Source organism: Pinus tabuliformis, chromosome 1_1 (assembly GCF_031772625.1).
Source record: "Pinus tabuliformis cultivar Carrire ecotype Pingquan chromosome 1_1, CPIR1, whole genome shotgun sequence".
Classification (NCBI taxonomy): Eukaryota; Viridiplantae; Streptophyta; class Pinopsida; order Pinales; family Pinaceae; genus Pinus; species Pinus tabuliformis.
This window is the reverse complement of record NC_142297.1, coordinates 443,785,395-443,857,483: the sequence shown is the minus strand read 5'-3', so window position 1 is coordinate 443,857,483 and position 72,089 is coordinate 443,785,395. Positions and strand designations below refer to the sequence as shown.

General features: G+C 38.0%; 1 non-coding gene across 1 annotated transcript; it reads right to left on the bottom strand.

The window, feature by feature from the left end:
- Window positions 1–48,999: 48,999 nt before the first annotated feature.
- On the bottom strand, window positions 49,000–49,072 carry TRNAT-UGU (transfer RNA threonine (anticodon UGU)). Its single transcript has one exon. It is a non-coding gene; the product is annotated as a tRNA-Thr (tRNA).
- Between the last annotated feature and the right edge of the window lie 23,017 nt (window positions 49,073–72,089).

The following is a 72,089-nucleotide window of genomic DNA, read 5'->3' as shown; positions in this document are numbered from 1 at the left end:
AAGTTTCCCTCACTGCTTCTTCCCCATCTAAGTTGATTTGTGAACGTAGAGGCCAAAATTTTCCTCTTTTCCAGGATTGTGGCAAGAGCTTTTGCCTAGGTCTTCAAAGGAGACTCTTCACTATAAACTGGTACTTTCTATGTTCTCCATTTGTCACTGTTCCTTGTCTTATCCCAAAAGTCACTGACTTTTTTAGTCCTTTGTTGACAGTCTCCTGTTTGAGAACTTCTAGTCCTTTTCTACTTAATTTGGGTTCCTGTTGCCAGTTATCCTCCCAAAACCAGGCAAGGTTCCCATTTGCAATCTCCCAGAAACTATGTTTCTGAACTAAAGCTCTGTTCTCCCAAGCATTGTTCCAAATATGGGAGCCCCAAATATGTCCTATCATTCTGATCAAGTCCCATTCATGCCATTCCTTTGCATATTTCTATTTCCATAGCTTGGTCGATGGGTTGCTTGATTCCTTCAGCCATCTCCACCAAAGCTTGGCCCCAAAAACTTTTTTGAGAGTTTACAAGTCATAGAGGCCAAGGCCCCCATGAGGTTTGGGCTTACAAAGTTTGTCCCAGGATACCAGTGCCCATTTCTTTTTTTCCTCCCCTTTCCCCAAAGAAAATTTCTTTGCATGTTCCTAATTTGTTGGGCTACTCCTCTAGGGACAGGAAGAGCCAAAAACATATATATTGGAATAGATTGTAGGACCGCCTTAGTGAGAACAAGCCTGCCAGCTAGATTTAAATATCTACTTGTCCATTTGCTGATTTTGTCCTTCAGTTTATTAGTCAAAGGCTCCCAAACTTCCTTGCTCTGAGGTTTGTTAGTGAGAGGGATTCCCAAATATTTGGAGGGGAGATGGTCTCTCTGAATTCCGATGATTCTGAAGAGGTTTCTCTGAATGGAAATATTTGTATTGAAAAAAAATACTTTAGATTTTGAGAGACCAATCTCTATACCAACTACCAAAGAAAAATCTTATAGAATTTGTTTGAAAGCTTTGGCTTCTTTGACCGTTGGTATGCCCTGTAACATGGTGTCATCTACAAATTGTTGATGAGTTAGCGAGTCTCCTTCCTAGGTGAGCTTGAGACCCTGGATTGTACCATCCCTTTTGGCAGAAGTGATCACTTTGCCTAATCCTTCCATCATAAGAATAAAGAGAAAGGGAGAAAGCAGATCTCCTTGCCTAAGACCACTCGAGGGCTGAAAGGATTTGGATGGAGAGCCATTGAGAAGAATGGAAAAGCTAGTAGATGTTACCAAAGCCATAACCCATCTTATCCAATTCTGGTCAAAGCCATAAGCTATTAGAACTTCTTTGATGTATAACCAGCTAAGTTTGTCATAAGCTTTCGCTAGGTCCAGTTGAATGATCATCCTTGCTTGCTTATTATTCTTGAGAGAGTGCACTATTTCATGAGCTTGAATGATGTTATTGAGTATTTTCCTTCCTTCCACATATCCAGTTTTCTCCTCCGAGACGAGAGTTGGTAGAAGGGGCTTGAGTCTTTTTGCAATAACTTTGGAGATAATTTTGTATATTACATTACAAAGGGCTATGGGTCTGAATCGATCTGGTGTCATAGCTTTATCCTGTTTAGGAATTATGGCTATGAAGGAGGTATTTAGCACTTCAAGGATTGTTTTTGAAATTCTTGAGTCCTCCACCACGTCTAGAATGTCTTGTTTGACTATTTCCCAACATGCCTTGAATAAGTCAACGTTGAAACCATCCGGTCCAAGAGATTTCCCATTGTGCATCTCATCTATTACTTCTTTTACCTCTTCTTATGTCACCGGTCTGTTGAGATTATGATTATCTTCCCTGGTCACCAGTTTTGGAATATGTTGTGTAAATATTTTAATAGCTAGTGATCTATTTAAGATATGCTCCTCTGCTATATTTTGAAAATGTTGTACCAGACTGGATTCCATATCTTTGTGTGTGCTCAACTCTTTCCCTTGAGGATCAATGAGCTTTGTGATCCAATTATGAGCCTAATGTTCCATGGTTGATTTGTGAAAAAACCTTTTATTTCTATCTCCTTCTTTAAGCCATTGCACTCTTGATTTCTGCTTCCAGAAGATTTCTTCCTGCTGACATCTAGTGTCCCATTCCTGTTGAAGAGAGTCAGCTTGAAATTTTCTATCCTTAGTTAAGCCTTCCTTGATAAGAATTTGGTTGATTTTTTGTAGCTTTTCTTCCACTTCTCTTTTGGCTTTAAAAATATTTCCAAACTCACTTTTGTTCCAATCTTTGAGTTTGACCTTAATGTACTTGAGTCTCTATTGTAGAATGAACATTTTCGTGCCTTGAACAGGTAAATCTTCCTTCCACCACTTATCAATGTTGGAGATAAAGTTAGAGTGAGTGAGCCAAACGTATTCGAACCTGAAAGGTTTGTTCCTAGGATTATCAATAAAAGAAGCTTCTAACTGAATTGGCTAGTGGTCTGACCCTCCAAAAGGAAGGATAAAAGCATTCAAGTTAGGCCCAGAGAGGAAGAGGTTCTCCGAGATGAGGAATCTATCTAGTTTTGAGGCGACCTAGGAAGCTCCTCCCCTCTTATTTTTCCATGTGAAGGTTCCATTTTCTGTTTCTACGTCCACTAGCCTCAAGTTGTTGAGGAAGTTCTGGAAGGAAATAGAGTCTTTTCCCATTACTCTAATTCCTCCTTTTTTCTCCATAAGAGATTTGATCATGTTGAAATCTCCACCCAGAATCTAGGGCATTACTGGGTGTCTCTCCCTTAGCTCCTCAAGTGATGTGAGAAGCTTGAGTTTGTCTTCAGAATTTTGAGGACCATAGACATTTGTGACCATATAGATTTCCTTGTCACCCAAAGGTTGGATAACCATTGAAAGGTAGTTCCTGGATGCTTCTGCATCCAAAATGCCAAATTTCTGAGGATTCCAAAGAGTAAGAATCCCTCCCACTGTGTTATTGGCTTTGACTTCTAGGTACTCATATTTACTGAGCCATTTGTTGTGTAACTCCCGGACTTTATCGATTGAACATTTTGTTTCCTGTATGAACACCATATCTGGGTTTTCTTCTTTTAATCTGTTGCTGAGATTCCTTTGTTTCCTTTTACTTCCTAGACCTCTGATATTCTAGGTTGTGAGCTTCATAATGATGGGTTTTTGAATGAGTAACTGGTGAGATCTTTCATCTTATCTGAGTTGATCATGAGCTTTCCACACTCTATTAGTAGCTCATTTTGTCTCTTTCTTCCTCTTTTTCTGCATGGGTTTTTGGTCAAGTGTCCTGATGTTTCCTCCATTGATTTGACCCCTCCATGGTCCTGGCTTTCATGGCTTCTTTTGATTCCTGAGGCTTTTGTCTGAGATCTCCAGAGGAAGATTTGTTGTACTCTGTCAAACTCCTCTTGTGGTAGGGAATCTATCCCTTTGTTGGTTCCCTGGTTTAAGAATTTCTCTAGATCAAGATTCTCCCTCTCAAGAATCTCATGTAGTTCTTGGTCCTCTATCCCAACTTCACTAGGGGTCATCTCTTGGTCCCTGCTTAGTTCCATGCTGTTTGGTATGGTTTCCTGTTGTTCGTTGTTTTCTTGTATTATTTCCATGTTGTCCTCCTTTTCCTTCTCTATGGGATGGTTGTCCAGAGTAACGACCTTTTCAATGTTCCCCCCTTCTTCTTCTAAAATTTCAAAACTGTTGCGACTTGCTAGTTTGTTTTCACTCTATTTTTTCTGGTACTTTCTTCCTCCTCCTTTCCCTTTGCCTCCCATCTTGGTGAATCCTTCAGGATCTTTGCCTGTGTTGGTCCTCGGATTATCCTCCCTCTTGTTTTGTGGGCAGTCTCTAAAAAGGTGTCCATGTTCATGACATTTCCGACATCTAAAAGGGACATGTTCATAGTCCACCGCCTGTACCCATTCCTCATCATAAAATTCTATGACAACTTCATCCAGGAGTGCTCCCGATAGATCCATTTCCACACATATTCATGCAAAAGAAGTATATTTTCCTCACAGAGTTGCCTCTGAAACTTTTAGAAAATGTCCTAATTTATTTCCTATAGCTTTCAAGGATTCAGGCAGCCAATAATCTAAAGGTAGGGATTAAATTCTTATCCATACCAGGATTGATGTGAAAATTTCTCACTCCGGGACAAAGTTCATAACCCAAGGTCGCATATATAGGCCTGCAGCAGCATAGAAATAGGGTCCTCCTTCGAACACTATGTCTTTGTCCTCTAGGCTATTGAAGACCACTGTGAAGAAACCCTTGGACCCTAGATGCAGAGTTATATCTCCCTTTGGTTTCCAGTTGTTCCTTATCCATATGTATAGATTCTTCTCTATGGGCCATATACCCATAAACTTGCATATAATAGCATAAGTCACCATGTGATCTCTGTGTGCCTACAATGCAGGATCATTCAGTACCACCCGAGGTTTGATGGTAGACTTCGGCTTACAGGGTCCTGCTGTAGATTTGTACCCATTTTTCTGACTATTGTCCTCTGGTCTCTCCTCTTTTCCGACCGCCCCATGAGTTTCTTCCTGTTCATCAACTTTGCTGCTTTTCAATTCTTTTGAGTCTGTTTTCTTCCCCCGGGCCTCTAAGGGTTTCCTGAATCTGTTCAAACCTATTTCCCTGCTTCTATTCGATATGACGTTGTTGTAGGAGGGAGTGGAACTCCCTCCTCCTGGCCCCTCCATTATTATCAGCTCACTCCTCATGTTGCTCTCTACTCTAAACCCTAGCTCTTCTCCCCCCTTCCATGAGAAAACATGGGAGCTGTGTTCCCGACCTTGGATATCCACAATTACCCTTGAAGTAATATTCATAATCATATAGTTTTATCTTATATGCAGTCGAAGATTTGAGTGAATAAGTTGTTCCACTTTATTGTTGTATTGCTCCACTGCATATCTACATTATAGTGCTAATTGAGTATCCTTAGCATGATATACCTTTCTTTTCTACCAGTGATTGTCCATAGCCTTGAAAGAGATATCTTCATTCCCCCACAAGTGACTGAATTTCCATTCCCATAATATGTTGTTATATAAATGGTGGATAAGGGAAAAAACTAGTCTTTTTAACCAAGGGGGATGATACCTATTTTTTAGGAAATGGTTATTCATGCCTAATAGATAAAGTTATGGTCGATATTTTTTTTTATCTTTAATATTCATTTATCCTGGAGGCCTAACTTCGAAATTTTCACAATGATGTGCTCATTAATGTGAATGGATTATTGAATTACCACTTGAATGTTTAGGATTTAGTTAGGAAGGAAAGTTCTATTCCACTACATTTTAGTTATTCAGGTAGCATGGAATTATTTGTTCACAATGTTTGGGTCATCATAGATGGATAAAACATGAGATTACCTCGAGATTAGGAAAAAGCATGCTCTGAATAAAAGCCTACACTTAAGCCTCTAAGGATACTACAAATCGATTTGTAGGTGCACAAGCCATGTAGAGAGAATCATCAACAAAAAGGAAGAAATGGAAACTCAAAATTTAAAAGAAAAGTAAAATTAAAATTAAGAATAAAGCCAAATTAAAGTCAATAAAGCACCATAAAGAAAGACTAAAGAAGCAAAAACTACTATGTACATGTTAAAACCCTAAGCCAATTAACAAAACTACATTTTTAGAATTTGATCATTGATAGGGATCAATTCCACCTCCCCCTCCATGTTTTGTAGTTTGTAAGTGCCAATGCCAAGTTTTTTAGACACATGGAGTGGACAATGCCACAAGTTTTGACAATTCACATGCTTTATTTTAGGCTTGTTCAGTTTATCCCATTTCAAACAAGGTCTCACGCCTCAAATAATTTACATTTTTTTGAATTTTTATCAAACCTTATTTTAACCATTTTTTAATGAATAAAAATCTTTTTCTTGGCTTCCTCCCTCTTCTATTCTAGGTTCATCAAGAGATTAATTCATTATTGTATAGTTGGTAATTATTCCGTGGAGCCACTTAGGTAAGTCAAAGGCGAGGTAAAATAGAATTAGGAGGTAATATGACCTCTTTTCCATATACCAAGAAATAGGAAGAGACACCTAGATAAAATTTTGGTGTAACCCTATCAACCTAGAGTGCATTTTCTAGTGCATTATGCCAATTCTACTAATGATCAACTAAAATTTTCTTTATAGTCTTGATTAGGAATTTTTTATTAGACTCAACTACACCATTACCCTAAGGGTAGTAATTAGTGGAATACATCAATATGTTTTTCATAAGAAATCTTAGTCAAATTCAAAGAGGAAAAATATGTAGTATCATAAAAAATTAGATCAAAAGAACCCTAAACCTGGTAATCAATTATTATTAAAGGAAATTGATGACATTTGCTTCACTTACGTTGATCAACTGGAGCGCTTTTGTCCATCTTATGAAATAGTTGTAGCTATTAAAAGGAACATATGTTGTTTTGAAGAATTTTGTTCTAAATCACCCCCTGCTCCCGCCCAATATTGAGACGCCATTGTTGGAATTGTTCATTAGTTATCATAGGCTACAATGTGATAACATGATTCTTTTCTTGTCCTACACCAGTTTGGCACACCTTGAACCTACATGAGCATGAACAAGCATCTTTGAATAATGTTGGTGAATAGAAGTATTGTATGGAGATCTTATGAGTTGTTGTTTATCAACAAAATGTCCTCCAAATGGTCCATCATGTAATTCTTTGAGGACATGATCAACATATTGTTTTTCTAGGCACCTTAATAATATCTCATTGTAATTGTTTCAACACAATATACCATTTACATTCTAGTATTGAGTAGATTTGAGTCTTAGTGCTATCTTTTGATTCTTATTAAGGTTTAATGGAGTCTCACAAGTTTGTAATAAGTGCTTTAATTTAGTGTACTAAGAATCTATTATAGTTGGGATATTAACACCTTTTGAGTACAAAGTTACATTCCATTTTCCAAAAGTTTCTTAAACAATATAATTAGGTCTAGCTATATAGTGTTTGTACATTAGGTGCCTAATCATAGCTATACTCCCAATGGGTGGAAAACTAACTTTGAAAAGGATTATTAGATAAGGTGCATTGCTTTTAAATTTTTGATAATAAATTATCAAATGTTTATGGATTTGCTTTATTTTTCCTCCAATATTCTCTAAATATGTTGTAGACCTAAACTTCACATCCATATAAGATAATTGGAGTAACAAGTGTCTCAAAGAGGAATTCCTTTTCTCCAAAAACCAAGAATCTATTGATTTGTATTCATTCTCAAGCCCAAAATAGGATTTCCATCCTCTAGTAATAATTTTCTCGATGCTATAGTTCCAATTATGCAATGAAGGTTAACTCCAAGGCATTTGCATGCATTAACTTCCTCTAACTTACTATTCTATACACAAAATTAGCATAATTTATCTTATTGGTTTTGATTATCATAACCTTTATCTTATTAATATTTATTGACATACTAGTGCTAAGACATAAATCTTTGAGAATTCTTAGTTTCTTTTCTAATATTTGTTTCCTAAATATTAAAAAAAAGTCATTTGACCAAAAGAACTTTAGTTTGTTATTAGGGTAGATCATTTTCCAAAAGAACAATATATTCAGTGTAAAGAAGACTGCTAATGGCTATTCTAACTAAAATAATGTTATCACAATATGTTTTCTTCAAACGTAGTTTTCAATTTATTAATATAAATTCCAAAAAGAGTGAAGGACAAGGGACAACCTTGCTTAACCCATATATTATCACTAACTTAAATAAAAAATTCATTATTGTTTAACTTGATAATAAATTTCTCATAGAGAGTATTTTTTCAAATAATCTTCTATTTCAAATCATGATTGTTCGTATAGGCATGGGTTGGAGGGATGGTGGAACTAGGATTTCATGTTGTCTCACATGATTTTCATGGTGGTCAGTTTACATAGATTAACGTTTTCCATAGCATTCTTCTCATAACCTTCAATGTCTATGTATTTATTTTAAAGTATTTGTCAATTATCACACTATTCCCATTGTTTCTGCTATTTTTTTGGGGTTTTTTAATTGTTTACCATTATAAGGAGAAAGGTTATACAGGTTCCTTTCTCTAGGTCTTGGTGCCTATGACCTAGCAGTGACGTGTCCCTCAACCATGGGCGACGAGGAAAGCTTGTACTACAACCTAGATATGTCGAAATATCATGAAATTTGGGCCCAATCGCCTCGATTAGATCATGCGACCCTTGGTGGTTTTTCCTACACTTAAGTGGGGGTGTCTAGTTTCACTCTGTTTTACTTCAAAACTCCTCAAAATTTAGAGTTTATTACTTTTGGTGATGAGGCTTATGACCCAAAGGTTGTTCTCCCTATGGGTGGTAAATCAAGTGTGGTACATCCTTTTGGGGGTTTTGGGAGTATACATGGGCTCCATTCACCCTCTTGGTGTACAATTTTGTCTTCCCAGGTTGCATCGCTCCAACAAACACTTGAATACCTAGAGTTAGGGTTTGGGTCTCCCTTCACTTCATTTTTTTATAACATTCTAGGTTACTTTGGTTAAATAAAGGGGATTTTATTTTTGGTGTTTACCTCATCTTTCACCGTCCCACTCCTCCCCACTGATTCGATCTTGACAAATAATTTACTAAGGGATTTGGTGTCCACTTTGGGGGATGGGAAGCATCTCTATTTCAGGCTAGTAGAACTGTCGGCTGGTAGTGTTGAAAAATTCAAGCAAGGTGCTAATAAATCCAACAAAGGTAAAGGCTCCTTTAAAGGTTAGAGAAAGAAATATCATTGCATAAAGTTGGTTGAGGAAGTGACTATGGCTCTTGCCTTTGGAAGAGGATTTATGCACAAGTCATTGGTAGGTAGAGTCTGTGGACATAATTTTGGCTTACAACTACTCTCTAAATGGCCTAAGATTGAGGTCTGTCCACTGATTAAAAACCCCATGTCAATTGGGGTTCTCGCTAGGGGTTGGATTCACTTTATTTTTCATGATGTTGTGGACTCAAAGTGTGTTGTTGGTCATGTTTTGAAAATTGATAACACACTAATTTTTTTCAAGCCCTGATATCCGAAATTTGACACCATATGTGAATGAAATGACATCGTCCCTCTCTAGGTAATAATTTCAAGAATTCCTACTCACTACTGGTATGAGTTAATTTTTAATGATATTGGTAATCTCTTGGGAGTTTATTTAGAGCATTAATCCTCCTACCTCATTATGGGAGACATGTCCATGGCAAGGATTCTCATAGTGTGGACTTAAGGGGCAGTGTTCTTGGTTCGATAAACATGAGTTCAAAGATGGCACCTCTGGGATTGGACTATGAAAGAGCACCCCGATGTAAGGTGTGACACAAAAATATGAATATCATTGAATAATGTGTGCTTCATTTGCATAAGAAGGATAACAAAGATAAAGTTCTAGCAACTGTCAAAGTTGTATTGGGGGGGAAATCACATGAGTTTTCGGTATGTTCTAAAATTTCACACTCTCAAGGCTTTGTGGAAGATGAAAAATATACACACTAGAAGCCATAAGACTCCCATGTAGTGGATCAACCTTTAGTTCAATCTCCTCTAGTACACACAGGTACCATGTCATCCAAACCCCTGCCTACCTCTATGTCTAATTTAAATGATACTATTTTTCTTGTGTACAATCCATGTTTATTTCTCTCATGACATATATGGACCCATGCTTTGTTATCCCATGCAATCCTTCCTAGTCATACTCTTATTTACGTGTTCCAGATTTGTTTCCTTGACCAAATGCACCAGGTGAATTCTCCTCCCTTTCTTCCTCCTCGATTTTCTCTACCCTTGAGCACCATTTCTTTGACACTATTCTTTACAATATTCATTCCCACATGGTTTTTCCCAGGCACGGGGGTATATTTCAAGGCCTTGGTTAGCTTTCCCTGTCCCCCATGGAAAGACATTGTCACCAAAGGAAATCCTTCCTATCCAAAGCTAATGAAAAATCCCTTCAATATCTTACCACGAGTAAGCAACTGTCTATTAAAGGGGCCCTTAGAGCTACACCAACCCTTGTGAGGCTTCCTCAATGAAATTAATGTCATTCAACTGTAGGGGTATTGTTTGTCCCTCCAAAAAACAAGCTCTAAAGAAATTGATCAATGCCAGTGACCCATATGTCATTTTCCTTCAGGAAACCCTAGGATCTTGTAGTCGAATTTCTCAATGCCTACATTCTCTCCTGGAAGGATGGATTTTCACAGTTGTAGATGCCTTTTACCGATCAGGGAGTCTTGTAGTGGGATGGAAACCTTGTCAAATTTTGGTATTGAATATATGGAGTATGGAATCAATAATGGGGATTAAGGTATCTCCCTTGTTTATAGGTCAATCCTTATCACTAATCAATATTTATGGTCCTTCCAAAATTGTATTGATTTCTAGGATACCCTCCTCAATAGATCTATCATTTGACCATAGAACATTATCATTGATGATGACCTAAATATATCCCTGGGATCTTCAAAATTTTGGGGCCCTTGGACCATATTATACCTTTTAACATATTTTTTGTGGTAGCTTTTCCCATAGTAGGCTTGTGGATGTGTAGCGAGTCAAAATTCCCCCCACCTAACAGAATCATTGTTTTGGTGAGGAATAGGTGGCTAAATGTTTAAATATATTTATCATCATTGAATTGATTCTGGATTCACTTCCCCTAATAAAACAATGGACTGGTGAGGGAGCCATGCAAGATCACTCCCCTATTTTCTTAGAAATAAGGGGAACCCAGAAGAAACCTACAAGCTCCTTTAAGATGATTTTTACATTTCTAAAGGATGAAAAGTTCCTTTCCTATTTAAATATACTTCGAATTTGTTCTCCCATCACTCATATTTTTCAACAACATCCCAATTTGCAGAAAATTTAAAATGAATTAAAAAAAATGATTAGGGCTGGGGAAAAAGGAAGAAAAAGATGGAACTACAAGAATTGAAAGAGATTGAAAGGTAGATCACAAACATTTCATCTCCAGAGGGGGAATGATTCTCATATATGGAATCCAGTAACACCCACATAATCCTTGAAAAAGGAAGATAGACCTTATAGAAACTATATAGGAGGAATGATACCTTAAAAGCAGAGGCATTTAGTTAAAGAGCAATGATGAAAACACATTTTTTTTCAAGTCTTTTCCAAAGGCCGTAAAATTATGAACACCATATGAATATTATAGGATGAAAATGGTGTTGATTTATTTTCCTTTGATGGGTTGGCTAGGTTGGGAAAAATACACTTTGAAAACCATTTTAGAGCCCCTTTGGAAACATCAATCGTTGAATTTATACAAATTTCTCAATTCTTTCTGATAATTTTAGATGAAGAGGAAATTATGGATTTAATGGCGGAACTATAGGTTTTGTGCTCCACAATTTTCAAAGAGACAAAAGCCCTAGATTGGAAGGCTGGGGTGTTGAATTTTTCATGGAACTCTTTGAATTTTCAGGAACTCATATATTATGGGTTATTGAAGAATCAAGGAAGGAGGTAAGGATGTATCCGACCTTCAATTCAACTTTCATTTCCATTATTCCTATATTTAACCATCCCCTCAATTTTTCAAAGTTCATACCCATATCTCTTTGTAATACCATTTACAAGATCATAACCAGGATTAATACTTCCAAGCTTAAACCCATCCTCTCCAAATACATCTCCCTTAAGAAATTTTCTTTTTTGAAAGGGAGAGAAATTCAAGAAGTTATTCGGGTGGCTCAAGGAGTTATTCAAATTATTAAAATGCAAAATCAAAAAGGGGTTGTTATCGAAATTGATTAATTTAAAGTAAATGATAGAGTAAACTGGATTTTTATCAGACTTCTTTTTACACATATAGAATTAAATATGGACTCCATTAACTGAATCATGAGTTTTATTCTATTGATCTCTTTTGTAGTACTCATAAATTGTTCAACATCCCCTTTTTTCCATGCACAAAGAGGATTGCATTAGGGATTCTCCTTCTTTCTTATTATTTATCTTCTAGTTGCAGAGTTTTTGAGTCTCCTTCTATCTAATGCTAAGAGAAAGGGAGTTTTCCATGGTTCACTCATTACTAGAATTATGAAAATATCCCACCTTATTTTCATTAATGATATTGTTATATTTTGCATCGGTGATGTCAAAGAGAGTATAGTGTTGGTGGAGATCTTATCTCTTTTTGGACGCACCACAAGTATGTCAATAAATTCCCAGAGATCATCCTTATCTCATCACAATCTCTCTGAAGTTGGGTTCCTTCAAATTTCCTAGCTTCTCCCCTATGACTCAAATCCATTGGAGCTTGGTTTAAAATATTTTGGCTTCCAACTAAAACAAATCTGTTACAAAAAAATGAACTAGACATGAATTGTAGCGAAGGTGGAAAAGAACCTAAAATGTTGGTACAACAGGTGGTTGTACATATTTACCTAGTCCTCATAAAATCAATGTTATAAGTTACTTTGGTATGTTGGGATTCATTAACCTAGATCCCTAAGAGTGTCTTGGAGAAAATCAGGCAATTTTGTTTATGTTTTTTATGGGCAGGTAACAAAGAGTCGGGGTGATGCCTTGGGTAAAATGGGACTCCATTGCTAAAATAAAATCTTTTGGGGGGATGGGGTTTAAAAATATTATTTCATTTCTCAAAATCTTTAGATGAAAAATTTGGATGGTGCATTATCCTTACTCATAGTATGTGGATATATGTAGTTTGTCAAAATTATATTTCTCCTAGTTCCTTAGAATCATGATTAAGAAAACTGGATAAGCCAATAACTAATAGATCAATTGTTTGGAGGGTTGGTATAAAAACTTTGTAGGTTTTAACCCAGTACATAAATTACCTACAAATGAATTCTTAAAAAGGAAAAATATACACTGGTAAGAACATAAACATATATACACAAAGATTTTTCCCTGGATCCCAAAACCGAGACTACCAGATTGATTTATTATTATTATTATGTTCCTTTTCAATGTTACAATACATGCCAAAGCATTATAAAACCCAATCCATTAACCCTAGATCATAACGTAACCATAGTTCCCTTGACCAGATCTACAAAATACCATGGGTAGAAAACCATCATGCACAAAACCCATACACAAAAACATGGGTAGATATGCCCCAGATCCTTGGGTTCGCCTAGCTATTATTTGGTCCACCCCCTATCCGTTGGTTTTCCCAACGATTATTGTGTCTGCCAAATTTTTCTCGGGGTGCTGCCCTAGACCCCGAGCAGGGGGGCTACCATTTCCTCCCCCCCATGACCCCCCTATTGTGCCTGACGAAACATATAATGGTAGCTACAACCCCCTATGCGTGGGACTAGTCTTGGAAAGAATATAACACACACCAAACACTCCCACTTTTTTTTCTTTCACACATGGGGTCACAAGAGAGCTTACTCATTAGTCCAACCCTACAATTCCCATTGTTTCTCTACACCAAGAAAACTTCTCAGTGCTCACAGACTTCGTCAATGCATTTACAACATTCTTCAAAGTGTCCACCTTTACCAAAAACACCTTTTTTTCCTCAACCATATCCCTCACAAAGTGATATTGAACATCAATGTTCTTTAAATTTGAATGATAAGAAAGGTTCTTTGCCAAGAAAATTGCACTTTGGTTGTCACAGTCTATCCTTATAGCTCGTTGTACGAACCCCATACTTGAACACAATCTCTACAACCAAACAAATTCCTTTCTTCCATGAGTGGTTGCCATGTATTAAGCATTTGTAGTTGAAAGAGCCACTGCATACTATCTTTTGCTCATCAAACTTATTGCTCCTCCAAATAGATTAAACACATACCAACTTGTGGATATTCTTCGATTGAGATCTCCAACCCAGTCTGCATCAACAAAGCCACGAATGTCCAAAACTCTGTCCAATCCTAGTCTTTCTTGGTAGCACAAACCATAATCACTAGTGCCACACAAATACTTGAAATCTTGCTTCACTATTGTCCAATGGTCCTTCCTGGGTTTTGACATAAACATGCTCAATACTCCCATTGCATGTGCAATGAATGGTCTAGTACAAACCATTTCATACAGCAGGCTATTGACTACACTTGCATATGGAAGATGGGACATGTACGCTTCCTCTTCTTGTGTCTTGAGACACTATTCAACAGATAACTTTACACCTACAACAATAGGAGCCTTCACTAGTTTAATATCCTGCATATTAAACCAATGAAATATTATCTATACATACTTCCTCTAGTTTAACTAGATATTCCTCTTTGCCCTATCTTGTTTAATTTCCATGCCCAAAATATAGTTTGGAGCACCAAGGTCCTTCATGTCAAATTTGGAGGAAAATTGGGTCTTCAACTCTTAGATAATTTCTTTGCCATTTTCGATCAACAACATATCATCCACATACAAGACCAAATAAATAACACAATAACCAATTAATTTAAAATACACACGGTGATCTTCGTTGCTTCTAGTGAAACCAAGTCCCCATATATATGTATCAATTTTTTGATACCACATCCTGCATACCAGTTCTTTCTTACCCTTCATCGCAAAGCCTTCAGGTTTCTTCATGTATATATTTACTTCCAGATCCACATGAAGAAATGTTGTCTTCATCGATATGTTCTACCTAAAAATAAAAATCAACAACAATAGATAAAAGTAATCTAATAGAAGCTAACTTGGCATCATGAAAAAAAATATCACCAAAATCAATTCCCAACACTTAGGAATAACCTTTTGCTACCAACTGAACTTTGTATTTCTCCACCTTGCCTCTGCATTCATCTTCTTCTTAAACACCCATTTTTTGCCAATGGGTTTCCTTCCAACCGAATGATGAGCACCAGTATTGCAAGGGTGTTGCAACTCCTGGGCTACCAACTTTACTTATCAACCCGAGGTTCGTACAAACTTGGAGGTGACAATTCTATATACACAAGTAAAAGTGAAGGTCCTGCCTATTGTCACTGTTCATCTGGCGAGAGACCCTAGGGGTTCCAAGACAGAATTCTATAGATTCAGAAGAAGCTTGATTCTTTGATGGAAGAAGATAAATCTATTCTAAGAGAGCTACTCTACTGCAATAATGAAGAAAACAACATGTAATGCTAACTCACACCATAACCTGATTAACCAATTAAACAACTATGCTAAGATGAATTGTTAAATAAACACTAATGTAATGCTGCTATCTAAGTTATAGAAGTAAAGAGCATCAAACCATACTAAGGTGTAAGCAAGGAAACTAAACTAAATCTATTTTCAAGCGGAAGAGAAATCAGAGGATGAAATGAGTGAAAGGAGGACGTAATGAAGCAGTAGTGCATAAGAACCATTGGATCAGTCGGGTCAATGAATAGGATTAACGAAAGATGAGACAGAAAATGAGCAACGAAGATCTTATCGCATGCGATTACGTTACTAGATGGATGGATCGATCAATGAATAGGATTAATAGAAGATGAGCGACAAAGGTCTTATCGCGGGAGCTTAAGTGAATACATGGATGGATCAATCAATGAATAATATTAATGGAAGATGAGCGACGGAGATCTTATCACAGGAGCTTAAGTGAATAGATGGATGAATAAGATTAACTAAAGATTAGTAGTAGAGATCTTATCATGGAGATTGAGTGAATAGATGGATGAATAGGATCATCGGAAGATGAGTGGAAGAGATCTTATTACAGGAGCTTAAGTCAATAGATGGATGGACATGATTAATGGAAGATGAGCGGCAAAGATATTATCATGGGGAATTAAGTTAATAGTTGGATGGATAGGATTAACAAAAGATGAGTAGCGGAGATCTTATCGTGGGAAAATCGTGCAGAAGGATGGAGCGGTCTTCATAGGTGGTAGGAAGTTTCTCGCGTGCCTTCAAAGTTGTAAGCGGAATTCCTAAATTTTACGTGATTAGCCTAACTAAGTGACACGTAGCACAGGAAAACCACTTTTCTCGTGTGCTCTTGATTGGATATCAGTCGTGCAAGAATCCGCGTGAGATTGTGCGATAGCCGTTGGATCAAGTGAGACGGATCGATGATGGAGATTTGGAGCGCATAAAGTATTGAGATGACGCGATAGCCATTGGATCAAGAGACAAATCGATAGTGGAGATTTGGAGTGCATAAACCATTGAGATGATGCGATAGCCATTGGATCAAGCTAGACAGATCGACGACGGAGATTTGAAGCACATAAAGTATTGATATGACGTGATAGCTATTGGATCAAGAGAGATAGATTGACAGTGGAGATTTTGAGCTCGTAAAGTCAAGCGTTGAAATGAATTGGATGGTGATTGGTCAAGTTTGCTTTGGATTGGATGGTATGGAAATCTATGGGTATAATCTGATCAAGACGTGTTTTATTAGCTTCCTCTTCAGCATTTCGTGCTGAAGGAAATGAGAATATGAGCAAAAAGTGATGGAAAAAGATGACAATGGAATGAACCACGTACTGAATCAAGACAACAAACTTCATGCAAGAACTAGAAATCTTTGTTTTTGGGGTTGCCAAAGGGTCTCTTCCTCAAGTCATGGTCCCAGAGGGAGGAGGTGAAGTCGAGACACCTGCTGAAAACCTTATGGTGATCTATTCTCTTGGCTAACCTACTAATTGAAGGAAGGCACAAATGGAAGCAAACTAAAACACAACCAATCTACTTTACACTATTGTAATGGAAATGCGGCTACTTAAGGAAATGAACAATTAAACCATGAATCTATGCTAGCATACATGTACAATAAAGAGGAGCCTTGGCTACCAGGGTTGGGCCCTAACCGAAGAGCTTCAACCCTCTGAGTTAACTCAATGCTAGCTCAAAACAAAATGCATTCTTATTATCAAACCATGGATTACATCAAAAACTGTCACAAGTCTTGCACCTCGAAAATAAAGTAGTTTTTTACAATAAAAAATCTGAATCCTACTAAGGTCTTAGGCCTCTCTACTTATGCATTTGAAGTCTCCAACAACTTCTTAAAATTAGGGAGGCTTAGCTCCCAAACTCGAGATAAACTAGTGCTTTGACTTTCACTTGCTTGACTGCCTTCTAGTCCTCTTGATTTGGTTGTTTGCACTCCGAGCTAATAGAGGAATATTTGAATGGAGGGGTAGTAAATGAGGAGAATTTACCTCCTATAATTCCTCTCCCTTGTCCCATTTGAGTTTTGACCAAGGTCTTTGCCAAAATTCCCTGCTTTTATCCTTTAACCCTGCATTAAATGCACATTAGACCACAAAGAAAAATATCCAACTCTAACTCATCACATAAACAAAATATAATCAAAAGTATGCAATAAGTTGTGAGAATAGTTGATTTGACTAAGCTAGGAAGTGAATTAAGGCCCATATAATTACCCAATGATGAGGCTCATCATCACCCCCTATTGAAAGTGTTGCTCATCCTTTGAGCAACTTAGCCAATGTCCATGTCCTTCTTGGCTCTGGCAACCTCTCTGACATCCCATGCCTCTACTGTGGTCTCTTCTTCTTGTTCATGGAAGCCTGCTTTCCTTTCTACTTCTTCCCACTGCCTCTTTTCCTCTTCTTCTTTTCTCCCTTCTAGCATCCCTAGGAGTAGTGCTGGACTGAATTTTAGGCCTATCCAATTGACCTTCAACCTTTGCATTGATTGCTTATACATAGGTGTCCTGTTGAGTGCCTCTCTCAACCTTTGAGGGGAGTGATATTCTCTGATCTTCAAGCTGTGTAGCAGTGTGTTCCATCTCCTTAAGCAGGCATGCATACTATCATCTCCTAGCAGCCTAAACATATCCTCAAAATGTGAAATTGCTTTCTCTTGGGAAGCAAGATATCTAGGTGCCAGTTGAGGATCATTTTCAATTAGATTATGGGTGCTGATTAGGGCCATGGGATTTGATTGTTTAGCTCTGATGAAAAGAGGTTCATTTTTCTCTCTTGCCAATATTATTTTCATCTCTGCAGCCCTTGACTCTTCATGGTTCATCCATGATGCCAAATCCATTAATTGTAGATCCCCTAGCTCGGCATTAGGATCCCAAACATTCATGTCTGTGAGGGTCATGTTGTGCAAGTAAAACTCAACCATTTTGGCCCTATCCTCTAGTGTACTTTAATCACAAAGATCAATGAACTGCCTATAGTCCTAAAATGGCATTGGTGCCCCTTTGTGCTAGTGTTTTAATATGAAATTGCAGCCATTGTTCTCTGAGGTAAAGAGCATAGGATTTAGATGACATCCTACACTGGATGGCCTCCAAGGAGAGGTTCGCCATGCATGCTAGTTGGCTTTCCCTTTCCTACAACGGTCCTCTCAGCCATGCATTTTCCCTCTCAAGTTGATCTCTCATGATTTCTTCTTTGTCCCTTAAGCCACTTAGCTCTTTGCCCATTTCCTTGAGCTTCTCTTCCATGTGCACAATGTCTTCCACCCCTTTTGACTTGGAAATTTGCATCCATTTGTGGGTTCTATCCCTCTCATTCTCAAGTTCGAAAAACAATGGGATGGCAGATTTTTGAGGTATCACCCTTCCTCCTTCAATAAACTGGTATTAGGAGTCTAGGTTAGGTTGGGGACTTGGTTCCTTTGTTTCAGGGTCTTCCTCTTTTGTTTCTTGCCACTACCCTACCTTGCTTTCCAATTTCTGTGCTTCCTGTATTTTTTGCTATGGATCCTGTAGGATGACCTTACCCTTTAAGGAAGTTGATTTGGTACTGGGTCTCCTTACATAGGTGATTGGTGACTTAGGGGAAGGCATTTTGTCTCTTGGTGTAGGGGAATCTTCAATCTCAATAGGGATTTTTGTTGATATTTTTGGCTTCCCTTGCTTGATTCTTGTGCTCTTTCTTGTTCTGAAATATAGAGGGGTTTTCCTCCTTATTTTCCCTTTTTTCTTGACTAGGGTGTTGAGAGCAGTGAGGGAAGCTACTGCCTCCCTCTTAGGGGCCTTTGGAGACAACCTAGGTGACTCCTCCTTGTGTTCTTCCCCTTCTATTTCAATGCCTTCTTCCTCTCTATTTTTCTTATCGTCTTCCTCTTGCTTTTCTTTCTCATCTCCATCAATTTCTTCCTTTGTTTCCCCCTCTGTTTCAGAATAATCCTCCTTCTCTTCTAATTCATCATGTTCCTTTGTATTAGTTTCTTCTTCATCCATCTCATCCCCATCTAGCTCTGTATCTTCTTCTTCTTTTTTTGCCTCCTTCTTACTGATAGAAGGACTAACATCATAGGTGAGGGTTTTGATGTCATCCTCTATTGGTAAGTCTCTAAAGACTAACCATGTTATAGGGATCCAGAGGTTATCAAGGGAATCCTCAATGAGGATCCTAATCAACCCATAGCGAGCCAATTGTTGGGAGTTCCCTTCCTTTACTTTGTTGTTGGAGTCTATGAGTGATTGCATCAAGAAATAGGGTATGATGAGTCTTTGGTGAACTGGTGTTTCTACCCCAAATCTTAATTCTTCAAGAATTCTAAAATGGTAGCCATAAACAACACTATATCTACCCTCACATGAGATATATTTGATGAGTTGGTATCCTACCTCACTCCATGGGTATGGCAGATTGTCCCTCCTTACTCCATTTTTTTCCTCTGTGGGTTCTTCACCTTCTAAAAAGAATTTCCTTTTTGCCACCTAACTGTCTACTTTGTCTTCTTTTCTCCATGGAATTCCTAGGGGAAGTGTGGTGACCCTACTGATGAGCTCTAGAGTGAGATCTATAGTGAGCCCTCTAACTATAATAGTGGCATGGATTATGCAGTATGGAGTGAGGGAATGAGCAAATTCTTGAGCCACCTCATCATCATACACTGTGAATTTTTTGAAAAACCCCATCCATTGGTGTCTTATAAAGATTTCAAGCACTTGGGGATGTTGTTGTATCCCCATAATGTTTGTGGGTTCTCTCTTATTGAACCCTCCTGTCATCTTGCTTGTGAGGCTTGAGGAGGAAATGAGAGATTTGACACAAGAATTTTAAATTCAAGAGAAAACAGAGTTTCCTGTGTATGTAATTCACCTCCCTCAGTTGTTAAATCCACTAGCTTTTAGAGCATTTCAAATGCATTTTCTTGTAAATGGGGATGAATTTTTAGATCCTACCTCTTTGGAATGGTGGCAGTGGATAATTCTCATGATATTCCCTCTTGAACCCTTCTCTGCCTATCTTGTAGACTGCCTCTGTGTATCCTATTGACTGCTCCTATAGAATTTTCTTGTAGCTTGTTCCTGTAGACTATTCCTATAGGAATTCCTTTGCATGATCCTATAGAAATTCTCTTAGAGAACGATGGATCATTGCTTCTAGTGGGTGGCCAGAGTTATGAGAGTGACTTGAGTGAGGGAGTTTCAAGGAGGTGAATGCATGCAAATGATGTTTTGTTTCCCTTTATGGTGTTTCGGGGTAAGGTGGTGTGTTGGCAGTAGAGGTATGTTGGAATTTTTGGACCGTTGGTCCCCACTACCACCTCATCATTCCCACTCCTCCTTTATCTTTGAGTTGACTACAGCCACGTGTGAGAGGACACTCGATTTTGCATGTGATGACTGAACGAGGGTGGCCAAGTTAATTGGACACCTTTTCACTTATAAACCAACTATCTCATAACCTTTACAACTTATGAACAAATGATGCATATGAGTGAGTGAGCGGGATACCTACCTATGGTCTCAATGCCATGCTGCAGTTATCGAAGATTAGAGGTGTTGCGTTGTTTATTTGTTGCGTGGTCATTCTTCTTCCTACTCTGTTTTCTTCTAATGGTTTCTTGGCTTTGGCAGGTGTCTATGACTGAAGATATGATGTTGCTACTACTGTGGAGCTCCTGGATCATCCTAGTGAAGACCTGTAGTTGATGATTGATATTTTGTGGGATAGGCTGCTATAGGATTTCCTACACAATGTCCTGTAGTTGCTTCTCCCCTAGAATTTATTAATTATGTTTTTGGATGGGGCTGTGAGGATGTTATGATGAATGGATAGAGGGAGTAGGAGTGTGTGTGGAGCAAGGGACATTCAAGTAATGCTCTTACTCTCCTCTGTTTTCCTTTTTTCTTGTTTTTTCATAACTGACAGAAACTGATCTCTTTTTGTTTTGAATGGTGAATGCAAGGATGATGGTAATGGATGAGGTGAGGGGTTAGATCATGTCTAGAATGAATTTTGGGGACCTAACCAACCTACCATTCACCCTCATATTTCTTCATGTAGGTCTTTCGTGCCACTATAATTCCTATAGGATCATCCTGTAGGTTTTCAAGGGATCCTATAGGAATACAGGGGATCCTGTAGAAAACACAGTCTTCGCCTAAATTGAAGCAATGAAGTGAAAAAAACAATGGAATTGATGGAGGGATGCATGGTAAGGAGTGGAGGAGATGAATATATGTGAGGCAGGGTTCCCTTTGGATCTTCTCTTTACTCCTTGATTGTCTTTCTCGCCCACCTGCAAATAACAATTATGTCTTTTTTTCTCTTCTTATTTTTTTTTTTTCAAAAACACCTAGGCTACCTCAGAGAGGTTTTCACCCTAGATGTTTGCCCTGGGCACTGTTAGGACTCTATATTGTCCCTTTTTTCTCACATATTTTGTTATCTTCCATCCTTTTTCAAACCATAATTAAAGCCCATGTTATTACTTTAATCTATTTTCCAACGTATATAACATGTCTTATCATTACTGTATGTTTGATTTATTTTATATGTAATTTTACATTTCCTTCATAGTTAATCGCTAATTGGATAGTTGCTGAAATAGTTTTGAAGACTGTAGATATCATTGCAGTCTACGTTGCTGAAACAATTTTGTCATTGTGGACTACATCGTTGAAACAATTAGAACAATGTGCAAATCACGTTGCTGAAATAGCCTGTGATTTGCATTTTTAGATTTGGCAGCAACAGAAAGGGATCATTGAAGGAGCTGTTACATGGGCCATAACAACTGTATTCCAAAGTCAAGCATTGTCACAACCATTGTAACAGTATTTTGTTAATGGAAGAATTGGTTATCCTATTTTAGCATATCAGGTCAAAATAGGATTTACAATGTAATTAATTGTAATTGATGTCTCCTCTTTAAAAAGAGGAGACATCAACATTAGAAGGGAGAGAGATGATAGGAAGGTCTAGCTGGGAGCAAAGGAACTTGAATCTTTTTGTAATATCATACTTTGACAGATGAATAAAAGATTGTTCTGAGCATTTTCTCTTAAGTTCCATTGTCTGTGGAATCTTGTGAAAAGGAAAAGGGCCCACCTTCATCCCAAGATTTTCCCCTTAAATTTTGTAGTGTGTTAAGTATTATTTTTACATTCATGCCTTGTTAATTCCTATTTGCTAAATTTATTTATGCATTATTGAAACTTTGTGTCTACTACTAAAACTTTGTTTTTGCTCGGTCATTGCATTGTTTCCATAAATTCGTTCATAGGTAATCAGTGATTATTTCAATTGGTTTTCCAGAGTGAGTTTGTGAAGCATAGTAAATCGAAAATAGGTGTTGAAGATTCCTGCTTGACGAATAGGATCTTGTTCTCTGTTAGAGCACAACTAGTCTTTCCCTTTGCAGATTGATTCCCTTCAATGATTGTTCTTTTTAATTGTAATCCAGGATTTCCTTGATCATTGTCTGTAATAGAGAGATTGCTTTTGCTATAACTCAAAGTAGAACTCCATTTGTTTAAAGCAAGATGTGATTGAAAAAATCAATACTACAACTTTTTATTGCTTTTGGGATTGAGCATATATAGTGTGTGATTGCCTTTGAAATAAACAAACTTCCTTGGATTGAAAATTTATGTAGCACTGGTTGTTTAAATTAATAAGCAATTAAAGTGACCAACATTTTGGCACCATTGCCAGGGAAGGAAATTGTAGATTTCAAAATCATTAATGTTTTTCTTTTAGATATGCAAAATGCATTAGAGGACGCAGGAAAACTAACCATATAGGTGGCAAGGGCAAAGGAGGAGGAAGAAAGACCTTTATTGACGATATCATCTCAAAGGCTGAAACTTCTTAGAGGCTAAGCTCTCGGAAGCCCAAGCCTCAGCTCCCCTTCCAAACAAACTACGAAACAAAGGAAGTTCTGGGCCCTGAAAAAGTTGAGGAGATAGTTGAAGACATTGGGGAACTAGTTGAAGACATTGAGGAACCAATTCAAGACATTGAGGTGCCAACAGAAAACATTGAAGACAGAGCGAGTGTAGCAGGAGAACAACCAATGGAAGAGAACAATGACGGATTCTATGGTGGAGGATAGGTAGAACCTGAAGGAAGAGATGAGAATTCTCTCTCTACCTTGGGATTTCCTATTAGTGATTTGCCCAGACGAGCAACTCCTATGAAGAATATCCCACTTTCGGCCTTACCTAACTTCCATGGTTTATCTCCTTCTTTTTGAGTTTGATATATTATGCAGAAGCTATGATTATGTTACCAATGCTAAAAAATTGAAGCTGTTTCCAGCGAAACTAAAAGGATGTGCACTAAGATGGTTCATGAGTCTGGGAGGCCATGTAATCACAACATGGGAATAGATGAAACAGAAGTTTTTGCTCAAATATCAAGACTACTGCTGGACGAGAGAAAAAAGGGAGGAATTATTTAAGATGGTGCAAAAGGAGGACGAGAATTTGGAGGACTTTGTGGAAAGGCTACAATATAACCTGCAGAGATCCAATCATCCCGATGTAAGTAAAGATATTCTTAAAACAATATTATTGAAAGGGGTAAGGGATGATTGTCTAGACATGTTAAATATGCTTGGTAAAGGGGACATATCTAAAGAATCATATGATGAAATTGTTAACCTCTACAAAAGATGTTCAAGAGGAGCTGCAAGGAATAGATCGAACAACAAGGATAATACATATTCAAGAGTTCAAAAATTAGCCAATGGAGGAGCAACAAGAGCTAAAATAGGTAATTTTATGGAGGAATTTAAAACTGAAATGTTAAGTTCTTTTGCTTCAGAGATTGACACCTTGCAGGTTAAGAAGAAACAAGCAGAAGCAGAAGCTGCTTTGGCTATCTTTTGTTCTAAATGCAGAGAAAAACACGCACTAAGGGAATGCCCGTTGGAAAAAGTACCAATTTGTACCCTTTGTGAGAGGGATCATGAAACACAACAATGCCCTTCTTTACTAGGAATAAAAGCAACATTGCAACCAATTGAAGAAGAAGTTGAAGCAGTTTATCTGCTGACACAGAGAAGGCAATGGAAACCATGAGGACAAGGTATGAACTCCAATATGCCATTTTCTAATCGTTGGAACAATTATCCTTCTTTTAATCAAGCAAATTACCCTCCCTTTAACTAGATGCAATACCCACCCTTCAATCAAATGAATTACCCACCCATGCAACAACCAAACCCTCCCTTTGTAGATCCAGCAATGTGGACTTCTTGGCCTCCACAACAACAATCTTATTTTAATCAATGGAATCAAAATTGGAGGGGTCAACAACTCCTGTTCCCAAACCAATTTCCTCAGTTTCAGCAACCTCTCCCTTTACCATCAGGCACTCCACCAAATAATCAAACGATGAGACCCCAGCTACCTGTGCAACCAAACCCCGACCCCAATAATAAAGCTGTGCAAGTTATTGATATATAGAACCAGCCTATACTTTCTGTTTTCCCTGCACAGTGTAATGATATCCACTTACGATTTGGGAAAATAGTTGAACCTATTATTGATGATATCACCTATTCCGATTCTGATAAAGAAGAGATTGAGAAAATAATTCTCGTAAGGAGGAACAACCACCCTCTAATAAGGGTGCTGAAACAGCATAGCCACCATTCCCTGAGTGTTTAGCTTTGACTAAAACGCCTGAGCCACCTGCTTTCAATCTTCTGGGGGAATTACATAATACTTATGTTAAAATTCCACTTTTACAAGCATTAAGAGATGTACCAATCTATGCCAGAACTATGAGAGATATTTGTATCAAGAAACCTGGTAGGAAAGCTAAAGATCCCCTTATAGTTCATGTTATGGGTGATCTATCAACCTTAATGTCTGGAAAAGCTCCTCTTATTAAATATGGTGATCCTGGCCATCCTACTGTTACAGTTCAGATTGGAAAAACTATCATTTCATGAGTTCTGGTAGATTTAGGTGCTGCTATAAATATTATGACTCTTGAAACTTCACAACTGTTACAGCTGAAGAATGTGATCAGAGAGACACCAACCATTCTAGAATTAGCTAACCGTTCTATAATCAAATCGGAAGGAGTCATTGAAGACCTAATAATTTTAGTTGAGTCCTGGAATTACCCAGCTAACTTTGTGGTATTACAGACTAAAAAAAAAGTTGTGGGGGCACCCTCTAATTCTGGGAAGGCCCTGGTTGGCCATAGCCGATGCCTTTATCAGCTATATATATGGTTCAATGACAATTTCTACTGGGTGTGAAACCAAGCAGCTTACCCTCTACCCTCATGCCACACCTATGATTAATAATGATAATTCTGTATGGTTGGACTATGATGATGATGCTACTCAACCTATTTTGACTATCGGACAAGCTTTAAACCTTAAAGATACCACTGATGATGAAGTAATTAATAATTTTATTTGTGAATGTTCCTCGGTCACTACTGAAACACATAATCAGTTGACTGCAATTTTGAAATCTGATACCCAGGAAAATCTTAAATCAAAAGATCTACCTCAAACATCAACCACCATCTCCTCTAAAAGCATAACAGTAGAAATCGAACCTGGCAAAACATTGAACATAAACCCCAACTTGATAGATGTTGAAACACAACAATTAATGAAGGTACTTCGTGAAAATAAGGAATCATTCACATGGGATTATACAAACATGAAGGGAATCTCTCCTAAATTATGTACTCATCGCATCTATATCAAGGAAGGTTGCCAACCAATCTGTCAACCCCAGCGACGAATGAATCCCAATTTAAGGGAAATTGTCAAAGAAGAACTTCAAAAATTGCTTAATGCAGGGTTTATATATCCCATATCTGACAGTGAATGGGTTTCTCCATTGGTAATAGTACCTAAGAAAAACGGGAAATGGAGGGTGTGTGTAGATTATAGAGCCTTAAATAAAGCCACTCAAAAGGATCACTTTCCCTTGCCATTCATTGATCAGGTGTTAGATAGTTTGTCAGGGAAGAAATTCTTCTCCTTTTTAGATGGTTTTAGTGGGTATAATCAAATCAAAATTGCACCCCAAGACCAGGATAAGACCACTTTTACTAGTCCTTGGGGAACTTTTTCCTATAGAGTTCTTCCATTTGGACTATGTAATGTTCCAACAAGTTTTCAAAGAGCAGTGATAGGAATCTTTTCTGATATGCTTAATGACTCTATGGAGATATTTATGGATGATTTCACCCCTTATGGTGTATCTTTCAAATATGCATTACAAAACCTTGAAAAAGTACTTAAATGTTGTGTACAAGCTCACCTTTCCTTAAGCACTGAAAAATGTCATATGATGATGAATGAAGGAATTGTACTTCGACATTTTATTTCATTTCAAGGAATTCAAGTAGATCCATCCAAAATACAGGTGATTCAGAACCTTCCTATTCCTAGAACACAAACTGATGTAAGAAGCTTTTTAGGACATGCAGGATACTATAGAAGGTTTATCAAAAAAAATTCTAAAATAGCTTCTCCTTTGTTTGTGTTACTTATGAAAAATGTTGAATTCAAGTGGACTAATCTTTACCAGAAAGCGATGAACTCAAGCATCAGCTATCTACAACTCCTATTTTAAAGGGACCTAATTGGGAACTTCCATTTCATATATCCTCTGATGCTTCAGATACTACAATTGGAGCTATCTTGGGACAATAAGAAAACCATATTCCTTATGCTATCTACTTCATTAGTAAGAATATGACTCTTGCTGAGCTTAATTATACAGTTACCAAAAAGGAATTTTTAGCAGCCATTTATGCTATTAATAAGTTTCGACATTACATTACTAGTTACTCTACTTTTGTTCATACTGACCACTCGGCTATTAAGTATTTAATGAAAAAATCTGTCACAAATGCCTGAGTTACCAGGTGGTTATTATTATTACAAGAGTTTGATATTACAATTGTAGATCGACCAGGTAAAGAAAATGTAGTTGTTGATTTCCTTTCTCGGTTAAAAGCTGATGATAATACTCCAGTAGATGATTCCTTTCTTGATGAATATTTATTTGCAGTATCTGCTCACTCACCTTGGTATGCAGACATTGCCAATTATTTGGTTGCAGGAAAGTTACCATCACACCTATCACATCGAGAGAAAAGAAAGATCATTCAATAGAGTGCTCGATATAGCTGGATAATCGGAGATGCATTAGAGAAGATGAGGTTTATGATATATTAAAATCTTGTCATGATGGCCCTTGTGGGGGGCATTTTGCTGATAAGAGAACGACACATAAAATTCTCAGGATGGGCTATTATTGGCCCTCACTCTTCAAGGATGCAAAGAAATATGTTCAGGCCTGCGACAGCTATCAAAGAATGGGTTAACCGAATCATAGAGATGAAATGCCATTGAATCCCCAAGTAATACTTGAACCCTTTAAAAGATGGGCTCTAGACTTTGTAGGGCCCATTAATCCTCCATCCAATCAAAGATTTTACATATTGGTTTGCACAGACTATATGACTAAATGGGTGGAGGCTAAAGCACTCATTAGAGCTAATGAAGAATATGTTTTAGCTTTTCTATTTGAAGAAATCTTTGTTAGATTTGGAGTACCTAGAGAGCTAGTTATAGATGGAGGACCTCCTTTCAATTCTCATGGTTTTAAAGCCACCCTTCAAAAATATCATATTCATCATAGAATGAATTCACCACACCAACCCCAAGCCAATGGGCAGGTGGAGAGTACAAATAAATTCATAGAAGCCATTCTAACAAAAATAGTGAAGGAAAATAGGAAGGATTGGTCTCGAAGGCTCCCTGAAGCATTATGGGCTTACAGAACTACCTAGAGGAATACTACAAGATTTTCTCCCTATGAGTTGGTTTATGGTAAAAGTGTTGCTTTTCCTGTGGAATTTGAAATTAAAACCTTAAGAACTACTTTAGTTATTAACCTTGATTTGACTGATGCACAGACAGCCAGGTTGCAGCAGCTTCAGGAATTGGATGAAAAGAGGTTAGATGCCATTCATCAAACAACTATGATCCAACAACAAAGGACAAGGTGGCATGATAAAAACATCAAGCATAAGTAGTTCCAAAAAGGTAATTGGGCTTTATTGTATGATTCTCGGTTTGAAAATTTTCAGGAAAACTGCGTACAAGATGGTTGGGACCTTATGAAATAGATACTGATTTTCCCAATGGAACAGTAAGGCTCCTAACAATTGATGATTCTAGAACACCATTATTAGTAAATGGTCATCGGCTCCATCTGTACCAACGACCCATTTCCAAAGAGGACTTTAAGGCCACTTGCATGGCAAACTCACATTATCTTTTCTTGGGGGAGCCCGCTGCCCCTCAATGCCATTAATTTTTGCATTGTATTTTTAATATTAGATTAAATTTCTTAACTAATAATCCCTGTCAAGGGCTAGCATGTTACAATGATTATTTTGCAGATTCCATATTTAGGAAAGGCTGATTGAAAAGGACAATCCTACTATAAGTAGATCCAAGCTTCATTTTGAAGCTCTATCATCTCATTTCAATCCATCCATAAATCATTTCCCCATCTTTCAGTAACATTTCCATCATTTCCCATGTTCCCATCGTTTTTCAGCAACATCTTTCTTATTTTCCTCATCAATGAAATAGTACCTTTCAGCAACATTTTCCTATCCCTGGAATAGTATTCTTCAGCAACATTTCCTTTTATCTTTCCTGTTGCTAAAACACCATTATTCATCCATTTCCTGTTGCTGAAACACCATACTTTACTCATCGTCCTTTGCTGAAACACGATCCTTCACTCATTTTTCCCGTTGCTGAAGCACAGTTTCAAAAGACATAATCACACAGCACTTTTCGTCATAAAAATCATTTCTTCTATTTTGATGCTAATTCTGTCCCTTCACTACCTTCTCCTATAATTATACAGACCTATAGCAGAATTATCCTCATACTCCAACAATTTCTTCCATGATTATTGATGATCTATTGGCAACGAGTATTATATTTTTTGAAATATGGATTAAAGGTAAACATGAGGTATGTAAATATTATGTGTGAATACGATTAAACTATAGTTAAATGAGAAGATTATGTCATAATTACCACAATCCCCATACATTTAAAGCCATCATTTCAGCCGTAGTTGGGGGGGGGGATACCGAAATTATACGCCATCATTTCACTTATATGCCATCATTTCACAGCAAGCCAATTACCGTCATTATTTTTACCCACAAATCACATCTTATCACCTCGCCTCTGCACTGTTACTCCATGTTCCCATTTGCAAAAGTTACTCTGTTTGAAGATCGGTAACTCGGTTTTTGACTGTGCATTTTATTGAAGCTGGTTAACTATGGGAGGACCTGCTATTTGACATGAGCCCAACTCGAGAGCTCTACTTGAATTACATCCAGAAGTATATCAAATTTTTCAGTGGGCAAGCTGGGTAGATTATTTTCAGAGGCTTCAGGAATTTGATCCACAACGGGTCCTTGAATTTGCACGTAATTTACGTGATGGCTATTCTACTGTTCAGGGAGTTCGAATTCCGGTTACAGAGCATGAAATAGCACAAGTTTAAGGCCTGCCAGTCACTGGCATTCGATGGTTCAGCCGTAAGCATATCATTCTGAATGCACAAATGGATTTTCTCTTGCCATGAGAACAGGTCAAGCTCAAAGGCTGGGCTACCCGACTTCACTCATTACCACCTCCATGGCCGACAGTTGCAGAATTCATCAAGCATTATCTCACCTGTGAAGGTCGCTACCAAGTAGTCTATCAGCATGACTTTGTCTTGTTAAATCATTTGAGACATGGTAGACTGTTGAATATTCTGTATTATTTACTTGGGTGTCTGAAGAATATGTCACATTACTGTAGACAGGTAAAATTCCCACTCCTTTCCCTCACCCATCACCGTCTTGTCCAGCTACTAATTCAGAGGGGTTTTGCTCGACAAGCTCTCCCTCCTAATAATCCACCCCTGGACCCTCAGCAAGCTACTGAAATTCCTCAGCAAGCTGTTGAAATCCCTCAGTAGGCTGCTGAAAATCCTCAAGAAGTTCTTGAAAATCCCCATGAGCAGCAACCTGATAACATTCCTGATCCCCCAGAAATCCCACCAGCAGAATCAGTTAATCCAATTGACCCTCCCACCGCATCAACTCCATCCCACAATTTAGCATAATCATCTAATCCTACTGTTCATATTCCTAGTGATGATTCTGAAGATAACCTTCCCATTGCTATGCTAAAAAGAAAAAGGTAGAGTAAGACCACTTTCCTACCAAAAAGGCAAACTAGGGCCTCAGCCGAAGAAGCTACCATTGCTGATAGCCCTCTCCCTCAGAAGAAACCCACTCATGAAAGGAAATTTACTGCTCTCCCTACCTTTTTACCTGGAAGATGAATGAGGGCATCAACTGAAGCAACAACTACTGCCACCACCCTAAATTCCCCACCAATTCGTCTAAAACCCCATACCCCACCATAGTCTCAAGACCCCGAATCTTTACCTGTCTCACCCTCAGGAACTAAAACACAAGAACCAGATGCCTAGGGTTTTACGACATCATTTCTTTTAGAGAAAGTAGCTGAAACACAAGAACCAGCTACTCATTCAGCAGTTGCCACACAAGAACCAGCTGCTGATTCACAAAATCCAGATGCCTAGGAATTTGCACAACATGCAACTGCCACACAAGAACCAGCTGCTGATTCACAAAATCCATATGCCTAGGAAGTTGCCCAAAATGCAACTGCCGCACAAGAACCAGCTGCTGATTCACAAAATCCAGATGCCCAGGATGTTGCACAATAGGCAGCTGCCACATAAGAAATAGCTACCCACTCAGTAGCTGCCCCACAAGAACCAGCTACTGATATACAAAACCTAGATGCTCAGGATGTTGTACAACAGGTAGCTATCACACAAGAACCAGCTACCCATTCAGTAGCTGTCCCACAAGAACCAACTGTTGATATACAAAACCTGGATGCTCACAATGTTGTACATGACGTAGCTGCCACACAAGAACCAGCTACTCATTCAGTAGCTGCCACACAAGAACCAGCTACTGATACACAGAATCTGGATACTCAGGATGCTACTCATTCAGCAGCTGCCACACAAGAACCAGCTGCTGAGACCGTGACTGATACACAAAGCCCAGTCACCCTGGCTTCCCTTTTACAGGAAAACGAGTTTTTAAAGTCAGAACTTGAAGCCTATAAGCAGGAATTAGTAATGGCAAGGGAAGCCTATGACAGAGAGCTTAATTTGTACACTTTAGCCCATGCAGCATCCACGACCGAGAAAAGTGCAGAGACAGATCAGTACAAGGAATATATGTGCAGCCAATGTGGTAATATTTATCATCAAGTAGGGTATAAAGTAGTTGAAATTCCACTGCCTGGAGCCTCCCCTGCACCCACCTCTTCTACAATCAAAGAGGAACGCCCTACTGTTACACAAGAACCAGTAGGGCCTTCAAAAATCAAAGAGGAATGCCCTACTGTTACACAAGAACTAGTAGGGCCTTCAAAAATCAAGGAGGAACGCCCTACTGCTACACAAGAACCAGTAGGACCTTCGACAATTTTTTAAAAAGAGGTCAAACCACAAATACCCCAGCCTACTGTTCCAGTTAAAGCTGAAGATCAGGTACTACGGCCTACAAAAACAACTTTTACCCAGACTGAACCTCGGCCTACAAAAATTGTCTTTACTTAGACTCCCAGTACTAAACAACAAATTGATAAATGGAAGAAAGCATATGTTATGTCGCAAGATAAGATCTTGCAGGAGCATAAATCACTCTGGCAAAATCACATATACTCAAATTGGGAAGCCTTAGAGCAAGTACTCCAGCAGTCTCGCACACAGAGGAAAGAGAATAAAGAACTAAAGAACAAATTGTTTCTTATATTTGATCTTGTTCATAAGTTATTAGCTGCCAGGAAACCATCTTCCAACTACTCGCTTTTTCTTGCAGAATGCTTAGCGTTCTTCTAGATAAAAGCAATCAAAAATGGGAAACCTCATGAAGTATCTACACCCGAGCAGTTTGTGGAAACTTTCACAGAAGCATCTACTACTGATCAACATTTGCTCTGTGAATTGTATCTACACAATGAGGCTATCCCTGAAGACAGGAAGATCAATCTTAACCCTTTGGTTGGTGATGTTCAGATCAGGGCATTTGTCTCTTTCCTGGCCAATCAGATCACATGGCAGACTGCCTTCCTTGCAGCAAAGCACAATGAGGACAACAAACTCTTGTGGATTCGATCAGAGCCATAGAATCCTGCCATGTTCATTTGGGAATATTCTCAATTCTTGAAAGAACCAGGGATGGGTGAGCACATCAGGCAACTACAAGCAATAATGCTACAGGACTGCCAACATTTTGTTAAGACTAAGCAAGTTTTTGCCTTAAAAGCAAACAATTTATTCTGGCAGCAATCCTCTAAGGAGAGGCAGGAGTATAACCCTTTTAGTCCCACTAATCTTGAAGCAACAATCTCAAGGGTACCTGACTATATCAGATGTGTTCAGCAATCTGCTGAAAAATAGATAGGATATCATTTTTATTTTCCTCTTCTATGGATGCCAGCACAGGAATATAAGGCACATTACAGGTTGACTAAAAAGGAAGAAGCAACAGCATGGCAGAAGATACAAAATGTCCACGGGTTCAGAGATTTAGCTGATAATACCTTCTACAGTTACTGCCTAAGTAATTTGCACTCCAAAGCCCAGTACCCTGACTCGGATTCAGAGTAAAAGTTGCATGAGGACATGCAACCCTTTCAGTTGGGGGGGATGTTAGGACTCTATATTGTCCCTTTTTGCTCACATATTTTGTTATCTTCCATCCTTTTTCAAACCATAATTAAAGCCCATGTTATTACTTTAATCTATTTTCCAAGGTATATAACATGTCTTCTCATTACTATATGTTTGATTTATTTTACATGTAATTTTACATTTCCTTCATAGTTAATTATTGATCGGATAGTTACTGAAACAGTTTTGAAGATTGCAGATATCATTGCGGTCTACGTTGTTGAAACATTTTTGTCATTGTGGACTACATTGCTGAAACGGTTATAACAATGCACAAATCATGTTGCTGAAATGGCCTGTGATTTGCATTTTTAGATTTGGCAGCAACAGAAAGGGATCATTGAATGAGCTGTTACATGGGCCATAACAACTATATTCTAAAGTCAGGAATTGTCACAATCGTTGTAACAGTATTTTGTTAATGGAAGAATCAGTTATCCTATTTTAGCATATCAAGTCAAAATAGGATTTACAATGTAATTAATTGTAATTGATGTCTCCTCTTTAAAAAGAGGAGACATCAACATTAGAAGGGAGAGAGATTACAAGAAGGTCTAGCTGGGAGCAAAGGAACTTGAATATTTTTGTAATATCATACTTTGGCAGATGAATAAAAGACTATTCTGAGCATTTTCTCTTAAGTTCCATTGTCTGGGGAATCTTGTGAGAAGGAAAAGGGCCCACCTTCATCACAAGATTCACCCCTTAAATTCTATAGTGTGTTAAATATTATTTTTATATTCATTCCTTGTTAATTCCTTTTTTTTGAATTTACTTAAGCGTTATTGAAAGTTTGTGTCTACTGCTGAAACTCTGTTTCTGCTTGGTCATTGCATTGTTTCCATAGATTCTTTGATAGGTAATCAATGATTATTTCAATTGGTTTTCCAGAGTGAGTTTGTGAAGCATAGTAATCAGAAACAGGTGTTGAAGATTCCTGCTTGAGGAATAGGGTCCTGTTCACTATTAGAGCACAACTAGTCTTTCTTTTTGAAGATTGATTCCCTTCCTAGATTGTTCTTTTTAGTTGTAATCCATGATTTCCTTGACCATTGTCTGCAATAGAGAGAATGCTTTTGTTGTAATTCAAAGTAGAACTTCAGTTGTTTAAAGAAAGATGTGATTGAAATAATCAATACTGCAACTTTTTATTGCTTTTGGGATTGAGCATATATAGTGTGTGATTTCCTTTGAAATAAACAAACTTCCCTAGGTTGACAATTCATGTAGCACTAGTTTTTTAAATTAATAAGCAATTAAAGTGACCAACAGGGACCTCAAGAAAGGTTTTCTCCCAGGGATCTTCTTATTCTTTTTTTTTTTTTCTTTTTCATCATTGGCCCGCCTCACGAGGTTTTCAACCCAAAGATGGGACTCAGGCGCCTCATGGAGGTTTTCACCTCAATCATTATTGTTTTTTCTCTTTTTCAGTGACCTACTGAGGGAGGAGGTTGAACTTGATCCACTATCATCACTGTCTTATTGATATTGTCATTGAACTCTTGTTTTGATAAAGGCCTCTTGTACATTTCCAATCAGTGTCCATTAACAAGCAATGGAATGCCTTCTTCATCTATAGTCCTTATTTGCACTGAACCATTATCATGGCATCTTTCCACCACATAAGTTTTGAGCCATCTTGTCCTTAGCTTGCCCTTGAAGTCTTTATACCTAGAATCATATAACAATTCCCAATCGCTCTCTTGAAATTTCTTCTCCTTAATATGTCAATCATGCCAGATCTTCCTCTGAAACTGAACTACCTTTGTATGTAGGAGGGCCTACATTCTGAATTCATCCAAGCCATTCAAATGGAACAATCTTTATTTCTGTGCATGACTGAGATCCAAATCTAGTTGGGCTGCCATCCTCAATGTGTTATATTCAAACTCAATGGATAGAAAAGCCCTTTTCCCATAGACCAACTCATAGGGTGTAAATCCAGTGGTGGTCTTCCATGTTGTATTATAGGCCCAGGTGGCCTCAACTAGTCTCTCTGCCCAATACTTCCTGGTGTTGCTCACTACCTTGGTTAAGATGCTCTCTAGTGCCATGTTGGTCACCTCCACTTGCCCATTATCTTTTGTATGATAAGGAGTGGAGGTCCTATGCTTGATTTTGTGATGGCTAAGCAGTTCTTCAATCATGTTGGAGGTAAACTGGTTGCCTTGGTCTATGACTAGCTCTCTAGGGAACCCAAATTTGTAGAATACATTCTCCCTTAGGAACTCAACCACCTTCTCTTATGTTGTTGCCTTAATCGCCTTGGTTTCAACCCACTTAGTCAAATAATCAATGCACAAAATAATGTATTGTTTTTTCTTTGAAGGAGGGTTGATAGGCCCAATGAAATCCATGCCCCACTTGTCAAATGGCTCGAAAGTCACTTGAGGTTGTAGGGGAATTTCATCTATTAGAGTAGGCTTTCCCATCCTCTGGCACTGATCACACTAACTAATGTACTTTTTCACATCCTGATGAAGAGTGGGCCAATAATAGCCTACTTGTAACACCTTGAATGTTGTCCTCTTTGTTGCAAAGTGACCTCCACAAGGCCCATCATGACAAGTCAAAAGGATGTCAAAAACTTCCTCTTCCCTTACATACCTTCTCAAGATTTGATTTGGGCCAAGTTTGAAAAGATTGCCCCCAATCCAGTTGAAAGGGGCGCTCTTCCTTACTATCTTGCTCTTTTCTTTGGACGGCAAGTTTGGTGGGAACTGAAATAGAAAACAAACCATGGGGAGAGAACTGAAATAGAAAACAAATGCTCGTTTGGTAACTGGTCATCCACCATTCTTCTTCACTTGCAGGTAGATTCATCCTAGATAGAAATTCCGTAACAACATTTTCCTTACCAACCTTATCAACATTTTCCTTAGATCAAACTGCTGTAATAAAAGCAACCATCTTATAATTCTAGCATTTACATCTGGTTTGTTCATTAAATATTTGATTGCAGCTTGGCAGTATGTACAAATGTTTGATAGCCTCTAATGTAATGCCTAAATTTGTTTAATGAATGCACAAAAACCAGGAGTTCATTTTTGGTCACGATATAGTTTAGCCTAGCCTTTGATAGGTTCTTACTGATAAAATAGATGGCATAGGGAAATTTCTCCTCTACTTGACCTAGGGCTTCTCCTATGGCTTTATGTGAGGCATCAACATGAATACGAAAAGGGAGGGCCCAATTTGGGTCTCGAAGAATTGGTGCAATGATTAACTTACCCTTTTAAATGTGTAAGGCCTCTTGACAACTTTTTAACCATATAAACTTAGAATCTTCTGCCAAAAACCCAAATAAAGGAGAGGCCAATTTGCTGAAGTCCTTTATGAACCTTCGATAGTATTCAGCTAACCCCAAGAAACTCCTAACATCCCTCTGCTTTTGTTGAGGTGGGACCCTTTGGATGATTGCTATTTTGTTTAGGTCCACCTGCAGTCCTTGTTGAGATATTGAATGACCTACCACAGTCCCTTCAGTCATTAAGAATTAGCATTTTTCTAGACTAAGAGACAGGTTCATTTTAATGCATTTGTGCAATACTTTGCCTAGGTTAGTTAGAGCTTCTTGAAAATCACAACCATATGTAGTTTTTAACCCCGTACAGAAATTACTTGCATATGAATTCTAAAACATAGAAAATAAACAATGCGAGAGCATAACACATAAAACACATATACACAGAGATTTTCTCCTAGATCCAAAAACCGGGACTACTAGCTTGATTTTTCATTATATTCCTTTCACTGTTACAATACATATTTTACATGTCGAAGCATCCAATACCATGGACCAAAAACCATCGTGTCCAAAAACATGGACTGAAAACCATCACATGGAAAACCATGTGCAAAAAATCATGCACAAAACCATAGGTAGGTTCGCCCAACCTAGTATAGGGTCCAAAAACAAAATTTTCCATGGCGCTGCCCTGGACCCCATAGAGTGCCATTACCTGCACCCCTCAAACCCCCTGTGACTCCACCCGCTACACAATCGGTGCAACGAAGGGGGGGCTCTGCCCCCCTTCTAACCCCCCAATTAACTACATGGGCTAGTCATGGAAAGAATATAACACAACCCAACATTCTCCCACTTGTTGTTTTCCTTCCACAGGGTGCCATAAGAGAGATTAATCATTTATCCAACCCTGTAATGCCCATTGTTTCTATACACCAAGAGAACTTCTCAGACCTCACAGATTTTGTCAATGCATCTGCAGTATTATTCAAAGTGTCCACCTTTACCAGCAACACCATTTTGTCTTCTATCATATCCCTCACAAAGTGATACTGAACATCAATGTGCTTTGTCTTTGAAAGGTATGCAGGGTTATTTGCCAAGAAAATTGCACTTTGGCTATCACAGTCTATCCTTATAGCTCCCTGTACTAACCCCATACTTGAAGACAATCTCTGCAACCAAACTGCTTCCTTGCTTGCATGAGTGGCTGCCATGTATTTTTCCTCTGTAGTTGATAGTGCCACTACAGATTGTTTCTTACTCATCCAACTGACTACACCTCCAAATAGGTTAAACACATACCCACTTGTAGATCTTCTTTGATCCAGATCTCCAGCCCAGTCTGCATCAACAAAGCCACGGATATCCAAAACTCTATCCAATCCTAGTCTTCCTTGGTAGCACAAACCATAATCACTAGTGCCACGCAAATACCTGAAAACCCACTTCATTTTTGTCCAATGCTCCTTCCCTGGTTTTGACTTAAACCTGTTGAATACTCCCACTGCATGTGCAATGTCTTGTCTAGTATAGCCCATCGCATACATCAGGCTACCGACTTCACTTGCATATGGAACACGGGACATATCCTCTTCCTCTTCTTGTGTCTTGGGACATTGTTCAGCAAATAACTTTACACCTACATAAATAGAAACCTTCACCGGTTTACTATCTTGCATATTAAACCTCTGCAATATTATCTCGACATACTTCCTCTGGTTTAACCAGAGCTTCCTCTTTCCCCGATCTCTTTTAATTTCCATGCCCAAAATATAGTTTGCAGCACTAAGATCTTTCATGTCGAATTTGGAGGACAATTGAGTCTTCAAATCCTGGATAATTTCTTTGTCATTTCAAACCAGCAACATATCATCCACATACAAGACCAGATAAATAACATGGTCACCAATTAATTTAAATTACACACAGTGATCTGCTTTGCTTCTGGTGAAGCCAATTATCTATATAAATGTATCAAATTTCTGATACGACATCCTTGGTGACCGTTTTAACCCATATAGAGACTTCTTTAACTTGCATATGAGTTATTTCTTACCCTTCATCGCAAAGCCTTTAGGTTGCTTCATGTAGATCTCCTCTTCCAGATCCCCATGAAGAAATTTTTTCTTCACATACATCTATTCTACCTCAAAATCAAAAGCAACAGCAACACATAAAAGTAATCTAATAGAAGTTACCTTGGTAGCAAGACAAAAAATATCACCAAAATCAATTCTCGACACCTGGGAATAACCTTTTGCTACCAACTGAGCTTTGTATTTATCCACCTTTCCTTCTGCATTTGTCTTCTTCTTGAACACCCATTTGCAGCCAATGAGTTTCCTTCCAGCCGGAAACTCCACCATATCCCGAGCCTCATTTTTGTGCAAAGATGCCATTTCATCAACCATGGCCTCTTTCCAGAGTTTTCCATCCTCTGAATCTACTGCTTCCTTCACAGTTCTGGGATCATAGTCAGTGATAGATAAAGAAAAATTTGAACAGAAAGCATATGGACTATACCTTTCTGGATACCTTCTTTCTTGAACTGATCTTCTCACACCTGAAGTTTGTGGTTCTTCATCTTCTAATTCCTCCTCTAGTGTAGAGTCTGACTCTTCCTCCTTTAGCTCAAAATCTATCTTCTCAGGTTCCTTTGGTTGGAATTCATGTTTAATAACATATTTCACCTCATTGAACACCACATCTCGACTACACACAACCTTCCTTGTTAATGGGTTCCAAAGCTTATAACCCTTTCAACCATCCTTATACCCAATAAAGATGCACATCAGATTTACTATCCAACTTGGTTCCTTTCTCCTTTGGAAAATATACATATGCATCAAATCCAAATACCCTCAGATGTGAAAGAGAGGGTTTCTTACCAATCTATACCTCTTGTGGAGTCTTATCCTCCAACACTGATGAAGGTGATCTATTAACCAGGTAACATGTTGTCTCCACCACCTCTGCCTAGAATTCCTATCCTAACCCAACACCACTGAGCATGCTTCTTGCCCTTTCCATCAATGTCTTGTTCATTCTTTCTGCAACTCCATTTTGCTAAGGTGTATATGGAGTAGTCTTCTGCCATGCTATACCACACTTCTTACAGAATTCTTCAAATTCCTTTCTGCAAAAATCTCCACCGTTATCTATCCTCAACACCTTTATCTTCTTCTCTGTCTAGGTTTCCGCCAGAGCCTTAAATTCTTTAAACCTGTCAAAGACTTCAGATTTATTCTTCAGGAAATATATCCATGTATTCCTTGAGAAGTCATCTATAAATGATACATAGTACACAAACTTACCCAGTGATGGAACCTTCATAGGTCCAAACACATCACTATGCACAAGCTCTAATATCTGTTTCGCCCTCTTACCACTAGAGGGGAAACTCACCCGATTCTACTTCCCATATGCACAATTTTCACAGAAATCAAAATCCAGAGAGCTATTACTCATACCTTCTACCATACCTTTACCATGAAGTATTCGAAGGCCCTTCTATCCAATATGTCCAAGCCTATGATGCCACAAAATGGTCTTCTCTCTAGAGACCACTAGATTTTCTGCTCCACTTTTGGGAACCACAGAACTGTTGCACCCATCAACAATAGTACTACCTTGCAGCTTGTACAGAGTTCCAATCCAAAATCCCTGCATCAATACTAGTGCTCCCTGAACTGTCTTGTAGGTATCCTTCTCAAACACTATTTTACACCTACATCGTCCAGCTTGCTTACAGAAATTAGATTTTTTGCCAATGCAGGAATATGTAGAACACCCGGAAGTGTTCTAACCCTTCCACCTTGCAACTTCAACTTTTCTTTTCCGCAACCAATGATTCTAGCCTTCCTATCATCCCCTGAGAAGACATCACCACCATCGTATTTCTCATACTCACAGAACCACTTTCTATGGGGAGTGAAGTGAAAGGATGCACCTGAGTCAATCAACCATGCCTCATGAACTACATGTGTACTTGAAGAAGCCAAGTACACATCCCCACCTTCATCTGAGGTGGTTTTCACCTCTATAGAAGGAGCATCATCAAATCCCTTTCCCTTCTCAGGAGCTTTAGATTTACAGTCCCTTTTATAGTGCCCTTCCTTTCTGCATTTCCAGCACACCACCTTTATAGGTTTTCCTGGAGATTTAGATCTCCCTCTATATTTTGATCTCCCACTTGATGACTTATTTTTGTTTTTGTTCTGGTACTATCCTCGTACAAACAAGGCATCACCACTCTGGCTCTCCATATTTTTCCGTCTCATCTCCTCCATCAGCAAGGATGAGACTATTTCATCAGACTGCAAGGCAGTTGCATTGCTACCTATTGCAATAACCAAACTATCCCACGAATCTAGCAGAGAACACAGCAAACTAATGCACTTATCTTCATCTGAAATTTTGATATCAATATATGATAACTGACTTACCACAGTATTAAACGCATATAGATGCTCTGTCATGGAGTCTCCATCTTTCATCCTCAGGTTATACAATGTTTTCTGTAGGAGAAGTTTATTCACCAGAGACTTAGATTGGTACAAAGTCCCTAACTTGTCCCACAAAGCCTTTGCCATAGCTTCCCTTGATACATTTAGCAATACTGAATCTGAGACACACAATCGTATTGTGCTCTTTGCCTTCCAATCCAACTTCTTCCATTCTTCATCATACACTCCCATTTGTTTAGTACCCAGATCTACCACGATCCACTGATCTTTATCCACCAACAGATCCTCCATCTTGAGTTTCCACAACTCAAAACTCTGACCATTAATTTTCTTGATCTCTATCTTTCCACTGCTCGCCAACTTCTTTCACTACCAAAATCAATCCCACAGATCTCCCACTGAATAGGGTCTACCACAGGCCCGAGCAAAACCCCTCAGCAACAAAGGCATCCCCTTGAAGCTAAAACAACTCTAATATCAAATGTAGATTTTAGAATTCGTATGCAGGTAATTTCTATACGGGGTTAAAACCTACACCATAATCTGTAAAATCATCCATATAAATTTCCACTGCATTATGTACTAATTCAAAAAAAAATACTCAAGACTGCTCTCTGGAAAGTGGCAGGAGCATTGCATAGGCCAAAAGGAAGAACCCTATAGGAAAAATTACCCCAAGGACAAGTGAATGTGGTCTTATCCTGGTCTTCTGGGCATATTTTGATTTGGTTGTACCCACTGAATTCATCTAGGAAAGAGAAAAACTTCTTCCCTGCCAAGCCATCTAGCACTTGGTCAATGAAGGGTAGGGGAAAATGATCCTTCTTTGTGGCTTTGTTCAACTCCCTGTTATCGACACAAATCCTCCACTTACCATTTTTCTTGGGAACTAACACTAAAGGAGAGACCCACTCACTATCTGAGATATGGTAAACGAATTATGCATCTAGCAGTTTTTGTAGTTCTTCTTTGACTATATCTTTAAGAGTTGGATTCATCCTCCTTTGTGGTTGCCTAACTGTCTTACAACCTTCTTTGATGTATATGTGGTGAGTACACACTGAGGGGTGTACTCCCTTCATTTCCTTATAACTCCAAGTGAATGCTTCTAGGTTTTCTCTCAACATGTTGCATGGCTTTTCCTCTCCGAGAGCAGAAAGAGATGGATTAATTTTCAAAGTTTTCTCTGGGCCAAATTCTATGGTTTTGACATGGAATGGGTTGGAATCAACCAAGCATAAGTCAATTGGGTGATTGTTCTAGGTTTTCCTTACTTCTTCTTCTAATGGTAATGAACTAGGAGTTGGACTTTAGAGCAAGTGTTCAATTAAGTCATCCTCATCTTGTTGTCCTCCTCCTATGGTTGCTTCCAAAGCATAAAGTTTGGTGGAATAAACCTCTTCTTCTTCCTCCTCCTCCAACCATAAAGGTAAATCATGCTCTAGAGAAGGTCGAGCAGGAGGGTATAAGATTAACTATTTGGACATATGCCCATTCTTGATGGTCATATTCCTAGCTCTGCAACTAATGTAAGCATAGGCTATGGCCTCCCAAGGATGGGAGGTTAACCAGTAAGCTTAGCCTTAGGCTAGAGAACTATAAAATCTACAGGGTACTCCCAAGAGTCAATGGATACCATCACATCCTCCACAATTCCCTCAAGAGTGACTGTGGAACAACCTGCAAGTTGCAAAACTATTGTGGCCTTCCTCAATGACTCTTGGAGGTTGAGCTTGAGCATGGTGTCCTTTTTCATCACATTAATGGCAGCCCCAAGATCAATCAGAGTGTGGGACAATGGTGCCATTGATGTGCACATCTACTATAGGGTTTCTAGGGTCCAAATACTTTGGACATATTACCTACCCCAACATTAAGTTAGACACCTGCCCAATGACATTAATGGTAGGGGCATCTCTTTTTCTTCTTCCTGGATGCTTGAAGAATTTCTCATTAATCAAATTATTGTAAATGGGAACATCTTTTATTGCCTAGAGAAGGGGAATCTTTACACATAGATTTTTCAATTATCCCAAAAGTTCAGTTTCTTCTAGGGTAGGCTGGAGTGGTTGGGCTAATCTCTTAAGAAAGGGTGGATTTACTTTAAGTTTGATTTCCTCTCTTTCTTCCTCAACCTCCCTATATGGAGAGGGAGGTTGGTTATCTGGTAAAATTCTCCCAAATCTTAGGTTGATCTCCTGGATTTCTACAACATAAGCTGGGTATGATGTCTCTCCATTGTATACTTGTTGAGCCTGCCTATTGTCCAAGTTCAGATTTGACTGGGCAGGCATCTTAGGTTTCTCAGGTGGAGTAGAGTGTAGGAGTTGTGGTTGGGTAGTTGGTGGAGGCAATAGAGCTGGAGAATTTTTGAATTGGGACCTCCACCCCTAGGGTGGGGTATTCCACTGAGGTTGTGGCTGAAAATAAGGTTGAAATGACTCGCTGGCTAGCTGAGAATGATACTAAGATGCATAAGACCAAGGAGGGGGTGTAGACCTGGAAGGATGAGCAGGGGATCCCCAAGAAGGTATAGATGTGGTTTGGTTGGGGTTGTAATATGTATGGGATGACACTTGCATACCCTGATAGTATGGTTTAGGCCCAATAGGTCTCCTTTGGTTGATGTAGAAAAACTACTCAGTGACCCCTTCAGCTCCTTGGTATACAGCTTTGAGTCCGAATAAATAAGGACACTTGTATGTGGAGTGGTTCTCTTCACATACCGAGCAAATTTCAATGTAGTTCAATGGACATTCGTTCCTAGGATGCCTCCTGGTGCATCTAGGACAAAAGATGGCTAAGGTTCTCTCTACTTCTTCTTGCTTCCTTTTGATGTTCATGGTGTCCAATTGCAAGGTAAGGGTTTGCAACATCTCACTTTTGAAATCTTCCAGCATATTTCCAATTTCACCCTTGATGGTTGAGTTGGAGGATGATGTACTGGCCATAGGTTGGCTACCCCTACCCTTTTTCCTAGATGCCCTAGAATGGTTTCTAAAGACACTCTTGATATCCTCATAGGGTACTTGGTAGATATCTCCTCTTGCTAACAAATGTAAGGTATCCAGAAGATCTTCCCTTACTCCTCTAAGTAGCATAAACTTTAGTGATTCAGGGTCATGTGTGCACCTAACCCTTTTGTAACTAAGCTGGAATCTTTCTTTGTAGTCTTCTAAGGATTCATCCTGGCCTATGGTCATTTTGAAAATCTCTTCTTTAGTATCCTTTGACCTACAATAGTCCTGATATTTGTTGTTAAAATCATGTTGCATCTGAGCCCATGTTGTGATGTTATCTCTAGGTAAACCCATGAACCACCGCAATGCTGCATCCTTGAGGGTAGATGGAAATAGTTTTAACTTTTTTTCATCATCTGTATAGTCATAGGTTCGGCATATAACAACAAACTCAAATAGGAAAGTGTCAAGGTCCTCTGTGGTCAGGCCATGGAAATGAGGTAGAGCACAGGGGCTTATATTCTTCATCTTAGTGTCCCCATTGGTTTCCCTAATGGGGAAGGCACCCTCAATTCTCTCTCTATTCCCTCTATCATTTCGGTTCTCAACCATTGGTTAAGTAGGAATGGGTTCCTCCTCTTCTTCTTCCCCTATAGGTTCTTCAAATATGTCAGGTTGTTCACCTAAAGGTTCTTCCAGTTCAAAGTCACCGAAGAAGAGAGAAGGTTGATTGTTGGTTGTAGTGGGGGTATTTGGCAAGAATGTCCCTAAATTGTCCCTATTCCTACAAGGCACGAAAGGAAATGTTTTTGGGTTGATTTTTGGAATATTTTTTAGAAGGAAATTACTTTGCAGAAATGAAATTGTTGATTGAATGAAAACCACTAACAAAAAGAAACTACTTGCTGAATTGAAATTCTACTTGCAGAATGGAAAGGAAAGTAGATAATGACAAATGAAAGAAAGGAGGCTACTAAATTACTTTTGCGGAAATAAACTAATGGCAGAAAATTTAAGACTAGAAATAAAAGAAAGCAATAATCACATTCTACTTAGACACCTCCCTGGCAACGGCGCCAAAAAGTGATGAGCGCCAGTATTGCAGCAAGGATGCTGCAACTCCTTGGCTACCAGCTTTACTTATCAACCTGAGGTTTGTACAAACTTGGAGGTGACAATGCTATATGCACAAGTAAAAGTGAAGGTCCTGCCTGTTGTCACCGTTCATCTGGCGAGAGACCCCAGGGGTTCCAAGCTAGACTCCTATAGAGTCAAAAGAAGCTTGATTCTTTGATGGAAGAAGAGCAAATTTATTCTAAGAGAACTACTCTACTGCAGTAATGAAGAAAAAAACATGTAATGCTAACTCACATCATAACCTAATTAACCAATTAAACAACTATGCTAACCAGAATTTCTAAATCAACACTAACCTAATGCTGCTATCTAAGTTAAAGAATTAAAGCACATCAAACCATACTAAGGTGTAAGCAAGGAAACTAAACTAAATCTGTTTTCAAGTGGAAGAGAAATTAGAGGACGAAATCAGTGAAAGAAGGATGTAATGAAGCAGCAGTGCATAGGAACCGTTGGATCAATCGGATCAATGAATAGGATTAATGGAAGATGAGATGGAAAATGAGTGACGAAGATATTATCGTAGGTGATTACGTTAGTATATGGATGGATCGATCAACAAATAGGATTAACAGAAGATGAGCGGCAGATATCTTATCGCGGGAGCTTAAGTGAATAGATGGATGGATCGATCAACGAATAAGAGTAAAATAAGATGAGCGACAAATATCCTATGTGATGGATGAATAGGATTAACGAAAGATGAGCGATGAAGATCTTATCATGAAGATTGAGTGAATAGATGGATGAATAGGATCAGTAGAAGATGAGGGCAGAGATCTTATCGCGGGAGCTTAAGTCAATAGATGGATGGACAGGATTAACGGAAGATGAGCAACTGAGATCTTATCACGGGGAATTAAGTTAATAGATGGACAGATAGGATTAACAGAAGATGAGCGGCGGAGATCTTATCGCGGGAAAAATGTGTAGAATGATGGAGCAGTCTTCATAAACGGTAAGTAGTTTCTCGCGCGCCTTCAAAGTTGTAAGCGGAATTCTTAAATTTTACGCGATTAGCCTAACTAGGTGACACGTAGCACAAGAAAACCACTTTTCTCGCGTGCTCTTGATCGAATATCAATCATGCAAGAATCCACGCGAGATTGTGCGATAGCCATTGGATCAAGCAAGAAAGATCGACAGTGGAGATTTGGAGCGCATAAAGTATTGAGATGACGCGATAGCCATTGGATCAAGAGACAGATTGATGGTGGATATTTGGAGTGCATAAAGTATTGATATGATGCGATAGCCATTGGATCAAGCTAGACAGATAGATGGTGGAGATTTGGAGCGCATAATGTATTGATATGACGCGATAGTCATTGGATCAAGAGAGACATATCAACGGTGGAGATTTGGAGATCATAAAGTCAAGCGTTGAAATGAATCGGACGGTGATTGGTTAGGTTAATTGTGGATCAGACGGTAAGGAAATCTACGAGTATAATATGATCAAGACGTGTTTTATTAGCTTCCACTTAAGCATTTCGTGCTGAAGGAAATGATCATATGACCAAAAAGTGATGGAAAAATACAACAATGGAATGAATCACATACTGAATCAAGACAACAAACTTCATGCAAGAACTAGAAATTTGTGTTTTTGGGGTTGTCGAAGGGTCCCCTCCTCAAGTCATGGTCCCTAAAGGAGGAGGTGAGGTCGAGACCCTATTAACAACCTTATGGTGATATTTTCTCCTGGCTAACCTGCTAATTGAAAGAAAGCACAAATGGAAGCAAACTAAAACACAACCAATCTACTCTACACTATTGTGATGGAAATGCACCTACTTAAGAAAATGAACAATTAAACCATGAATCTATGCTAGCATACATGTAAAATAAAGAGGAGCCTTGGCTACTAGGGTTGGGCCCTAACCCAAGAGCTTCATCCCTCTGAGTTAACTTAGTGCTGGCTCAAAACAAAATGCATTCTTATTATCAAAACCATGGATTACATCAGAAACTGTCACAAGTCTTGCAGCTCAAAAATAAATTAGTGTTTTACAATAAAAAATCTGAATCCTACTGAGGTCCTAGGCCTCTCTACTTATTCATCTGAAGTCTCTAATGAGTTCCTTAAAATTAGGGAGGCTCGGCTCCCAAACTTGAGATAAACTGGTTCTTTGACTTTCACTTGCTCGGCTACCTTCTAGTCCTCATGATTTGGTTGTTTGCACTCCAAGCTGATATAGGAATATTTGAATGGAGGGGTAGTAAATGAGAAGGATTTACCTCCTATAATTCCTCTCCCTTGTCCCATCCGAGTTTTGACCAAGGTCTTTGCCAAAATTTCCTACTTTTATCCTTTAATCCTGCATTAAATGCACATTAGACCACAAAGAAAAATATCCAACTCTAACTCATCTCATAAACAAAATATAATCAAAAGTATGCACTAAGTTGTGAGAATATTTGGTTTGACTAAGATAGGAAGTGAATTAAGGCCCATATAATTACCCAATGATGAGGCTCATCACCGTTAACTCCATCAGATCCCAAGCCTCATTTTTTTCCAAAGATTCCATTTCATAAACCATGGCCTCTTTCTAAAGTTTTCCATCCTTTGAATCCAATGCTTCCCTGACAGTTATGGGATCATCATCAATAATAAGTAAGCAAAAATTTGAACAAAAATTAGATGTACTATATCTCTCTGGCTGCCTTCTCTCTCGAACTAATCTTCTCAAAGTTGGAGTCTATGGCTCTTCTTCTTCTTATTCCTATTCTATTGTAGAATCTGATTCTTCCTCCTTTAGCTAAAACTCTATCTTCCCAAGTTCCTTTGGTAGGAATTCATATTTAATAACATCTTTCACCTATCTAAACACCACACCTCAGTTGTAAAAAACCTTCCTTGTTTCTGGGTTCCAAAGTTTATAACCTTTTAAACCATCCTTATACCCAATAAAGATGCACCTTTCAAATTTATTGTCTAACTTTGTTTCTTACCAATCCATACCTCATGTGGAGTCTTATCCTCCAATGTTGATGAAGGTGATCTATTATCTAGGTAACATACAGTATCTACTAACTTTTCCCAGAATTCCTACCCTAATCTAGTGCCACTAAGTATGCTTCTTGTCTTTGCCATCAACATCTTGTTCATTCTTTCCACAACACCATTTTTATGAGATGTGTATCGAGTAGTCTTATTTCATGCTATACCACACACTTATATAACTCTTCAAATTCCTTCTTGAAAAAATCTCCACCATTATTTGTCTTCAACACCTTAATCTTCTTCTTTGTCTGATTTTCCACTAGAGCCTTAAATTATGTAAACCTATCAAAAACTTCATATTTTTTCCTGAGGAAATATATCCATGTATTCCTCGACTCTGCCAAGTGGTAACACGATGTATAGAGTCTGACACCTGCCCGGTGATGGAAGGTTGGAAGGAGAAGTGTGATAAGCTTCGAATGGAAGCCCCGGTAAACAGCGGCAGTAACTCTAACTGTCCTAAGGTAGCGAAATTCCTTGTCGTATAAGTAGCGACCTGCACGAATGGTGTAACGACTACCCCGTTGTCTCCGACATGGACCCAGTGAAATTGAATTCTCCGTGAAGATGCGGAGTAACAGGCACTCTTACTATGAACCCTTTATACCTTACCTTTACTTCATTTTTTGCCTAACTACCCTACCCACCTGTTCGACCTAGACCACTTGAGGAAGAAATGCACTTGGTGTAGTTATCGAGTCGGGACTGTCTGTAACCTCTTATCAGGACCGGATTTCACAACCTCACCCTTATCTTACTGCCTTCACCCTAAGAAGGAAATGGAGTGCTGCCCAACCACACCTTATGCCAGGAATCAGATCTGGAGGGTACGACATTACCCCTTCCCTTTTTAGAAACTCGCCCACCGGAATACCTATACTTGTTAGCTCATGCCCAAGGGAGATGCCAAGCAGGGGAGATAAGGACTACCAATCCATTCTCCTTCCTAACTAGCTTATATACTGGGATTTGATCTCCATCTTCTATTTTCTTTCCATTGAGTTTTCCAAGCGACTAGCTAGCATTATATAGTCTATAAGCAAACGCTAATTCCCATTCCAGACATCGAAAAGGAATTGATTAACCCCATCTATAGATCGAATGATCGTAAGAGTATTCTCCATTCCATCTTGATCCTAACAAAACTTTGTGGATTATGGAAATGAGAGGAACGGAAAAGAGCCAGCTATCGGGATAGAACCGATGACCATCGCATTACAAGTGCGATGCTCTAACCTCTGAGCTAAGCAGGCTCGAGGGAATATCACTCCCCATTTCATTGGGGTGAGATCCATAGATTCCTTTGGAATCCTAACGATTATAGGGCGAATCAGATTCAATGACGCAATCCAGATTACGATTACAACGGAACATTGTTTGAATGTAGATTCTTTCAAGGGAAAGAAAGGAGAAGTAAGGGTCAATTGATATCGATCGTTTTACTCACTCTTCCAAATCGACTAGGGGAGCATAATAACATTGCATTTAAAATGGATAAATAATATAATGATTCCCAGTCATATTTGATTGGGGTAGAGATAGAGAAGGGGAGAGAAGGGGAGTAGGGGAGGATATTTCTCCCACCCAATATTGAGCAAATATCCAATGAATAATGTTGATGGATATTCCATAATAGGATTAGATCAAGGTATGATCTTGTTCTTCGAGAAGGGGATATGGCGGAATTGGTAGACGCTACGGACTTGATCGAATTGAGCCTTGGTATGGAAACCTACCAAGTGATAGCTTCCAAATCCAGGGAACCCTGGAATATTTTGAATGGGTAATCCTGAGCCAAATCCAGTTCATGAAGACAATGTTTCTTCTCCTAAGATAGGAAGGGGATAGGTGCAGAGACTCAATGGAAGCTATTCTAACGAATGAATCTCATTTGGTCCAATACTGTAGTTATAGAACAATCTATTTACACCTCAAAAATGGAGAGAGATGTTATATAACATCAGACAAAACTGGCGGACCTTGCTTTCAATGCTTAGCCCAGCTGCCAGGTTGAGTGAAGACCAACCCTATTATATCTTATATTCATGTGAAAGATTTATCTGGATTCTGTAAAGATGTTGTAAAGAGAGCTTGCTGGCTTGCTCATTACCCACTAAATCAGAGCCATAGAGGGTGTGAAACCCGGTCCCGCTGGCAGATGTGGAAGGAAGTAAAGAAGGAGGAGCCCTATGAAGAGGAGCAAGTTGGAGTGCCTTTGACACCTAGGTCTCTCTTTCAAGCTCAGGAGAGAGAGTGAGTGCCCGAGTCGTAGTATGACCGAAGCCTCCTGCCCAAAGATTATGGTGAAATGTCATTCTATTCTAGGCGGGTGAGTATCAAAAGGAAGACTCACCAAGCTGATGCCATAGGACTGAAGACTCGAGTGTGCTATTTCGTAGCCGTTCCTGAGCAATTCAATTCAAGGAGGCCGGATTTACCTTTATGAACCTCAGCGCGAAGTGGTCAGGTTTAGAGAAAGACCGCCCTTCCCTTCCTATGCGGCTAGGTGATAAACGCATAAACCGCTTTTCGAAGGTTCGACGCAGTTGACTGGGATACTACAACTCCATGCGGTTGATAAGCCAAGCGGTTCTTGTACTTTAGTTCTTTTTGAACGGTTCTGCTCGAGATCAATTCATTGGTCCGCTAAAGGAATGAGAGATGGGGCAAGAGATGTCCCGCTACCTTGCCTTTAGTAGTCGAGAAAAGGGAGTAGTCGAGAAGAGAAGAGGTATTGAAAATCAGACTGTGGTTGGTTCCATAGGGATAAAAAGATGATTTCTGGCTCTCCTGTCAAAATGGACAGGCTATTGTTGGATAAATTACTTTCCATATGAAGATTTATACAATATAATTGACCTACTTATGGCCATCAGGTCTTGAAACCGCATCAAATGCCTGCCATTTTCACGCGTTTTACGACAACTTTCACCCACTTAAGCTTTTACACACACCTTATCAGACATAGTTTCTGGAATTTCTTTATGACGAAAACTGCCTTGGTCAGAAGTCTCTTGATTCTATCTCTAGTTACCCAAATGATACGAGTCAATACGTTAGCAAAGCTATTAATCCAATTGATGTTCTAACTCTTTTAAAGCAGCCTTCTTCCAGTGTTGAGGACAAATTGCAGTGGAAAATTGGTTTCGCAACTGGTCAGTGAATAATACCTGAATAAATGAGCTATTATAATACACATATTTACCCAGTGATGGAATTGACATAGGTCCAAACACATCACTGTGCACAAGATCTAAGATCCCTTTCACCCTCTTAGCACCAGAGGGGAAACTCACCCTATTTTTCTTCCCATATACACAATGTTCACAATAATCAAAATCCAGAGAGAAATCAAACATACCTTCTACCATACCATTACCATGTGGTATTCTAAGACCCTTTACTCCAATATGTCCAAGCCTTTGATTACACAACATAGTCTTTTCTCTAGAGACCACTAAGGTTTTTTCTCCATTTTCAGGAACCACATAATTGTTGCACCCACCAATAAAAATACTACCTAAAATCTTGTACAGAGTTCCAATCCAAACTCCCCGCATAAATACCACTTCTCCTCGAACCATCTTGCAGGTATCTTTCTCGAACACTATTTTATACCTGCATCATCCATATTGCTTACAGAAATCATATTTATGTCCAATGCAGGAATATGCGAAACACCAAGAAGTGTTCTAATCCTTCTGCCTTGCAAATTCAGCTTGAATTTTTCGTGTCCGATGATTTTAGCCTTCCTGTCATCCCCTAAGAAGACATCACCACCATCATATTTTTCGTACTCGAAGAAGCACTCCCTATGGGGAGTGAAGTGAAAGGATGCATCTAAGTCAATAAACCATGCCTCGTGATCTACATGTGTACTTAAAGGAGAAGAAAAGTACACATCCCCACCTACATTTGATGTGGTTTTCACCTCTATAGAAGGAGCATCATCAAATCCCTTTCTTTTCTCAACAGCTTTAGATCTACAATACTTTTTGTAGTGCCCTTCCTTTTTGCATTTCCAACACACCTTTACAGATTTTCTTGGAGATTTAGATCTCCCTATAGATTTAAATATCCCACTCGATGACTTATTTTTGTTTATGTTATGGGATTATCCTTTCACAGATAAGGCATATCCACTCCTACTCTCCATATTTTTCTATCTCATCTCCACCAAGAAGAAGGATCAAACTATTTCATCAAACTTCAAGGTAGTTGTATTACTACCTATAACAACAACCAGACTATCCCACAAATCTGGTAGATAACAAAATAAACTGATGCACTTATCTTCGTCTAAAAGTTTTATATCAACAGATAACAACTGGCTTACCATAGTATTAAAGGCGCCCAGATGCAATGTAACCGAGTCTCCATCCTTCATCCTCAGGTTATACAACTTTTTCGCAGCAACAATTTGTTCACCAGAGACTTAGATTGGTACAAAGTCCCTAAATTTCCCCACAAATCCTTTGCCTTAGCTTCCCCTCATACATTCAACAATATTGAATCGAAGAGACATAATTGTATTAATTTTTTTTGTATTAGGGGGTTTATGCAGTGCATTATATTAGATATCATTTTGGGATTCAACTATGTTAAGTAAGTCATTCACGTATGACCATTTCTGTTATGAAACCGTCTTACAAAAAGATAGAAAAGATAGATCAACGCCTTAAAGTTCAACCTCTTTGAGGGAGCAACCTCCTTTACATTACACAAATGAACAATTCTTGGATGATTCAAATGACAAAACCTCCTTTCTATATAGGAGTCTAAGGGGTCATAATATAACCAAGCCGACCTAATAATAATAATATAAAGGCACAAAAATAACAATAGAGGGATTCTATGGGGCACAATAATAACAATATGTGGACAATAGGGGCACAACAATAACAATAAGGGATACAATGACAATAGTAATGAGGGAATCACTAGTATTATAGGGGCCTAACATGCCCCTATCTTTCAAAAAATTGTTGTCCTCAACGCTTGAGTAGTTTTGGATGCTTCTGTATAAAATTCTCATCGTCCCATGTGGAATATTCAACCAGTAAGTTCTTCCACCTGATGAGATACTCTGAAATTGATCGATTTCGTAGCTATCAAGTTCATTTTTCTTTGATTGTTTCAGGTTCCAATATGATTTTTTGTCCCTCATCAAGTTCTAGAAATATTGTTTGAACTAGAAACTTATCACCTATAACCTTTTTTAAGCATGAAACATAAAAACCTAGGTGCATTCAGGAAGCTGCAGGACGCTCCAATTTGTATGCCATAGTACCTATCTTTTGCAACATCTTGTATGGTCCATAATACTTCGGTGATAATTTATTATCCTTCTTAGCTTGCTTGAGGGATATTTGTTTATATGGTCGTAGCCGTAGGAATACTCAATCACCTACATCAAAACTTCTTTCGATGTGATGTTGATCTGCCTGTTGTTTCATTCTATTATGTGCCAAGGTGAGGTTATCCTTTAAGAGTTTGAGAACTTGTTGTTGATGCTTGATGTGATCTTCCACTGCTTGAATCTTAGAATTTTCTCTTAAATATGATGTGATGGATGGTGGATGATATTGTGCCATAAATGGGGTCATTTTTTGTTGTGGTATGGAAGGAAGTGTTATACCACCATTCAGCCAGAGGCAACCATTTGACCCATTGTGTCTGTTTATCAGATACAAAGCAACGAAGATATCCTTCCAAACATTTGTTTACTATATCAGTTTCCCCATCAGATTGAGGATGATAAGATGATCTATGAGCTAACTAAGTACCAAGAAAAGAAAATAATTCTGTCAAAAAATTTCTAGTGAAAATGGGATCTCTGTTACTTACAATAATATTTGGGTTTTCATGTAGCTTTTGAATTGTTTCCATAAATGCAGTAGAAACTGTATTTGCTTTAAATGGATGAGATAATTCACAAAATTGTGCATACTTGGTAAGTCTGTCAATTACCACCATGATAACACTCTTTCCTTCGAACTTAGTTAAAATCTCCTACCAACGTTGGCTTGGAATGGATAAAGGTTCTACTAGTCTTGGGTTCTTAATTGTTTCAACTTTATTTTGTTGTCAAACTAAACATTCCGCCACAAACTTTTGAATATCCGATTTAAGGCCATCCCAAAAAAATCCTTCTTAACCATGTGGTAGGTTTTTAGAAATCCTGAGTTCCCTCCTAAGGGAGAGGTGTGCAATTCCCTAAGAATCTTTTGTTTGAGTTGGGAATTCTTACATAGATATAACCGATCCTTGTACCATAACAAATCATTTTTCCAACTAAATGTATCAGATGTACTGGGATCTTGTTGTATCTTTTGAATGAGTGCCCACACTTCCTCATCATTCTTCCATTCATCCCTTGCTTTGTTTATCCAATCTGGTTGGATAATAGAAATGGTGCAAAGAAATGCTTCCACATCCTCATCCTTTCTTGAGAGTGCATCTGCCACAACATTTTGCTTCCCTTTTTTGTAGATTATTTCAAAGTCATAACCAAACATCTTTGTGACCCATTTTTGCTACTCTTCTGAAGATATTCTTTGTTCTAAAAAGTATTTAAGACTATCATGGTCTTCTTTTACCTTGAAGTGTCTTCCCATTAGGTAGGGTCGCCATTTATTAAGTGCATGTAGTATTGCCAACATTTCCTTCTCATAAATAGCTTTGTGTAAATACTTTCCTTTGATTGGACGACTTTCAAAAGCAATGGGTATTTCTTCTTGCATTAAAACATCACTAATTCCATTTCTTGAGGCATCACATTCCACAATAAAGGTTTTTGTGAAGTCTGGTGTAGCTAAGATTGGTGCTTGGCACATTGCCTCTTTAATATGTTCAAAGGCCTTCGTTGCTTCTGGAGTCCATGAAAATGCATCTTTCTTCAATAATTATGTTAGAGGTGTTGTTATTCTCCCATAATTCTTAACAAACTTGCGATAATACCCTGTCAACCCGAGAAATCCTCGTAGATGCTTTATGGATGTGAGGATTTTTCATTCCTTAATGGTTTTAATTTTGCTAGGGTCTACCTTAACACCTTCATGAGATACAATATGACCCAGATATTCCACCTCTTGTACTCCAAAGAAACATTTTGAGATTTTTGCATATAATTGTTTCTCCTCCAATAGTTTGAGCACCCTGTCAACATGTTGGACATGATCCTTCCAAGACTTGCTATAGATTAGTATATCATCAAAAAATACTAACACGACCTTTCTAAGGAAGGGTTTGAAAATGGAATTCATCAAACCTTGAAATGTAGAAGGTGCATTAGTAGGGCCAAAAGGCATGACCAAAAATTCATAATGACCCTCATGAGTTCTAAATGTTGTTTTTGGAATGTCTTCAGTCTTCATTATGATTTGATGATATCTTGAATGAAGATCCAACTTGGTGAAGTAAATTGATCGATGCAATTCATCCAATAATTCATCAATGATAGGAATGGGAAATTTATCTTTAATAGTGAGCTTGTTGAGCTCCCTATATTCTGGACACATGCACCATGATCCATCCTTCTTGTGAACCAATACTACTGAAGTAGAGAAAGAATTTTGACTAGGTTGAATTATACCATCCTCTAGCATTTCTACAACCATATGTTCGATTTCACTCTTTTGGACATAGGGATATCTATAAGGCTCGATGTTTGGAGGAACACTTCCTAGAATCAAATTAATAGCATGATCATGATCACGAATAGGTGGGAGGCCTTTGGGAGTCTCAAATACCTTGGAATGATTGTCCAAGACATAATTGTGCAATTTCATTGTTCTTTCTTTAGAAGCTTTGTCATTTCGTTAGAGTTGATTATCTTTCCTGGTTTCCCTACAATACCCCTTAATTCAACTTCCTTTCCTTCTGAAGAGAATTTTATGAAAAGTTCTTGAAAATTAAAATCTATTGTACCCAAGGATTGTAGCCATTGGACTCCTAATACAACATCAACACCACCCATTGGAATGGAAAGAATTGTGCCATTCAATACAGATTCTCCCCTGGATAGCTTTATTATGGCACTTTCCTGAGCAATTTATGGTTCCTCCACTTGCAACCATCACTTGAAACTCTGGTGTTGGATATAGGAAGTAATTCAATTCCTTGGCTATCTTACAATGAATAAAATTATGGGTACTTCCCGAATCAATCAGCACTATTACCTTTTTCTTCTTGATATGCCCTTCTATCTTGATATTTTGAGGAGTGGTAATTCCAGCCAATGCATTACAATATACGGTCGGATTCATTTCTTCTTTTTATAGGGTTTGTTCCTGGTGTATATCCTCTCTTTTTTAAGTTTCTTGTTCCTTTTCTTCCTCCTCTTCACAATCTATGTAAAATAATTTCTTCTCGGCACACTTATGACCTTTAGTGTATTTTATATCACAACTATAACAAAGCCATTTTTCTATTTTTTCTTCCAATTGTTGTGGTGTGAACCTTGTAGGTTGTGGATGGCTAGGGGCAGCAACACTTCCATATTTATGATTGTGAGTGGTAGGCTTCCTTGTTGCCATAATTTTTCTTTCCATTTTTCTTGCCAACCTGAATGCCTTCTCCAATGAATCTGGTTCTCAAAGGCAAACCTCATGTTGTATGTTATCTTTTAAAGTCCCTATGAACACATCAATCCTATGCTCCTTTGGAATGTCTTTTACCCTTATATTCAATTTTTGGAAGTCCTCAATGTGCTCCATCATTGAACCCTTTTGTTTGAGATTTATCAATTGGCTAAAAAAAGTGTTGCTTTTTGTATCCTCATAATGTGCTATCATTTCATTCGTAAAAATAGCCCAAGTGAAAATTTGTTTACGAGAGAAAAGCCATTGATACCATACAAACTGATTTGGTTCCAAATATAAAGTTGCAATGCATACCTTTTGTGTGTTTTTCACATTATGGAGATCGAAAAATTGCTCCATCTGTAGTATCCATGTTCTAGGATCCTTGCCATCAAACTTCCTCATATCGATCTTTGGAACATGGTGGTTTTTCGATCCAATGTTAGAGTCTATGAAATCATGATTAAAATTTACTTTGTTCTCATCATGAGTTTCCTTTACTACCCTTTCGCCATTAGTAAGCATTCCTTGTAGAAACATTGTAAAATCTGTCTTCAAATCTTCCATGCATTTCTTTAAATCATCCATCTTAGCTTCGATGTCATTCATCTTAGCTTCTACACCTTTCTTTAAACCATCCATCTTAGCTTCCACGCCTTTCTTTAAACCATCCATCTTAGCTTCTACGTATTTCTTTAAACCATCCATCTTAGCTTCTGTTACTTTTTGTGCGAGTGAAATTTGTTGCACTTGGTCTCGTAATTTTGATATATCATGTTGCATTTCTTCCTCTTATTCATGAGTCATGATAGAGCTTTCAGGTTTCTTACTAGATGTTTCCATTTTGTTTCATCGGGGCACCAATTATCGATAATAATGCTTCACTATGCCCTTTGAATTCCTTCAATTTTTCAAACCAAGCTTATGAAAAAAATTAAAAAAACTACACACCTTTTTTCACTTTGTAGGAGCTCGATATTGAATCTAATGTATCTCTATAATTTGGGATCTCCTAGGTCTGTAATTTCTTCCTGTGGTAACCCTCTGAGTAATCCTTCTAACCTGGCAAGTCTGATTAAGATTCGATTCTCCAATGAAGAGTTACGCCAAATCTCCCATGATGACCTGAGTATAGACTGGTTTAGTAGAGCGAACTTGTACGACGTGTCGCTAGTCACTATTTTAACCTTAGGTTCTGAAAATCATACCCAAAAAAACTACAATATGTCATATTTCTGTAACTTCTTATGAAAATTTAATCTGATGCTCAGAGCGAATGTTATGACGATTTTCCCAAGGTGACCTGTTTGGAATGTAATTCGGAGATCTGCAAAAACCCTAACTTCCTTAGATTATATCTCCGAAAATATAGTGAGACAGAATCTACAATTTGGAGCCAAGGTTCAGACCGCTTTCTTAACAAATGGGTTTTTTTTTAGCTTTTGAAAATTTGCATCGAAAGAGTTATAATGAACATTCCACGATGACTTGTTTTAGATGAAATTCTGGAGCTTACGAAAACGCTAACTTCCTCATATCATATCTCTGAAAATATAGCGAGACAAGATCTAAAATTTGGACCCAAGGTTCAATGAGCTTTAGTCTCAAATGGGTTGTTTTTTTAGCTTTTTAAATGTTGTAGAAAAAACGTTATAGCGAAAATTCCGTGATGACCTGTTCAGAGCAGCGAAACCCTAGAATCCAAAGCTATGATACCAAATGTTATGAAACCAACACACAAAAATATAGAAAAGATAGATCAACGCCTTAGAATTTAGCCTTTACGAGGGGGAAACCTCCTTTACATTACACAAATGAACAATCTTGGATGATTCAAATGACAAAACCTCCTTTCTATATATAAGAGTCTAAGGGGTCACAATATAACCAAGCCAGCCTAACAATAATAATATAAAAGCACAAAAATAACAATAGAGGGATTCTATGGGGCACAATAATAACAATATGGGGACAATAGGGGCACAACAATAACAATAACGGATACAACGACAATAGTAATGGGGGAATCACTAGTATTATAGGGACCTAACAATTTCCATGAGAGGTAGTCGTAATTAACTAATTTCTCATGGTTTTTGAATAGTTCACTTAGCACTCATTGCATCAGGTGATGCTCACAGGGGTGAAGAAGCGAGATTGAAACTAGTGAAATGAATCACATGGCGTCAATCATTACTTCCAGGACTTGCACCCAGTAACCAGGACTTCCTGGGAGGTCACCCATCCTAGATTGCCTCTAGCTCAAGCACGCTTAACTGTGGAGTTTTCCCCACAATCAAGCCCACTTAGCTTTCTACCCCATTTGTAAAACCTTAGAAAATATTGTGCCTCATGAACCATTCAAGTAGAGGTCCCTTCACTCTTTTTGAATTTAAGTATTAGGGGGTTTAAGCAGTGCATTATATTAGATATCATTTTGGGATTCAACTGCGTTAAATAAGTCATTCACATATGACCACTTCCATGAGAGGTATTCATAACTGACTAATTTCTCATGGTTTTTGAATAGTTCACTTAGCACTCATTGCATCCGGTGATGCTCACAGGGGTGAAGAAGTGGGATTAGAACTAGTGAAATGAATCATATAGCGTCAATCATCACTTCGAAGACTTGCACACAGTAACCAGGACTTCCTGGGAGGTCACCCATCCCAGATCGCCTCTGGCTCAAGCGCACTTAACTGTGGAGTTTTCCCCATAATCAAGCCCACTTAGCTTGCTACCCCATTTGAAAAACCTTAGCAAGTATTGTGCCTCATGAACCATTCAAGTAGAGATACCGTCACTCTTTTTGAACTTAAGTATTAGGGGGTTTACGCAATGCATTATATTAGATATCATTTTGGGATTCAACTACGTTAAGTAAGTCACTCACGAATGACCGTTTCCATGAGAGTTAGTCATAACTGACTAATTTCTCATGGTTTTTGAATAGTTCACTTAGCACTCATTGCATTGGATGATGCTCACAGGGGTGAAGAAGTGGGATTGAAACTAGTGAAATAAATCAAATAGTGTCATTCGTCACTTCCGGGGCTTGCACCCAGTAACCAGGACTTCCCGAGAGGTCCCTAATCCCAGATCGCCTCTAGCTCAAGTGTGCTTAACTGTGGATTTTTCCCCACAATCAAGCCCACTTAGCTTGCTACCCCATTTGCAAAACCTTAGCAAGTATTGTGCCTCATGAACCATTCAAGTAGAGATCCCTTCACTCTTTTTGAATTTAAGTATTAGGGGGTTTACGTAGTGCATTATATTAGATAGCATTTTGGGATTCAACTATGTTAAGTAAATCATTCACGTATGACCTCTCATGGAAATTGTTATACATGAATTACTTACTTAACGCAATTGAATCCCAAAATGATATCTAATTGTATTATTCCCTTCACCTTCCGATCTAACTTCACCTAGTCTTGTGCCAACATTCCTGTTGGTGTCGTGCCTAGATATACAACAATCCACTAATCTTGGTCCACCAATAGATCCTCCATCTTGAGCTTCCACAGCTCAAAAATATGACCATTAAATTTCTTGATCTCTATCTTTCCAATGTTCACCATCTTCTTTCATTGCAAAAATCGATCCCACAGATCTCCCACTGAACAGGGTCTACAACAGGTTCGAGAAAAAACCCCTCAGTAGGAAAGGCATCCCCTTGAAGCCGAAACAACTTTAATACCAAATGTTGGTTTTAACCCTGAACATAAATTACCCGCAAATGAATTCTTAAAACAAAAAAATATACAATTGTGAGAACATAAAATAAATATACACAAAGGTTTTTCCCTGGATCCCAAAACCGAGACTACCAAATTGATTTTTTGTATTCCTTTTCAATGTTACAATACACATGTAAGTATTCATAAAAAACAATCCATTAAGCTTGGATTAGAACATAATCATATTTCCCTTGACCGTATCTACAAAATACCATGGGTAGAAAATCATCATGCCCAAAATCATGTGAAAAACCCATGCAAAAAACCATCAGTAGGTCTGCCCACCATCTTGGGGTCTGCCCCACATCCTTGGGTCTCCCAACTGTTATTATGTTTACATAAGAAAAATTCTGTTGGGTCCCTATAATACTAGTGATTACCCCATTACTATTGTAGTTATAGCCCTTATTTATATTGATGTACCCATGTAGTGCCCATATTGTTACTATTGTGCCACATAGAAGCCCACTATTGTTATTGTTGTGCCCTACAATATTATTGTTATGTAGGCTTTGATTGTATTGGGACCACTTAGACTCCTATATATAGAAAGGAGGTATTTTCATTTGTATCATCCAAGAATTGTTCATTTATGTAATGTAAAGGAGGTTGCCCCCTCGAAGAGGCTGAATTCTAAGGCGTGGATCTCTCTTTTATATCTTTTTGTGAGCTGGTTTCATAACATTTGGTATCAGAGCTTTGGATTCTAGGGTTTCGCTACTCCAAATAGGTCATCGTGGCATTTTCGCTATAACTTTGTTTCTGTGACGTTTCAGAAGTCGCAAAACAAACCCATTTGAGAAGACATCGCGCTGAACCTTGGGTCCGAATTTCAGAGCGTTTCGCGCGATATTTTCGGAGATATGATCTCAGGAAGTTGGTCTTTTTGATGACTCCTGAATTACACTCAAAACAGGTGACCTGGGGAAAATCGTCATAACTTTCTTTCTGGGCATCGGATTGAAGTTTCGTAAGAAGGTACAGAAAGAGGACGGACTGTAGTTTCTTGTGGGTGTTTTTTAGATCCAAAGGTCGAAACAGTGACTCGTGGCACGTCGTACAACTTCGCTCTACTGAACCAGTCTAAAAGCAAGTCACCGTGGGAGATTTCACATAACTCTTCCTTGGAGAATCCAATTTGGCTCAGACTTGTGGCATTGGAAAGAGGACGCAAAAGGCTACTACAGGTAGCAATTTCAGAATTGGATGATCCGAAATTACAGAGATACATCAGATTCAATATCAGGCTTCTATAAAGTGAAAAAAGGTGTGTAGTTTTTTTTTAATTTTTGTGTAAACTTGGTTTAACGGAATTCAAAGGGCATAGTAAAGCATTATTATCGGTAACTGATGCCCCGAGGAAAGAAAATGCAAACACCTAGTAAGGAACCTGAAAGCTCTAGCATGACTCATGAAGAAGAGGAAGAAATGCTACATGATATATCAAAATTACAAAAACAAGTGCAACAAATGTCACGCTCACAAAAGCTAACAGAAGCTAAGATAAGTGGCGTGGAATCTAAGGTAAATGGCGTGGAATCTAAGATAAAGGGCATGGAAGCTAAGATGGAGGATTTGAAGATAGATTTGAATACAAACATGGAAGAATTGAAGAATTTGCTACAAGAAAGGGTCACTAATGGTGAAAAGGTAGTAAAGGAAACTCATGATGAGAACAAAAGAAATGTTAATCATGATTCCATAGACTCTAATGTTGGATCGAAGACTCACCATGTTCCAAAAATCGATATGAGGAAGTTTGATGGCAAGGATCCCGCCACATGGATATTACAGATGGAGCAATTCTTCGATCTCAATAATGTGCAAAACACACAAAAGGTACGTATGGCAACTTTATATTTGGAACCAAATCAGTTTGTATGGTATCAATGGCTTTGTTCTCGTAAACAATTTATCACTTGGGCAATTTTTACGGAAGAATTGATAGCACATTATGAGGATACAAAAAGCAACACTTTTTTTAGCCAATTGATAAGTCTCAAACAAAAGGGTTCAATAATGGAGCACATTGAGGAGTTCCAAAAATTGAACATAAGGGTAAAAGATATTCCAGAGGAGCATAGGATTGATGTGTTCATAGGGTCTTTAAAGGATAATATCCAACATGATGTGCGCCTTTGGGAACCTGATTCATTAGAGAAGGCATTCAGGTTAGCAAGAAAAATGGAAAGCAAAATTATGGCAACTAGGAAGCATACCATTCACAACTATAAAGAAGGAAGTGTTGTTGCCCATAGTCTTCCACAACCTACAAGGTTGACACCACAACAATTGGAAGAAAAAAGAGCAAAAGGGCTTTGTTACAATTGTGATAGCAAATACACAAAAGGTCATAAGTGTGCTGAGAAGAAATTATTCTACATAGATTGTGAAGAGGAAGAAGAAAAGGAGCAAGAAAGGTCAAAAGAAGAGGATATATTCCAGGAACAAAGCCTAGATGAAGAACAAATAAATCCGACCATATCTTGTAATGCATTGGCGGGAATTACCACTCCTCAAACCATCAAGATAGAAGGACAAATCAAGAAGAAAAAGGTAATAGTGTTGATTGATTCAGGAAGCACCCACAATTTTATTCATTGTAGGGTAGCAAAAGAATTGAATTGCTTCCTATATCCAGCACCAGAGTGTCAAGTGATGATTGCAAATGGAGGAACAATAAATTGTTCTGGAAAGTGCCATAATATCAAGCTATCCATGGGAGAATATGTATTGACTAGCCCAATGCTTTCCATTCCAATGGGAGGTGCTGATGTTGTACTAGGAGTCCAATGGCTACAATCCTTGGGTACAATAGCTTTTAATTTTCAAGAACTTTTCATGAAATTTTCTGTGGAAGGAAAGGAAGTTGAATTAAGGGGTATTGCAGGGAAACCAGGAAAGATAATCAGCTCTAATGGTATGACAAAGCTTCTAAAAAAGGAGCAAAGAGGTGTAATTGCACAATTATGTTCGCTAGATGTTTCCACATTGGAATCATCTATTTCTCCAGATCTCCAAAAAGTCCTGGACAATCATTCCAAGGTATTTGAGACTCCCAAAGGTCTCCCACCTATGCGTGATCATGATCATGCTATTCATCTGATTCCAGGAAGTGTTCCTCCAAACATCAGGCCGTACAGATATCCATATGTCCAAAAAAGTGAAATTGAACGTATGGTTGCAGAAATGCTAGAGGCTGGTATAATTCAACCGAGTCAAAGTTCTTTCTCAGCTCCAGTAGTATTGGTGCACAAGAAGGATGGATCATGGCGCATGTGTCCAGATTATAGGGAGCTCAACAAGCTCACTATTAAAGATAAGTTCCCCATTCCTGTTATTGATGAATTACTGGATGAATTGCATGGATCAATTTACTTCACCAAGTTGGATCTTCGTTCGGGATATCATCAAATCAGAATGAAGATTGAAGACATTCCGAAAACAGCATTTAGAACTCATGAGGGTCATTATGAATTTTTGGTCATGCCTTTTGGCCTTACCAATGCACCTTCAACATTTCAAGGTTTGATGAATTCAATTTTCAAACCATTCCTTAGAAAATTTGTGTTAGTATTTTTTGATGATATACTAATCTACAGCAAGTCTTGGAAGGATCATGTTGAACATGTTGACAGGGTGCTACAACTATTGGAGGAGAAACAATTATATGCAAAAAGATCCAAATGTTTCTTTGGAGTCCAGGAGGTGGAATATTTGGGTCATATTGTATCTCATGAAGGAGTTAAGGTAGACCCTAGCAAAATTAAAGCCATTAAGGAATGGAAAATCCCCACATCCATAAAGCATCTGCGAGGATTTCTTGGGTTGACAGGGTATTATCGCAAGTTTGTTAAGAATTATGGGAGAATAGCAGCACCTCTAACAACATTATTGAAGAAAGATTCATTTTCATGGACTTCGGAAGCAACAAAGGCCTTTGAACATCTTAAAGAGGCAATGTGCCAAGCACCGGTCTTAGCTACACCGGACTTCACAAAAACCTTTATTGTGGAATGTGATGCTTCAGGAAATGGAATTGGTGCTGTTCTAATGCAAGATGAAAGACCCATTGCTTTTGAAAGTCGTCCAATCAAGGGAAAGTTTTTAAGCAAAGCTATTTATGAGAAGGAAATGTTGGCAATACTCCATGCACTTAAGAAATGGCGACCCTACCTAATGGGAAGACACTTCAAGGTAAAAACGGATCATGATAGCCTTAAATACTTTTTAGAACAAAGATTATCCTCTGAAGAGCAACAAAAGTGGGTCACAAAGATGTTGGGTTATGACTTTGAAATCATCTACAAAAAAGGGAAGCAAAATGTGGTGGCAGATGCACTCTCAAGAAAGGATGAGGATGTGGAAGCATTGTTGTGTGCCATTTCTATTATCCAACCAGATTGGATAAACGAAGCAAGGGAGGAATGGAAGAATGACGAAGAAGTGTGGGCACTTATTCGAAAGCTACAACAAGATTCCAGTACTTCTGATACATTTAGCTGGAAAAATGATTCGTTATGGTACAAAGATCGCTTATACCTCTGTAAGAATTCCCAGCTAAAACAAAAGATTCTTATGGAATTGCACACTTCTCCCTTAGGAGGGCACTCAGGATTTTTAAAAACTTACCACAGGGTTAAGAAGGAATTTTTTTGGGATGGCCTTAAATCAGATATTCAAAAGTTTGTGGCGGAATGTTTGGTTTGCCAACAAAATAAAGTTGAAACAATTAAGACACCGGGTCTATTACAACCTTTATCCATTCCAAGCCAACGTTGGGAGGAGGTTTCAATGGATTTTATCACAGGTTTACCCAAGTCTGAGGGAAAGAGTGTCATCATGGTGGTAGTTGACAGACTTACCAAGTATGCACACTTTTGTGCATTATCACATCCATTTAAAGCCAGTACAGTTTCTACTGCATTTATGGAAACAGTTCAAAAGCTACATGGAAACCCAAAGATTATTGTAAGTGACAGAGATCCCATTTTCACTGGAAATTTTTGGACAGAATTATTTTCTTGTCTTGGTACTCAGTTAGCTCATAGCTCATCTTATCATCCTCAATCTGATGGGCAAACTGAGATAGTAAACAAATGTTTGGAAGGATATCTTCGTTGCTTTGTATCTGATAAACAGACACAATGGGTCAAATGGTTGCCTCTGGCTGAATGGTGGTATAACACTTCCTTCCATACAGCAACAAAAATGACCCCATTTATGGCACTTTATGGGTATCAACCACCATCCATCACATCATATTTAAGAGAAAATTCTAAGGTTCAGGCAGTGGAACATCACATCGAACATCAACAACAAGTCCTCCAACTCTTAAAGGATAACCTCGTGTTGGCACAAAATAGAATGAAACAACAGGCAGATCAACATCGCAGTGAAAGAAGTTTTGATGTAGGTGATTGGGTATTCCTACGGCTACAACCATATAAGCAAATGTCCCTCAAGCAAGCTAAGAAGGATAATAAATTATCACCAAAGTATTATGGTCCGTACAAGGTGTTGCAAAAGATTGGTACTATGGCATACAAATTGGAGCTTCCTGCAGCTTCTCGATTGCACCCAGTTTTCCATGTTTCATGTTTAAAGAAGGTTATAGGCGACAAGCTCCCAGTTCAAACAATATTGCCAGAACTTGACGAGGAAGGAAAAATTATATTGGAACCGGAAGCAGTCACAGAAACAAGAACTCGACAGCTACGAAATCGATCAATTTCAGAGTATCTTATCAAGTGGAAGAACTTATCCGCTGAAGATTCCACATGGGAGGATGAGAATTTTATGCAGAAGTATCCAGAACTACTCAAGCGTTGAGGACAACACTTTTTTGAAGGAGAGGGGCATGTTGGGTCCCTATAATACTAGTGATTACCCCATTACTATTGTAGTTATACCCCTTATTTATATTGTTGTACCCATGTAGTGCCCATATTGTTACTATTGTGCCACATAGAATCCCACTATTGTTATTTTTGTGCCCTATATATTATTGTTAGGTAGGCTTTGATTGTATTGTGACCCTTAGACTCCTATATATAGAAAGGAGGTATTTTCATTTGTATCATCCAAGAATTGTTCATTTATGTAATGTAAAGGAGGTTGCCCCCTCGAAGAGGCTGAATTCTAAGGCGTGGATCTCTCTTTTCTATCTTTTTGTGAGCTGGTTTCATAACATTGGTTTTAACCCTGAACATAAATTACCAAATGTTGGTTTTAACCCTGAACATAAATTACCCGCAAATGAATTCTTAAAACAGAAAAATATACAATTGTGAGAACATAAAATAAATATACACAAAGGTTTTTCCCTGGATCCCAAAACCGAGACTACCAAATTGATTTTTTGTATTCCTTTTCAATGTTACAATACACAGGTAAGTATTCATAAAAAACAATCCATTAAGCTTGGATTAGAACATAATCATATTTCCCTTGACCGTATCTACAAAATACCATGGGTAGAAAATCATCATGCCCAAAATCATGTGAAAAACCCATGCAAAAAACCATCAGTAGGTCTGCCCACCATCTTGGGGTCTGCCCCCCATCCTTGGGTCTCCCAACTGTTATTATGTTTACATAAGAAAAATTCTGGGGCGTTGCACCCGACACAACATACAGGGGTGGTTGACGTACCCCACTGTAACCCCTCCCCACCCCCCGCGCACATGGGCCTAGTCATGGAAAGAATATAACACACAACCAAAACTCCTTCGATATAATTGGAAGTGGTTTGACCTAGAGGGTAGGGAGGGGTGGTAGAGTCATACTTGGCATTGACCCTTCACCTAGTAGTGGTATAAATCATTTGTTAGCTCCTATGCTTACTAATATTTTAAGGTATCTTGGCTATTGTAAACTGACTCGCATTGCAAACCCTGCTCTCACCTCTATTTAGAGAAAAGGTTGGTTATTTGCTAAGCATCTGAGTTTAAAGGAGGAATATTAAATAGCCTAGCAGGAATAACTGAAATCCCTCTAGGATGGTCATATCCTACTGATACACAAGAATGATGAACTTAAATGGAGTATCTCACTCTTTGGAACCTACACTCCAAAATTTGGTTTTATTTTTCTTCTAGCTAACAAAATGGAGGGGAAAAATGGTAGTGGAGGGAAATATAGAAATCAAAATGTTCCCCTAAAGAAAAATTATTCATGTGGTGTCTTATGATGAAGAAGGTACCTACTTAGTACATTCTAAAGACAAATTTTATGTGTGGTCCTACTTGGTGCTCTTTATGTCAAAATGAGGATGAAAATGCAATAAACTTGTTCATGCAGGGTTGGCCTTTCTTCAAACAGTTTTGGAACTTATGCAGCTTTGCTTTGAGTCATTATATTCCTTGGGAAGGGGAAAACCTGGAGGCTGCTTGGTTTCTCTGGCATACAAATCAAAGTTTCCAAACATTCAAGACCCTTCCCCTTATTATATTCTATAGGGTATAACTAACCAAGAACTAGGAATAATTTCAGGATAAGTTATCAAATGCACATTGCAGATGTGGTACTGGTGATTTTAAGTCATTATCCTCAAGGAAAAGTTTCTCCTAGAAAAATCAACCTATAAATCTTTTACTTCTCCAAGCCATGGACTGTCTTTGGTGGTGCCTCAATTAATAATGGACAAATCAGTGATGGAGGTTTTATCTTATTCCTCTACCAAGGTTGTAGTTTGAAAGTTTAAATGGGAATGGGACTGGGGCATAATAATCAAGTGAAACTTCTCACTTGCAAAAACCTACTTCTTTTTTCCAAAGAGAAGGGTTGCACTCACATTCACATTTTTTGGGATTCTTTGCTATCCATAAACTAGCTCAACAACAGCATTGCATGCAAAAACATTTTCTTATGTCTTTCCTTGAGGAGATAAAACATATTATTGACTCTTTCACTATGTTTGCATGCTCACACATTTACAAGGAAATGAACCACGTTGTTGGCAGCTTATCAAAGGATGGTCTCATTTTGGAAAAGAATATTTGGTCAATAACTAGTAGTTTAAAGAACAAGCATTCAAGTACCCCCATCATCCCTTCAGGCCTCCTTTGTGGACAAATTTTTATGGAAGAAACATATTTCACAGGGATTGACAATTATCCTTCAGAGTTTTCACTGGTTTTGGTCTTGTTTATTTTTCTCCTATTTACAATGGGTATATTTGTTGTGAAGACACAATAGGAAATCATGGTAAAATGTTTTGATAAGCTAAATCACAACTTATGAGGTATATATTTTTTCTTTTTATGCTCTTGGTGATAGAATAATTTGGAATTTTGGGAGGACTGTAAAGACATTTTTTTCATATTTTTATCCTATACTATCTCAACATGTTTCCAGTATTTTTGCCGAATTTCTGATGCTCATGAAAAAATCCAATATATTAGTGATTCAATATTGTATAAGAATATTGCATGGATTTTTTGAAGATAGTTAATATACATATCTCTTTTAGTTATGAGTATTGGTATTTTTGGCATGCTCTCATATGTGCATGCCACAAGAAGGAAAAATACTTGAATACACTCTTAGAGTATACATGCAAAATGAAATTACTTTCATATTTATCATGAATGGAATTATGAGTGTTTTTCTATGAAAAAACCAAATAAAAATAAATTAAATAAAAATTATCATAAATAATTTAAAATAAGGTTATTTAAATAAATAAAATTTTCTATATCAAACATTATACCTATAGTTAACTAATAATTATTATTAACAAGCCAATGCCAATAGATATTATGGGGAAATTAAAAACCATATACACCTTTTAATTCTAAAAAATTGTAGGCAATTGAATGAACAACTTTAGAAAGGAGGATGACCTTTTCCATAATATTAATGAAACTAATTCAAAATTTACCATGTGCAATCACCTAGATTTCTCCCCTCACAGAGACTATATGATTTTGAGCCCAAAAATACAAAACAAAATTGACATTTGCAATGAATGTTTGAGTTGTTAAATAAAGAATGAAAACTTACGTTTATGCCCAAGTCGATACGTCTCAAGCTTAGCGAACTCCCTTAAAACAACCACATTCACTCGTATCCACAAGCTACCTTTAGGGACAAATATTTGGATGTTAGATAACCAAAAGAATTAATTGCAAAACAAAACTATAAACAAAAATGTATGTGTGAACAAAAACAAAAGAAATTATATGCCACTTTTTAGATAACAAATAAGGCACTTGTTTTCTTAAATAATAATTGAAGCCATTCCTACTGTCTTGATTTCGTGAGCATCTCTATCTAGTCTATGTTCCTCTTCAAACCATCCACAATGGAGTTGGTTAGTGCCCCTTGCTTACAATAGGGCTAGGTATCCATTGTTAACTAAATGAGGATGCATGTATCTACTTGCATATGGATATAAGAATATTTTGTGTAATTTAAGTGGGCTTAATGGTTAATAATATGTGTTTCATCTTAGGATGTTACACATCCAAATATAATCTATAGGAGTATGTAAATCTTTGTAAATTTAAGGGGTGAAATTAGTGTGACCAATAGAACATTAGAACCAAAGGATAGGATAATATGGGTTATAATCTATGTTGAAATATAGTAACATTTTATGTTCTCTCTAGAATGGAAAGAAGATTGCTCACAAGGTTCTCAGACTTCATTTTCAGTTATCAAGTTCTCTTGAAGTAATCGAGATACCATTTTTCCTTTCACCATGGAAATAAAAATACACCACAAGGAATAACTAAGCTCTAGAGAAGATAAAAGGACACCACAAGGCATAATTAAGCTCTTGAGAAGTAGTTGATAAGATCAAGATATGAAAACCCAAGGACATGAAGGAGGAGAAAAATAAATAGAAAATATAAAATAATAATAATAATAATTGAAAGTAAATGGATCCAACTTTGGCCCACGGGGCTTTGGATTGACGGTGAATGGGTGCCTTGTTAAGGCACTCCTTGCGATAGGTCACCGGTTCAAATCCCCGTGGGTACTTAGATTAGTCTTAACTTAGAAAAAATGGATCCAACTTTGTGGAACTTTACTACATAGTGTAGACTCATCCTAAATGAAATTCAATTCCAACTCTCCTCCAAGATCTAAGAGGCCACTATTAATTGATTCCAATGTCTCAACCCTCGACTTTCACACAATACAATGTAGCGATCACTAACTTGGAATAGTCACACACATGAATGTATAGATGCTCTCAAACTTTAGGGTTAATCTCTTGTATTTTTTAAGAAAAAATTCCATAAAATTATAGTTTTATAGTTTTATAAAACCATGTTATCATTTACTTTTAGGGTTACACACTGAAATTAATATTTTTATTTCTTTAACTAGTGTTTTCACTTTTTCATTGATGTTGTTTATCACACATGGCCTATCTTTCTTAAGAAATGCCAAGAGTTTCATAATCAACTCAAACGGTTTTGCAAGTAATGGAGGGGGTTAATAAATAGGTTACTCATGAAGAAATGGGAGACAAGTACTAGAAACAAGGTTTCCTGTAAGTTTCTTACAAGTAAAAACTTTCTCTTAGATACAATGCCTCAAAGTTAATAAGTTACTAGTAACATAGACAGGTGTTATGTGTATATTCACAACTGCCACCTCGAGGATGAATTGTGGTTTTAGCCATGTATTTAATTCAACTTAATGTAATGCACTTCACTACATTGCTCCCTCCTCCAAGCTCAATTTCAATCTCAGATTCACATTTAATTTCACTTAATTAAAAGTCAACATAGGATACCATGAAGGTTTGACCCAATATTGTGGGAACCAAAACAATGTATTTATCTTGATGCTTAAATTAAAGGTGCCTCAAACATTGGCCATGGATTCTTCAAGGTGGAGCTTAAACTATTATCTTACTAGACGAATCTCAAAAATTTATGGTTTGATTAAAAAATATTACATTGGTTTATAAAAGAACAATCAATGCAGACAAATAGGTGGGCCTTTTTGGAGCATTTTCTATGTCACCATACTATGCCATTGAATCTCAATTTCATATTAATAATAATGGAGGATACAGTCACTACTTGCATTATAACCAAAAAGACATTACTTTTCCAAGTTTATTTTTTTCCACCAAAGGGAAATATATTCCCTCATTATTTAACATGCCTAAAATTAGACTTCTTAAACTATAAAAATCTTGAGTTTTTCTTTCTCTTATTCCAAGGTACAAGGAGGTGAGGTTATAAGGAATATCAAGAACATGAATTAGTAACATTCATCGATGATCACTAATGGTATGTTTAAACAAACAAACATTATACCAAGCCTTTTATTTTTCATAACATTATGTTGGTCCTTGCAATTCTTTCCTAAGATACCAATGGGACAAAAATCTCAGCTATGATCCTTATTGATACCTTCAAATTCTTACCCAAACTCTCCTTACGAATTCACTTCTCATGTACACAATTATACCACATTAAATTGGCATGCTACATTTCTTCCCCTCAAAGCATGAAATCTAGGTCATGGTACTACATTTCTTGCCCTCAAGCCCGAGCAGCTCTCTCACCAAAGATATGGGATTGACCTAAGCTATACCACATTTCACTATGTTTAAAGCTATAATTAATTTAGTATGTTCACAATAATACAATTACCTAATCACCTTATAGGTTTTAAATTGGATGAAAGTATTTCAAGTTGGAGGTGGAGCCTTTAAAATATAAGGACATGGTGTTATAGCTATTGGTGAATTGATAATTGTTCATTGTTATGGTACTATTAAAATAAGTTTTTGGAGGGATAAAAGGAAACAATTATTCCTCTTAGTCAAGAATTGTAAAACATGATCCTTTCCCATGAGGAAGAAAAAAAATGAGGCAATGGAAGGAGAATCTCCTTCATGAAATACACCAAGTGATAAAGAAATAAAAATTAACTTGTTGGAAAAGAAAGGACATAATTTTTGAAAGGAACAT